Source organism: Phyllobates terribilis, unplaced genomic scaffold (assembly GCF_046119375.1).
Source record: "Phyllobates terribilis strain yellow unplaced genomic scaffold, ASM4611937v1 Scaffold_19__1_contigs__length_20705806, whole genome shotgun sequence".
NCBI classification, from domain to species: Eukaryota; Metazoa; Chordata; class Amphibia; order Anura; family Dendrobatidae; genus Phyllobates; species Phyllobates terribilis.
Genome location: NW_027362779.1, coordinates 9124346 through 9196434, shown reverse-complemented (window position 1 = coordinate 9196434; position 72089 = coordinate 9124346).

Below are 72089 nucleotides of genomic sequence, written 5' to 3'. Positions count from 1 at the left end.
ATGTGGCCCTTACACCTGATATAAAAGGGCTGAGCACAGGCGGCTGCTGGGGGCCCTGATACCAGTACTATGTGGCCCTTACACCTGATATATAAGGGCTGAGTACAGGCGGCTGCTGGGGCACCTGATACCATTGCTATGTGGCCCTTACACCTGATATATAAGGGCTGAGTACAGGCGGCTGCTGGGGCCCCTGATACCATTGCTATGTGGCCCTTACACCTGATATATAAGGGCTGAGTACAGGCGGCTGCTGGGGCCCCTGATACCATTGCTATGTGGCCCTTACACCTGATATATAAGGGCTGAGTACAGGCGGCTGCTGGGGCCCCTGATACCATTACTGTGTGGCCCTTACACCTGATATATAAGGGCTGAGTACAGGCGGCTGCTGGGGCCCCTGATACCATTACTATGTGGCCCTTACACCTGATATATAGGAGCTGAGTACAGGCGGCTGCTGGGGCCCCTGATACCATTACTATGTGGCCCTTACACCTGATATATAGGAGCTGAGTACAGGCGGCTGCCGGGGCCCCTGATACCATTACACTGGTGCCTTGTTATTAGGTCAATTCCATTATAAAACATTGTATCCGTCATTGTTGAGCTCTGCTGGGACTCTGTATCCCGCCTGCATTGCATAATGGGGCCCCTGAATACTCTGCACATAAGGGCCCATAGCTCTAATTATGTTGTTTGCAATAGTCGCCCTCCTGCCACCCTGTAATATCGGGTCCCTGCCTGGTGTGGCCCCTATGACTTAATGTCCCCCTGTAAGTGCAGTACACCAGTTATCAGTCTACACGGCCAGGGTCCGGGACCCCTGTTGTTTTTGTACTGACTTTGTAATATATGCTCATTATCAGGGCGCCCTCTTCTCAGTCATCCATCTAATCATCCGTCTGTCTCATCCATATTTGCCATATGGAGGTTTCCAGAAATAGGGCAGAACCTACTGGACTTCTGTGAAAGTTGACGAATCTGTTGAGCGCGGCTGAAGCCTCCTGGGAGCCGAGGTAAAATCAGTGGCCGTGGTAAAATTGTGGAGCGGTGGGGTCTGAAAAAGGAATCATGGCTATAAGGACAACGTTTGCACAAAGTGATTTCTTTCCTGCCCAACAGCCACTGTGTAAACCTGACAAAAATGCCCCCATCTATCCATCCATTCATCACTCTCATACTCTGTCTATGCAGGTATGTATCTCATCATTCTTCCTTACGGAGTTTCACATGGACCAGTCGGGGCTTTGGTCCGAACTCCCCCACAAAACTGGATTCTGTAGTGTGTGCTGACGAGGCCATAGGCTTAGTAGACTGCGCCTCCAGTAGGCGTACACACCTGATGCACGACAGAGGGCACATTCACTCTGTCTGGACCATTATAGTCTATGGCCACGTCAGATCATATGCCCGAATCCCGTTCAGGTAAAGGCTGCAGCAGGTGGCTGCTGCCTTCTGTGCCCCTCTCCTCCGCCACTGCCGTTCCCCCCAACACCCAGAGCCACAGTGTATGTATATATATATATATATATATATATATACACTACTCAAAAAAATAAAGGGAACACTTAAACAACAGAATATAACTCCAAGTAAATCAAACTTCTGTGAAATCAAACTGTCCACTTAGGAAGCAACACTGATTGACGATCAATTTCACATGCTGCTGTGCAAATGGAATAGACAATAGATGGAAATTATTGGCAATTATCAAAACACTCTCAATAAAGGAGTGGTTCTGCAGGTTGGGACCACAGACCACATCTCAGTACCAATGCTTTCTGGCTGATGTTTTGGTCACTTTTGAATGTTGGTTGTGCTTTCACACTAGTGGTAGCTTGAGATGGACTCTACAACCCACAGAAGTTGCTCAGGTAGTGCAGCTCATCCAGGATGGCACATCAATGCGAGCTGTGGAAAGAAGGTTTGCTGTGTCTGTCAGCGTAGTGTCCAGAGGCTGGAGGCGCTACCAGGAGACAGGCCAGTACACCAGGAGACGTGGAGGGGGCCGTAGGAGGGCAACAACCCAGCAGCAGGACCGCTACCTCCGCCTTTGTGCAAGGAGGAACAGGAGGAGCACTGCCAGAGCCCTGAAAAATGACCTCCAGCTGACCACAAATGTGGATGTGTCTGCACAAACGGTTAGAAACCCACTCCATAACGGTGGTATGAGGGCCCGACGTCCACAGATGGGGGTTGTGCTCACAGCCCAACACCGTGCAGGACGCTTTGCATTTGCCACAGAACACCAGGATTGGCAAAGTCGCCACTGGCGCCCTGTGCTCTTCACAGATGAAAGCCGGTTCACACTGAGCACATGTGACAGACGTGACAGAGTCTGGAGACGCCGTGGAGAGCGATCTGCTGCCTGCAACATCCTTCAGCATGACCGGTTTGGCAGTGGGTCAGTAATGGTGTGGGGTGGCATTTCTTTGGAGGGCCGCACAGCCCTCCACGTGCTCGCCAGAGGTAGCCTGACTGCCATTAGGTACCGAGATGAGATCCTCAGACCCCTTGTGAGACCATGTGCTGGTGCGGTTGGCCCTGGGTTCCTCCTAATGCAGGACAATGCCAGACCTCATGTGGCTGGAGTGTGTCAGCAGTTCCTGCAAGATGAAGGCATTGAGGTTATGGACTGGCCCGCCCGTACCCCAGACCTGAATCCGATTGAGCACATCTGGGATATCATGTCTCGCTCCATCCACCAACGTCACGTTGCACCACAGACTGTCCAGGAGTTGGCGGATGCTTTAGTCCAGGTCTGGGAGGAGATCCCACAGGAGACCATCCGCAACCTCATCAGGAGCATGCCCAGGCATTGTAGGGAGGTCATACAGGCACGTGGAGGCCACACACAATACTGAGACTCATTTTGACTTGTTTTAAGGACATTACATCAAAGTTGAATGAGCCTGTAGTGTGTTTTTCCACTTTAATTTTGGGGGTGACTCCAAATCCAGGCCTCCATTGGTTAATAAATGTGATTTCCATTGATGATTTTTGTGTGATTTTGTTTTCAGCACATTCAGCTTTGTACAGAACACAGTATTCAATGAGAATATTTCATTCATTCAGATCTAGGATGTGTTATTTCAGTGTTCCCTTTATTTTTTTGAGCAGTGTATATATAAATATACCAGGATGGGGGATATTAACAGAATTGGGGGACATTACCCCTATAACAGTGTAAGCAGCAGACCCCCTCCCCCTTAACAGGGCATAATGACCACATTTTTTGCTTACATTTTTTTTCTATTTTCCTCCTCTAAAACCTAGGTACGTCTTATGGTCCGGTGCGTCTTATAGTCCGAAAAATACGGTATATGCATTCAGCATATATATACTACTAGCTATTGAACCCGTTCTACGCCCGGGTGGCGAGCATTTTTATTGTTATATGGTCTCCCATGCTGGTATGTGCTGCCCCCCTCCTTGTATTTGTGCTGCCCCCATCCTGTCCCCACCATCCAATCCTGGTATGCGTGGTACCCCTCACCCCCAATCCTGGTATGCGTGGCACCCCTCACCCCCAATCCTGGTATGCGTGGCACCCCTCACCCCCAATCCTGGTATACGTGGCACCCCTCATCACTATCCTGGTATGTGTGGCACCCCTCATCCCTATCCTGGTATGTATGGTACCCCTCATCCCTATCCTGGTATGTATGGTACCCCTCATCACTATCCTGGTGTGTATGGTATCCCTCATCCTGGTATGCATGGTACCCCATCCCTCATCCTGGTATGCATGGCACTCCATCCCTCATCCCCAATCCCGGTATGCGTGGCACCCCTCATCCCCAATCCCGGAATGTGTGGCACCCCTCATCCCCAATCCCGGCATGCGTGGCACCCCTCATCCCCAATCCCGGCATGCGTGGCACCCCTCATCCCCAATCCTGGCATTCGTGGCATCCCTCATCCCCAATCCCGGCATGCGTGGCACCCCTCATCCTCAATCCTTGTATGTGTGGCACCCCTCATCCCCAATCCCGGTATGCGTGGCACCCCTCATCCCCAATCCCGGTATGCATGGTCCCCTCACCCCCCAATCCTGGTATGCGTGTTACCCCTCACCACCCAATCCTGGTATGCGTGGCACCCCTCACCCCCGCAATCCTGGTATGCGTGGCACCCCTCACCCCCCAAATCCTGGTATGCGTGATACCCTTCACCGCCCAATCCTGGTATGTGTGGCACTCCTCACCCCCCAATCCTGGTATGTGTGGCACCCCTCACCGCCCAATGCTGGTATGCATGGTACCCCTCACCCCCAATCGTGGTATGTGTGTTATCCCTCACCCCCCAATCCTGGTATGCGTGGTACCCCTCACCCCACAATCCTGGTATGTGTGGTACCCCTCACCCCCAATCTTGGTATGTGTGTTACCCCTCACCCCCAATCTTGGTATGTGTGTTACCCCTCACCCCCAATCCTGGTATGTGTGGTACGCCTCACCCCCAATCCTGGTATGTGTGGTACCCCTCACCCCCCAATCCTGGTATGTGTGGTACCCCTCACCCCCCAGTCCTGATATATGCATGGTACCCCTCACCCCCCAGTCCTGATATATGCATGGTCCCCTCACCCCACAATCCTGTTATGTGTGGCCCCCTCATCCCTTTCACACTGTACACACATACACAAAAAAAAAAACAGTTATACTCACCTTTCTTCTCTGTACTCCAGCACTGCTGCGTCCTCTTCTGCCAGAGGCCGGGGGAGGAGTGCGGCGCTGGAGCACCGCACTGTCCGGCGCCATTTTGCTGAAGACACACTGTAAATGTGTCTTCAGTAAAATGACGCCGGATAGCGCAATGCGCATGCGTCGATCTGACGCCTTCACTCCGCCCCCGGTCTCCAGCGAAGAGAGGCGCCGCAGCAACGCTCCTCCCGGTCAGGTAAGTATGTAAGTATGGCGCCGGAGATCGCGGTATGCGTTCAGTGTCTACGCATCCCGCGATCTCCGGCGCCATACACCTCCTCTTACCTGTAACGGCTGGATGCCTGCTTCTCTCTGGAGCCAGGCTGCGCATCACGCATGCGCAGTTTATCGAATCTTCAGACAAAGACACGCATGCCGCCTTATATATACTATGGTAGATCGGCCGACTCAGTTGCACACAGAAGTAGCCACCGGAGCGCCGTCTCCTTAAGTCTCTCACTGGTTTATTTGTAGATGCTGCATAAGCCAGTGAGGAGTTAGCAAAAATAAATACGTGCTTTCTGACCTAAGGAAAAACAAAACATAACATACAGCCGTGTTGCTGTGGGGATCTGCCCGCTCAGGAGAACAACCATCCACTAGTTCAGCTTTTCCTTCTCAGGACACAAAGCGCTGGAGTTCCTCTCTACAGCCCTACTGAACACTCAATGCCTTAGAAGGCCGACTATATACATCCTAGTCCCCACCCTGGGGTGGAGATATGGTGAATGACCTCCCAACCCGTTCTATGGTCGTTCACAAAAACCCAGCCCTTAAAATGGCCGATTAATCCCTCTCAACACATAGTGTGCTGGTGTAAAACTTATGGGCTTCAAATCACTGAAGCTAATAGCCTCAGTGAAACATACCTCCCCTCCAGCACTTTGCCAGTGACTTTGTCACCATGTATATATAATCAGCATACTGTATATATATTATAAGCATACTCTATATATCCTTTTAAAAGCAGAAGTGTCAATAAATTATTTTTATCAGTTAACAAAATGCAGAGTAAAGTTTGATGGATGAACCAAGATCACAGTAATAATAATTGTATTTTTTTTTTATTAATATTAGGATAGAAGGGAGGGACAAAACCAGGAACAGAATCAGTAGGCAAACTCATAGTCAGGAGGACAGCCGGGGTCAGATACCAGGTGATCAGTAACCGCCACGTCTGCGAGCAGTATGAATACCGCGGAGCCTGGTGACAGAGGTGATACTGAGATTGTCCGGGCAAAGATGTAACAGTCAGAAGGCCACCGGTAGATGGTGAAGGTCCTTCTGTACAGCTCCAGCAGTGATGGTGGATCTGCTGGACTTCAGGGCGCTGGATGCGGAGGCTTACCGTCTTTTAGATGTCTCTAGGGGAACGGTGACAACACGCAAATACGCGAGCAGCCCTGGATAATCCACGCCGGCAGGATGATAAGATCCGGCGGAAGATGGAACCTATGAGAAGAGAAGGAAATATAATGTAAGTGATGGGAGTCCATATGACATGATACTACTGTGCGGTCACTGTGGCCGGACGCAGAGGAATCTCATCACACAGAGGTCAGGGATCATCGTCAGCCATCATACATGTGACAATCCCATCTCCGACAGATGACATCTGCTCCACATGAATTATTCTCACTGACGACATCACACAACATGGAGATGACTCTCACACTTACCTCGTCTCTTTTTCCCCTTTTTCCCATTTTCTGATTTTTCGTTGTCAGCTGGAAATTCTGATCAGAAAGAAGAAAAAACAACAACTCACTAAAGACATATTGTTATGGGGTCTGCATTGTATCGCTCCTGTATATAGTACATAGATTGTTCTAGTCCTGTCCCCTATAGTCCTGACAATCTGGTATTACACAATAGGGCAGAATAAGTCCTATATACCGGACATGACCTCATATGAGGGGCATTAGATGTGTCACTAATATGGAGCAGTGAACGCCCTGTGTGCCGCCATATGGTGCATCCCTAATGAGCGATATTCTACTATAGGAGACGATATCTCATTATGATGGCGGAGGTTACTGGATGCAACAATGTATCACAGAATCCATGATAATACTGTACAAAATTACAGAAATGGAGACACAGTATGGGCCATGGGCAAAGTAATTGGGTTCCTTGAAACATGGATAACATAGGAGACCCATTAAAGAAAAACCATGTGGAAATATTTCACCCTTGATGACAACATTCACATTGTTTGTGCTATAGACATGTACATACCTGACAATGGGGACGAGGACGGCAAGCTGGTTATAGCATCGTCTCTAGCAGATTCAGGAAAAGATCCTTTCTGCCTGTTAGGAAGAAGAAAAACGTGTAAATCACAAGTAAATTCAGTATAAATGGGATTGTCTCACTAGAAGAACCCCAACTATAAGGCTTAATAGGACATATGAAAGTCATAGTACGGAAGTCTCCTGCTCAAAACTACCTTCTATGGAAACAACTAGCAACAATGGCCGGCATGTAATACTACATATCTCCTGCAGTGTGGGCAAAACTAACAATGCCTGACCGGCAGCAATTATGGGTTGTTATCTCCAGCGGATTCTGAAGCCAATAGCCAATGACCGCTGATCATGGGGCGGTGGATGCTGCATTCAATATTATGGTATTTATGTCCTATATTTGGTATTGTGCACATATATTAGCTTGGAGCTCCCAATAATGACCCCATAATCTACTCACATTTCTGAGATGTTTCTGCTGGATGCCGGGGTACACTCTGGAGGAAACTTGATAGCGGTGGTACAGAGCTAAAAAAGGACAAAAATAAGATATGAAATTCAATTTTTTACTTTTAGAGGTCTTTTTATGTATTCTGGATTTATTGATCACTTACTTTAGAAAGCCTTTTAGAGGATGTTGCAAAATTTTGGAAGAAAAGGCTCTCATTATCCTCACTTGTGTCCTCCTCCTCTGAGACAATAGGCTTGTTTGTATCAGCGTGATCTACAAGACATAGGTAATGAAGTGTTATTAGCGGTTGTCAGTATAACACAGTCACCATTTATCACTACTATTAATGGGAACCGATTGTCACATATTATTGAAGACGAGACAAACAGCCGCTTAGTCTAGATGACGTCTTCTACTTACTGATAAATAAGCTGGTGTCCTCATCTGAAACAAGCCGAGGAATGTACTCCGGCTTCTGACTTAGAAGGTTTTCAAATTCTAAGTCACTCAAGAATGGATAACTCTTGATCTCAAATGCTCCTCCTGGAAAAAGAAAAACAAAAGTGATGCGGACATTGTTAGAGGCTGCTCCATATCTGAACAGTATATCTTAATCTTAAGTAATGACAAAACCGAAGGAAACAAACTGAAAGTTATATTATGGAGAACTAGAAATAGGCAAGCAGATAGAGAAGTGCTGATCCTCATGGACAGGAGCGAAGAGTCCTCGTTGTAAAAAGTGAATATTAATACTAATAAAGTATATCAGTTACCTGTCCCAAGTCTTTGTGCAGGATTTGTTCTGAGCAGGTCATTAATAAGGTCCTGAGCATCGGGGGGAGGAGCGCGATCCCAATCCCAAATTATGTCTCCTGTTATATAGAAAATTACAGAAAATAAAACCTCTGTTTTGGACTGTAAGATAAAGTAGAGGAAATAACTAAATTCATGTAGCCAGTCAAAGCAATGATCGGATTATTCTACTTACCAGTGACAATATTTTTATAGAGCTCAGATAGGGAATCCCCATGAAATGGTACATATCCCACCAGAAACTCATGCAGGATGATTCCCATTGACCACCAGTCGGCAGGTCTTCCATAGCCTTTCTTCAGAATGATTTCTGGGGCCATGTAAAGCGGGGTGCCACAGTCCTGGAAACCAACAGAAGGTAGAAATGAGAATCGATGAAATTATTATTATGACAAGTTCTCGACATAAAAACTCAATGACAGAAGATAAAATATCAGTTGAAAAGTTCTCTAGAAATGAAGAACGTAGAGAAGAGACAATAGTGTGATGAGATTTGTAAAGAACCATCTAAGTTCCTGTAAGTGATGCCAACCTCATGGTCCTGGAACTCTCTGGCGATGTCCTCCAATGATTCCTTGTGGGTGTTGGTTTCTGGTATCATGACACCAACTTTTGAAATCCCAAAATCGGCGACTTTAATGTGTCCAGCCGGTGTAATCAGGAGGCTGTGAAAGAGAAGATGGTTTTAGGCTCACGGGCTGTGTGGTAATAAATGATAACTTTCCCCCCTTTATTAAACTATAGGGGGCACTTACTTCTCTGGCTTCAGGTCTCTATGCAACACACCATAGCTGTGCAGGTATTCCACAGCAAGTATCGCTTCTGCAAAGTACAGGCGGGCCAAGGGGACAGATAAAGGACCCCTGGTGCTTAGGAGGGTCCCACAGTCTCCACCTATAGAAGAAAGGAAATATGAGCGGTGAGGGGTTTATACAGCAGATCACCACGATGGATCATGAGAAGTGAGCGGAGACATTGGGGCAGGAGAGAATATATACAGATATAATGTATAGAGCACAGAATATTAGTCTGAGGTCATGGTGAGATGTCGTCCATGTCACTAATAAAGTGATGTCTCATCTCGTCTACAGCTGGCGATACTGACGTGCTCAGTGCGGACATACAGGGAGATCACACACATCAATGACTTTCCATAATATCTATAGTAAATGCTGTGCGGGGATGTAACCGTCCACGGGGACAAGTCCTAATGATATGAGCGGTGATAAGATGTCAGCAGACATGGGCTGAATATAATACATGTACATCTCCTACCTCCTACATACTCCATGACCATACACAGGTGAGATCTAGTAGGGAAGGAGCAGAGCATGGAGGCCACAAAGGGACAGTCAGCGAATGTCAGGATGTCCCTCTCCAGATAGGCCCCTTCCACATGTTTTGGATTATCCAGGTCCCGCTTGGCAATTTTCTTCATAGCGAAGATCTTCTGTGAGTCTTTATGGTGAACTAAGTGGACGGACCTGGAGAGAAGAAGAAACCATGGTTTATAGTGAATCCTTATTAACAGTCCTTCTATAGAAGTCATTATATGATCTTCTGTACTAATGTTTAATACCAGAAGTCCGACCATTACTGGAAATCCACATCTAGAAATACATTAAATAATACTACATAGATCATCTATGGGAGGGTCTACACAATACCACGTCTGCCGGACCCTCACTCAGGTCACATTATCACCTGTGGGAAATCTGCACAATGCCACGTCTGCCGGACCCTCACTCAGGTCACATTATCACCTGTGGGAGGTCTGCACAATGCCACATCTTCTACACCCTCACCCAGGTCACATTGTCACCTATGGGTGTCTGCACAATGCTACGTCTGCCATACCCTCACCCAGGTCACATTATCACCTATGGGAAGTCTGCACAATTGCACGTCTGCCAGACCCTCACCCAGGTCACATTATTACCTGTGGGAAGTCTGCACAATGCCACGTCTGCCGGACCCTCACTCAGGTCACATTATCACCTGTGGGAGGTCTGCACAATGCCACATCTTCCACACCCTCACCCAGGTCACATTGTCACCTATGGATGTCTGCACAATGCTACGTCTGCCATACCCTCACCCAGGTCACATTATCACCTATGGGAAGTCTGCACAATGCCACGTCTGCCGAACCCTCACCCAGGTCACATTATCACCTTTCACCTCAGATCATGTTCCTATAATAACACTGAATGGCAGAGCGCAGAGGATGAAGCATTATCATAGGGAACCCTGAGAAATGTGGCTTATGCCAACTGAAATCTCACCCAAAAGATCCGCTGCTGATCAGCTTAGATGTTTCGTAGTCGCTCATACGCGGCTTTCTCGCCGGGATCAATGATTCCATCAAGTCCTAGAAAAGAAGAAGAAGAAGAAATGATATTAAGATCTAGAAGCTGCTGGAGAAAATCTCCAGATGCAGAAACGTCTCCCCCTATATTATGTCCCAGCTGATGTCACTGATCCGATAGGTGAGCAGAAACCTGCTGACGGATTCCCTATAATATAAACGCTATTATCTAATGCAATAGTGTCATCTCCTCTAATAATAGAGGCGCCCCCTGGTTATATGGGGGATAATACTGGACGGGTCATTCACACCCCGTGATCTGGTGATACACAGACATCTACCTCTATAATACTTACACCGGCAGGTTCTTGGATCTCCAGGATCTCTAAGATTACACTGTCAGGATCCAACAGCTCAGTTGTTTCTAAAATAGTGATAAAATGATGAAGAAATAAAATGTATTAGAGGATATTAATCCTACAGACATAATACAGCAATATAATGGAGAAATGACTATTCTGTATGGAGGACTATGTGGGGCCCATTATTCTGTATGTAGGACTATGTGGGGCCCATTATTCTGTATGGAGGACTATGTGGGGCCTATTATTCTCTATGGAGGACTTTGTGGGGCCCATAATACTTTATGGAGGACTATGTGGGCCCATAATACTGTATGGAAGACTATGTGGGGTCTATTATTCTCTATGAAGGACTATGTGGGGCCCTTTATACTCTACGGTGGACTATGTGGGGCCCATTATTCTCTATGGAGGACTATGTGGGGCCCATTATTCTGTATGGAGGACTATGTGGGGCCCATTATTCTGTATGGAGGATTATGTGGGGTCAATTATCCTGTATGGAGGACTATGTGGGGCCATTATACTGTGTGGAGGACTGTGTGGGGTCATTATTCTGTATGGAGCACTATATGGGGCCATTATTCCGTAAGGAGGACTATATGGGGCCATTATTCTTTATGGAGGACTATGTGGGGCCATTATATTGTATGGAGGACTATGTTGGGCCATTATTCTGTATGGAGGACTCTGTGGGGCCCATTATACTGTACGGTGGAATATGTGGGGTCCATTATTCTGTATGGAGGACTATGTGGGGCCCATTATTCCGTATGGAGGACTATGTGGGGCCCATTATACTGTAAGGAGTACTTTGTGGTGCCCATTATACTGTGTGCCGGACTATGTGGGGCCCATTATTCTGTATGAAGGGCTATCTGGGGCACATTATTCTGTATGGATGACTTTGTGGGACCCATTATTCTTTATGGAGGACTATCTGGGGCCCATTATTCTGTATGGAGGACTTTGTGGGGCCCATTATTCTGTTTGGAGGACTTTGTGGGGCCCATTATTCTGTATGGAGGACTATGTGGGGCATTATTCTGTATGGAGGACTATGTGGGGCCCATTATTCTGTATGGAGGACTATGTGGGCCCATTATTCTGTATGGAGGACTATGTGGGGCATTATTCTGTATGGAGGACTATGTGGGGCCCATTATTCTGCATGGAGCACTATGTGGGGCCCATTATTCTGCATGGAGGAATATGTGGGGCCATTATACTGTATGGAGGACTATGTGGGACCCATTATTCATTATGGAGGACTTTGTGGGACCCAGTATACTGGTTGGCTCGTGACTTTTTCCAAGTTTTTCATTTTGGCTCTCTGTATGTTTGAGTGGAAAGAGTAAATGTGAATTGATCCCCTGTTCTCTTTAATATCCGGATATTTCCTGTAGAAGGTTGTGTGATCGGCTCACCTGTAGTCAGATCGCTGCTCGGCCCCGGCTGACTCGTATTAGGGTCAGGGGTTTCTGGGGTCACATTTTGCTCGTCTTCGGTGTCGCCTTCTGGTGTCTCCTGATTGATAGAATATATAGAATTAACACGAGGAACCTTCCACTAAATCACCAAATCCACAAATCAGGAAGGACTGAACCTGCTTTTACAGATACACCAACTGTAACTATACAGATCAGACGCCATCATGAGGACTTTTCTCAGATAAAATGGATTAAGATGAGGTAACATTGCAAAAACATTAATATGGATAATAGAGGGAGACAGAGGCGGAAATACAGACTTCCCACCACTGAGCTGTGACTACATCAGCAGAATACAGACTGCCATCAGCAGAGACAGGCGGCCATATTACCTCCTGTGCTTGCCAGGGGCTGACAGGGAGGCCGATAAGATCTAACACCAGATCTTCTGATATCTGACTGGTGATCTGGAGAAGATCAGAAAACAAGGACGTGTGATATTAAAGATGATGGATCCTTACCGGGCGTTCCGATGAGCGGGCCGGACCTTCCAGTACACACAGGACTTTTTCGGCCAGTTCTTTAACAAAAGAGAAATCTCTATATTGAGATCTTTTTTCAGCCTAAAAAGAAGAAAAGGAACACAAATGAATAATCTCGAGATGAGAAAGATCACAATGAAGGCCGCCATTGTATCTGACGTCTGCTCCTCTCTGCAGATACATTGACTACATATCTGGGGTCTTGTCCTGTTTTATATTGGAAGAAAGAAGAAGCTTCTATCCCACCATTATTATCCATTATTGTGGAGAAGATTTGTGCGGAGCGTCCACCATTTACCTGCTGTGGAATGTCCTAATGTTCCATAGCGAGAAACTGCAAGTGCTCAGTCACTATGGAGCCAACAACGGCAGCCATGACCCTGTGTAGATTGTACACAGTGACTGTGAGCTCTGATGTCATAATGGCCGACCATCACTAGTGATGTCATCATGGAATCTTGTGATGGAATCTTATAGCGGCGGCTCTGCACAAATACATGCTGCCAAGCAATATTTAAAGTGTGTGGGGGCTCATGCTGTATATAGGGGGCTATGTGAGGGCTCAGCTATTTATAGCGGGCTATGTGGGGGCTCATACTGTATATAGAGGGCTATGTGAGGGCTCAGCTATTTATAGCGGGCTATGTGAGGGCTCATACTGTATATAGAGGGCTTTGTGAGGGCTCAGCTATTTATAGCGGGCTATGTGAGGGCTCATACTGCATATAGAGGGCTATGTGAGGGCTCAGCTATTTATAGCGGGCTATGTGAGGGCTCATACTGTATATAGAGGGCTATGTGAGAACTAGGCTGTATATAGTGAGCTATGTGAGGGCTCATACTCTAAATAGGATTCTGTTTGTGAGCTCATACTGTACATTGGGGCTATGTATAGGCTCTTACTGTATATAGGGGGACTGTGTGTGGGCTTTTACTGTATATAGGGGCTGTGCGTGGGCTCTAACTGTATGTAGAGGGCTATGTGCGGGCTCATACAGTATATAAAAGGCTGTGCTTGGGCTTATACAATATTTAAGGGGATGTCAATTCACTTAATTCTGCTCAATATTAAGTGAAACAGTTAATAATATAAAATATAATTCATATGTTAATATTGAGCAGAATTAATTTCAGCCTATTGATTCGGCCTACACAACAGTCACATTTCTCATGTGGCCCCTCAGTAATATTACTTTCCCACCCCTGCTCTATTATGTATAGCGCTCTGTTATGTGTAGTGCACCCGAGCACCTGCATGTTAATCGCGTGACTTATCACATGATCTATCAAAGGCAATCTTGTGACATGTCATGTGATACATCGGGTGCTGGGAGCCCACGGCTCCTAAACTGCCCAGGGCCCTGGCTACTCTTAATACGTTCCTGCTTCTATCCCACCATTATTAACCATTATTGAGAAGTTTTATGCGGAGCGTCCGCCACTTACCTGCTGTAGTAATGTCCTGATGTTCTGAGGTAAATCCGTCAGATACTCTGAGGTGAGATGACCTCGGTGGTATTTGGTCAGGCAGTCTCTTACGAGCTCCATCACCAGCCGGTGAGTGAAGCTGAGGACGCCATCGGGTGGTAGAAGCACAATCTCAGGGCGATTGGTGGTAAGAATCTCCCATAGAGCTTCTACTTGAAGATTGTCCAAAAGTAATTCAGCCATAGAAACTGCAAGTGCGATCAGTCACTATATATAATAGCGAGAAACTGCAAGTGCGCTCAGTCACTATGGGATAGCGAGAAACTGCAAGTGCGATCAGTCACTATAGAATAGCGAGAAACTGCAAGTGCTCTCAGTCACTATGAAGCCAACAAAGGCAGCCGTGACCCTGTGTACATTGTATATATAGTGACTGTGAGCCGTGATGTCATAATGGCCAACCATGACCTGTGATGTCATCATGGAATCTTGTGATGGAATCTTCAAGGGGTTGCTCTGCATAAATACATGCTGACTAACAATATGCTGTTTTGGCCGTCCTCTTTTATTTACAATTACAACACAACCAGGATAAGGGAATGTTCACACGTTTCATTTTTGCAGCATTTTTTTCTGCATCAAAAACCAGGTTGTACACAAGAAAAACACTGCTTATAATCCACACTTATTTGCTGTCTTTTTGCAGTGTTCATACTTGTGGGTTTTTGTTTATTCATTTAAATGGGTGAAAAATGCTGCAAAACCCCTGAAAGAATTAACATACTGCAAATTTTTAAGAAAACGCAAGAAAAAAATCGCAGCATGTGAATGAGACTTTAAAAATGTCATTCACCAAGCCGGTACTGTAAAAATCATGTGAAAAAACGCTACTTGTGAACAGTCCCCAAAGATATTACTCAGTGATATTATGGGAAATATTGTGTATATTTATTCCTCACGTGTCTTTTTTTTTACCATAGAACATTTAATTTACCTCATTGGTTGCAGAGATTACGACTAACAAATGTGACAAATATTGAAGAATTAATGATAAGTGACCCAAGTGATCAATCATTTACGTCATTAATGGTGATGGGCGAGCACTAAAATGCTCGGGTGCTCGATGCTCGGGTCGAGCACATTGGAATACTCGGCTGCTCGACCCGAGCAATGAGCCCAATGTAAGTCTATGGGAAACTCGAGCATTTTTCAGGCGGCTCCCCCCGGCGGTCTGCAGAGGGCCTAAAAATTGCCCAAATCGATGGGAACAGTGCTCAAATGACATGGGAACAGCATGGGGAAGACCCCTGGAAGCATTTCTGACTCCCAGGTCACTGCTGTCAACAACGTTGTCAAAAGTATTTACGCCACTTTTACGGACTCACAATAAAACATACAAAAACGAAACCAAAATGGATTTTCCTGGGAAGTATGTTAAGGAACATCCTTTCCAGGGTTATAACTTGTATATAAGGGAAAATAAATAACCAAAAACAAAAATACTCCTCCACACCTTGGGCTATGTTCACACGTAGCGTTTTTGATGCGTTTTTGCACTTTTGCATTGCTTTCAACCAACACAAATGCATTCACCAGGAAATGTCATTTTAACATTTTACAACCTTATCTGGCCATGTGTTGTGTGACACGTCATCAGACACATGCATACAGTGCTGAAAAGACATGGGAACAGCATGGAAGCATCTCTGACTCCCAGGTCACTGCCTAAAAGTGTGCCCATCATAAGAGATGCTTGGCGCATGCGAAGATGCCTCCCGCCATGGACCTGTCGTTACAGACTTGCAACAATCACCATCCACGTCCTTGTCCCTCCTCAGCGTTCAGTTCCTTGAAATGCAAGTGCAAGTATGCAGGCAGCCACCAACCTACCCACCGGCTGCAATACTATACTGACAAATTTTTGACAGCTACTTGCACTTGAAATGTAGCCTTTTAGGCTCGTGGAGGCAGAAGCTTTTCATAACCTCATGTCGGCGGCGGCCGGGTGTCCATACTCTTTCCCCAGCCACCACTATATTTCCCGGTATCGCCTCTGCCTTCCACAAGCACGGGTCCCACAACATTACCCGTGCCCTCCCCAGTGCACTTACTGAGAAGGACCGCCTAACCACAAACACGTGGACAGGTGAACGTGGCCAGGGACGGTACATAGCCAGTCCACAACTTTTTTTTGCTGACAGTTGTATTTAGCTCGGTGAAAGGACTGGCATAGAGGGAAACCGTATCTACCCTGGGTGTCATTTCTCCCAGGAAGTCCTGTAATTCAGCTTGTTGCAGAAGCAATGGCAGTCCGTCCAACATCAACTCGCACTTGTCGGTGGTGCTTTGACACACACACATCTTTCTTTTCGCATTTTATTTCTTGAATACAGAGTTGGACAATGGCCTGATCTGTAATGCTTTTTGAGAAATAACATGCATAAGCATGGCCGATCCACATTAAAAAAGCAGTCACAGAATGTCCGGAAACCTTCCCCCACAATTTTATTAGCCAGGGCAGCTTGTCGGCAGGGTTGGACGGGCCCACCAGAGAACCGGAGACTACTCCGGCGGGCCCTGGCTTCTCCTTCTGGAGAGTTCATATTGCCGAGGTGAGGCCATGATGATGATAGAGGCCACCATCTGCTTAGTTTTCTGTTACTTGAAATGCAAGTGCAAGTATGCAGCCATCCACCCACCCACAGGCCGCAACACTAAACTGCCAGATTTCTGGGCAGCTGCTTGCACTTGAAATATGGCTTTTTAAGCTCGTGGAGTCGGAAGCTGTCCACAATCTTATGGCGGCGGCGACTGGGTATCTATACTCGGTCCCCAGCCGCCATTATTTTTTCCGGTATTGTCGCCGCCTTCCACAAGCATGGGTCCCACAACATTACCCGTGCCCTCCCCAGTGGAAGGACTGCCTAACCACAAACACGTGGACAGGTGAATGTGGCCAGAGACGGTACGGAGCCAGTACACAACTTTTTTTGCTGAGAGTTGTATTTAGCTCGGTGAAAAGACTGGCATAGAGGGGAACATCATACTGTGTGTGGGGGAATGTACTGTGGTGGCATCATACTGTGTGGGGGGAATGTACTGTGGGGACATCATACTGTGTGTGTGGAGGAATGTACTGTGGGGACACCATACTGTGTGTGGGGGGGAAATGTACTGTGGGGACATCATACTGTGTGGGGGGAATGTACTGTGGGGGCATCATACTGTGTGTGAAGGAATGTACTGTGGGGGCATCATACTGTGTGTGGGGGAATTATACAGTGTGTTGGGGGAATGTACTGTGGGGGCATCATACTGTGTATGTGTGGGAATGTACTGTGGGGGCATCATACTGTGTGTGGGGAGGAATGTACTGTGGGGAATCATACTGTCTGTGGGGGGAATGTACTGTGGGGACATCATACTGTGTGTGGGGGAATGTACTGTGGGGACATCATATTGTGTGTGGGGGGAATGTACTGTGGGGGTATCATACTGTGTGTGGGGGAATGTACTGTGGGGACATCATACTGTGTGTGGGGGAAATGTACTGTGGGAGCATCATACTGTGTGTGGGGGGGAATGTACTGTGGGGACATCATACTGTGTGTGGAGAATGTCCTGTGGGGACATCATACTTTGTGTGGGGGGATGTACTGTTTGGACATCATACTGAGTGTGGGGGAATTTACTGTGGGTTCATCATACTGTGTGTGAGAATTTACTGTGGGGACATCATGCTGTGTAGGGGCATTATAATGTGTGTGAGGGGGAATATACTGTGGGGGCATCATACTGAGTGTGTGGGGGGAATGTACTGTGGGGACATCATACTGTGTGTGGAGGAATCTATTGTGGGGACATCATACTTTATGGGGAGGAATGTACTGTGGGGGCATCATACTGTGTGTGTGAGGGAATGTACTGTGGGGGCATCATACTGTGTGTGGGGAGGAATGTACTGTGGGGCCATCATACTGTGTGTGGGGGGATGTACTGTGGGGGCATCATACTGTGTGTGTGAGGGAATGTACTGTGGGGGCATCATACTGTGTGTGTGAGGGAATGTACTGTGGGGGCATCATACTGTGTGTGGGGAGGAATGTACTGTGGGGCCATCATACTGTGTGTGGGGGGGGGGATGTACTGTGAGGACATCATACTGTGTGTGGGGGGGAATGTACTGTGGGGACATCATACTGTGTGTGGTGGAATGTACTGTGGAGACATCATACTTTGTCGGGGGAATGTACTGTGGGGGCATCATAATGTGTGTGTGAAGAGCTGTTTATCATCGTACAATGATTGAATAACGGGAGCAGATGATTTATAAAAAGCACTGAATTATATGGTGTGGATTTGCTGCTACTGTGTCACCCCAGGCCTGGATGCCACAAACTTGTAAGGCTGTGTCTGAGAGCAGGAGGGAGGTACTCTGGTCATGGACCATTAGCATGCAGCACCTCCTGTCCCAGGCCAGTAGGGGGAGCAGGCTGCCCCTATAAAAGCTGGTACTGAGGGCAGGGTTAGGGAGACCAGGACCCACTTCTGAAGCATCCAGAAGGGTTCCCAGAAGAGAGGGACAGGTCAGCGGCAGCTGAGGAGTCCAGGAGGCTAAGGAGGAACAGCAAGCCAGGGACAGAGGCGACGAGAGCTGGTCCTGGCTGAGAGAGAACAACATACCGGACACTGGGATCCGAGGCTGTCAGAATTGCAAGTCCTGCAGCAGATCATCTACTTGCGAGGGATTTTAGGTCCCTTGGCCTAAGAAGCCTGGAAGCTCCGCCACACAGAGGGACCGGTACAGCACAGACAAGCTATAGGTACCTAGGGCCCGAGTCGCAAGCCATACAGGCGTAGTACACGGCCAGCTCAGGGACGTGGGCTATCATACCACTAAAGGGGGAGATAGTCAGCAAGGGCAGAGAGAGAACGGTAGGCCTACCCACTCACCCTGACCAGTGGAGCTCGCCCGAATGCCCTCAGACACCCAGGTCCATTCCTCCCTGTACTCCTGGTGGGTCTGTGATAAGATCTGCAGTAAAAGACCCTGGACTGCATTATTGGACTCTGTGTGATTACTGCTGCGCCTGCACCATCACCCCCAGCATCCTATTACACTGCCCTGAGGCTACACTCCTCCCATGGGGAGTTGTACTATTCCCTGCTGCACCCCCAACACCAGCCTCAGCGGTCTGCCCCGCAGCGGCGGTCCTCCCTGACCGCAATCCACAGGTGGCGTAGTCGGACTTTCAAAACCTACAAATACACTGCCACAGCATTTGGTCTGACCACCCTGAGCCACGGGACCGGGTCGCCACTACTACTCCCAGCATTGCCCTGTTGTCCGGTTCCGAGAGCCCCACGGCCCAGGGGGCGAGTCACTACAAGTATGGATAGACGATACAATAAGCTCTATCGTAATATGTAGCAGCGAGTCAGCGGAATGTATCAATTCTAATATTGAGCAGAATTGATTTCAGCCTGTTGATTTTTCCCTCCAGAACAGTGGAGGGCTCCTCGGGAAAATAAATTGGCCATCCCTGGTATAACGTAATACTAAAATCTCACAATTTATGAGAGAAAACTGTATTTTATAACGATGCTTCCGTGCATCAATCGAGAGAACTTCTTTTCATCAGACGACCCCTTTATCACCTATCCAAGGTGATCGGTGGTGTCCAACAGCTTAGAGCGGCACTGATGGGCAGAATGCGGCACTTTTATCACTTTTGGAATTGGGCAGCGGTGCACATGCTCAGTCTGACCTCCATTCTTGCCCTTTGGGGCTGCAGAGCGCTCTGCTTTTTCCAACAGCTCCATTGAGAATGAATGGATCAGTGGTCGGGCATCCAACCAGACGCTCCATTTTGTAACAGGGATAGAAATAGATGAGAAGATGCACTTAACTGTTTGGCCGCAGCAAGAGTGCATCGAGTGCCTGTGCTTGGTTTGAACAGTCATTCTGTGCTGACAGAGTCCCTTTAAGGCCTCAAACCTATTAGATAATTGTCAGCCCTACATTGTTTCTGGGCAGACAGTTACACAAGATTATGTCCCATTTCATGAAGATTGGCCTTTTACACGCCTGTTTTAGTGAAGGATTAGCTGGAAAAACCTGCGGCGCTGTTAAGCTTCTCCCCAAGAAGCTCCGCAAGGCTTCAAAATTTTGCCGGTGCTGGTCAAGACTGGTGGACACATGGGAAAAGTCAAATTTTGGCAAAGTTGAACAATCTGCATTGTGTGTAATATTTTATGATACAATAAATGATTAGAAAAATGCAAGTTTTATTAATGAGAAAAAAACTGAACTTTGCAGAATTTGTTGGCGACATAGAAATATGTAAAAAATATAAAAGTGTAAAAATTTTTTTACAATTTTTGATGCTTACATTAAAAACTTGAGCAATTCCCCCAAAAATCATTAGAGCCATGAAATCAATACATATACAGATGAAACCAGAAGTTTCCATCCACTATATAAAGAGACACATCTGCATGTTTTTATCAATATCTGACATGAAATCAGAATAAATCTTTCCCGTTTTAGGATAATTAGGATTACCATCATTTTTGATATTTTCCAAATGCCAGAATAATGAGAGAGAGAGAATGTTTTAAGGCATTTTTATTACTTACTGCAAAGTCTTAACATTATTCTAATCACTAATCAGTGTGTATATTTGTTCACTACACAATAGAATCCCATAATTTCTGCCTATTCACATCTTAGTATTATGTATGATCAGGTTAGAGTGTATGGCTGCTGAGCGCTAGCATTTATGGGTGCCTCCCCCTGACCTTGGCTGTTTCTGGCTCTTAGACCCTGCTGGCACGCACTGCCGTCATGTCCGTGACTGCACTGCCGGCTTGCGGGTCAAATGCCAGAAGCCGCAGAGTCACATGTATTGGGGCGGGCACAGAATGTCTCACGCCGTATACCAGCCAGAACACATACCGGAAAGTCAGGTGACACACTTTTTCTCTCCGGCTCGGTTCATGATTGGATTAGGCTCCCTATATAACATCTGGCGTTCCCCTCCCTGGCACGACCCCTGAGGAAGTGTTGATGAAACGCGCGTCGGGGTGGAGGGACGCGTGCTTACCCTGCCTAGAAGCTGCCATTCTAACCAGGTATTTCTTTCTCATGATGTGTTGAGCTGTTTTGTCTATTTGTGGACAGTGCCACTATTACACTATAGTTATTCTATGGGACCGTACCCAGCCTCTTTTATGTACCCAGTCTCCCCTGATAGATATACTAACATTATTAACTGCTATATGCATTAGTTTCTTTGAGGCTGGAAACAATACGTTATATTTATCTAAGCACTTTGCACTTTTTTTCTGGACAGTCGACTCTATATCATCATATGCACTGCCGCTTTACATTTTATAGGCGTATCTCAAACTCATCAGTGATAGTCTAGTGACCGTTATAATAGCATATGCATTTCTTTCTTTCTATTTTTGCCACATGAGCGGTTATTCAGGTTGAAATGTTTTGCAATGCATTTGTATAGTCACATTATTTCAGTAATGGGGTAATATATGGTTATTACTCTTGCTGCGCAGATATAGAATCATAGAATCATAGAATGGTAGAGTTGGAAGGGACCTCCTGGGTCATCTGGTTCAACCCCCTGCTCAAAGCAGGATTCACTAGATCATCTCAGACAGATGTCTGTCCAGCCTCTGTTTGAAGACGTCCATTGAAGGGGAACTCACCACCTCTCGTGGCAGCCTGTTCCACTCATTAATCACCCTAACTGTCAAAAAGGTTTTTCTAATATCTAATCTGTGTCTCCTCCCATTTAGTTTCATCCCATTGCTTCTAGTCTTTCCTTGTGCAAATGAGAATAAAGATGATCCTTCTACAATGTGACAGCCCTTGACATATTTGTAGACAGCTATTAAGTCTCCTCTCAGTCTTCTTTTTTGCAAGCTAAACATTCCCAAATCCTGCAACCGTTCCTCATAGGACATGGTTTGCAGACCAGTCACCATTCTGGTCGCTCTTCTCTGAACTTGCTCCAGTTTGTCTATGTCTTTTTTAAAATGTGGTGCCCAAAACTGTACACAGTATTCCAGATGAGGTCTGACCAAAGAGGAGTAAAGACCGATAATGACTTCACGTGATCTAGACTGTATGCTTCTGTTAATACATCCCAGAATTGTATTTGCCTTTTTTGCTGCTGCATCACACTGTTGACTCATGTTCAGTCTATGATCTATTAGTATACCTAAGTCTTTTTCACATGTACTGTTGCTTAGCTCTATTCCTCCCATTCTGTATATGCTTTTTTCATTTTTATTGCCCAGATGTAGTACTTTGCATTTTTCCCTGTTAAAAACCATTCTGTTGGTTGCTGCCCACTGCTCCAGTTTATTTAAGTCTTTTTGAATCCTCTCTCTCTCTTCTCTAGTATTAGCTATCCCTCCTAGCTTTGTGTCATCAGCAAATTTAATCAGTTTACCCTCAATTCCTTCAGGAATAGGGTACAGCATTTGTTTGTCCCTCACATTTGAGGCTCCTGGTATTTTAATTATTGTTATTTTATGTTCTAATAAAATTATATTGTTAATATTATTTGAAGTGTTCATGTTTTTGTTTATCCTACCAGGGTTCTGGTTATAGCAGAATAAATTTTTGATATATATAAAGTCAAAAGTTTACATACATTTCATTAGTATTTGGTACCATCACCCTTAAACTGAATGACTTGGGTCAAACTTTTGGAATATCCTTCCACAAGCTTCTCACAATAGTTGGTCGGAATTTGGACCCATTCTTCCTGGCAAAACTGGTGTAACAGATCCAGGTTTGTAGGTCGCCTTGCTCGCAGCAAGAGTGCCCATAAATTTTCAATAGGATTGCAATCAGAGCTTTGTGATGGCCACGCCAAAACATTGACTTTGTTATTCTTAAGCCACTTTGTTCCCATTTTGTCAATATGTGACACCCCAGGGGTCTGGTTGCCACAGTGATAGAGATATTACGTCTGAGAGCAGGTGGGAGGTCTCTTGGTCAGGAATCCTATGCATGCCACACCTCCTGCCCAGTCCTGGGAGGGGAAGGACTTCCCCTATATAAACCTGGGGCTGAGGCAGGGTTGGGGAGTTCAGAGGGAGAGTTCAGCCAGGAGGGCTGACAGGGAGCTGTGGCTCCGGCTGGGCCCAGCTCCTGGGCCATGCCAGAAGTAGAGACAGAGAAGAGAAGCAGCTATGGGAAGAAACAACAGGAGCTCTGTGGGAGCAGTGTTACAAGGAGTCAGGGGCTGGCAGCTGCAGAGCTCGCCCTGACTGAGAAGATTTCTTACCGGACCCGGAGTCCGAGGCTGTGGGGACTAACTCCTACCCAGCAGCAGAATCCGTCAGGCAGGGGATTTCAGGTCCTCTGGCCAAGAAACCCGAAGGCACGGTCACACGCATGGGACCAGCACCGCCGTCGTGGAGCGGAAGCTACTAGAAGGCCCCGAGTCACCGGCCATACGGGTGAGCACCACACGGTACACTCAGGGACGTGGGCTACTTATACCCGCCTCTAGCAAGGTAGCCAGAAGAGTACAGTTAGTTTGGGAGGCCTACAACTCCGCCTGGTCAGGGGAGATCCCATCTGCTCAAGGACTGACCAGGCCCCAATCGCTAGCCAGTACTCCGGGAGGGTCTATCTTTGTCTCCAGTAAAGACCCTGAACTACACCGTACCGTCTCCGAGTGGTTCCTGCTACCCCCATCATCCACGTCGGCTGCCCTGAGGCCATACCCCTCCCGTTGGGGGTTATACTATCACGCTGCACAATCCTACCACCGGCCTCAGCGGTCTGCCCTGCAGCAGCAGCTCCTTAGCTGTACTCAACGGGTGGCGTAGTCGTCCAACATCTACCGCTGATACAGCGCCACTTAGTCTGACTCCCTGGGCACGGACCGGGTCACCGCCACGAGACTACAACCCTCAACAGATCCGGCTCCGGGTAAGCTCCCGCGTGCGCAACGCTGCGCGACACCGGCCCAGGGGTGCGTCAACTTTTGGCGTAGTCGGCAGGATCTCGTGCCCGCAACCACCGGGTACTGCGTGCCTGAAAAAGACTGTTCAAACTTACCAGTGGTGAAGATTCCCGCCATCCGGCGCCATCTTCTGTCTTCTTCCCGCCATCCGCGAAGTTTTCCCGCCATCCGGCGCCATCTTCTGCCTTCTTCCCGCCATCCGTGGAGTTTTCCCGCCGTTGGATGCCATCTTGAAGACGCCGCGCGGGAAGAAGAGGGGCGTGGACTCCGAAAGCGCGCGAGAACTGAAGCCCCGCCTCACGTCCGGACGTTGCGTAAGGTCCTGGAAGGAGCCCAGCAGACGCCGACGTCACAGGAGCGCGACGGAAGGTCCTCAACCCTGACGATCCACTGCGGAGCCGCGGCCTACGGAAGAGGATCATCGCAAGGTAGGCCACGGTCCACTAGGGGGGAGAAGGATGTCGGATACGGAGGAGAGCTTCACCGCTTCAACCCCCGCCAGCGCCACCGCTGTTGCGGTCATGCCTTTCACCATGCCCTATATCCCGGGGGCAGCCTGGCTACCCCAGTACTCAGGGGAGTCACATACCCTGCATGACTTTAGAGAAAAGCTGGATAGCCTCTTCCAGGTGTATCCCCTCACAGAGGAGCAAAACGTGAGCATCCTGGTGGCCCAATTAACCGGGGCAGCCCAAAGGGAGGTAAAGTCCTGGCCACCTGGGAGGAGGACTGTCGCAGAGATACTAACCCAGCTAACCGAGGAGGAGCTGCAGTACTACCAATACGAGGAAAGCCAAGAGGACCCGGACGGGTCTGAGGACTACCCTCAGGAGGGAGCACAAAGAGGACATAGCTACTGAAGGGAAGTAGCGTGAATAAAGAGCTGTAAATAGTTACCCGTAAGGGTACAAGGACTGCTGCTAATTAAAATATGGTCCCCGTTGGGATTAGTGAATTGTTCCCCATGTGCCCCTATCTTAAACCAGGCTGAGGACTGTGAGCAGCCATTCCTTATCCCCACTGGCCGAGGACTGAGAGCGGCCATATCCTGTAAATAATTATGTGTTTCTAGTAATTTATGGGAGTCTTTGGTGGATTTACCGGGAATCCTTTGTACATGGTTGGAGCGTAACCCAGGAATGGACTAAAGACTGTTAAGGACTCGGGGCAGGACAGACCCCTACCTGGTTACGTCTCCCTGTTTTGGTGAAATGGACACCTTGCTTTTCTTCAAAAACTGCACCCGGTTGCGAACACGCCGTGACCATCTTTATGTGTTTTTCTTATTGTATTATTATTGTTTATACCTTGTTATGTTTTTCTAAAAATATGTTTAGTCCCGGAGTACTAAATTTCACTAGGGGGGAATGTGACACCCCAGGGGTCTGGTTGCCACAGTGATAGAGATATTACGTCTGAGAGCAGGTGGGAGGTCTCTTGGTCAGGAATCCTATGCATGCCACACCTCCTGCCCAGTCCTGGGAGGGGAAGGACTTCCCCTATATAAACCTGGGGCTGAGGCAGGGTTGGGGAGTTCACAGGGAGAGTTCAGCCAGGAGGGCTGACAGGGAGCTGTGGCTCCGGCTGGGCCCAGCTCCTGGGCCATGCCAGAAGAAGAGACAGAGAAGAGAAGCAGCTATGGGAAGAAACAACAGGAGCTCTGTGGGAGCAGTGTTACAAGGAGTCAGGGGCTGGCAGCTGCAGAGCTCGCCCTGACTGAGAAGATTTCTTACCGGACCCGGAGTCCGAGGCTGTGGGGACTAACTCCTACCCAGCAGCAGAATCCGTCAGGCAGGGGATTTCAGGTCCTCTGGCCAAGAAACCCGAAGGCACGGTCACACGCATGGGACCAGCACCGCCGTCGTGGAGCGGAAGCTACTAGAAGGCCCCGAGTCACCGGCCATACGGGTGAGCACCACACGGTACACTCAGGGACGTGGGCTACTTATACCCGCCTCTAGCAAGGTAGCCAGAAGAGTACAGTTAGTTTGGGAGGCCTACAACTCCGCCTGGTCAGGGGAGATCCCATCTGCTCAAGGACTGACCAGGCCCCAATCGCTAGCCAGTACTCCGGGAGGGTCTATCTTTGTCTCCAGTAAAGACCCTGAACTACACCGTACCGTCTCCGAGTGGTTCCTGCTACCCCCATCATCCACGTCGGCTGCCCTGAGGCCATACCCCTCCCGTTGGGGGTTATACTATCACGCTGCACAATCCTACCACCGGCCTCAGCGGTCTGCCCTGCAGCAGCAGCTCCTTAGCTGTACTCAACGGGTGGCATAGTCGTCCAACATCTACCGCTGATACAGCGCCACTTAGTCTGACTCCCTGGGCACGGACCGGGTCACCGCCACGAGACTACAACCCTCAACAGATCCGGCTCCGGGTAAGCTCCCGCGTGCGCAACGCTGCGCGACACCGGCCCAGGGGTGCGTCAAATATGCTTCGGGTCATTGTCCATTTGGGATACCCATTTCCGCCCAAGCTTTAACTTCCTGGCTGATGTCTTGAGATGTTGCTTCAGTATTGCCACATAATCTTCTTTTCTCATGGTGTCATCTATTTAGTGAAGTGAACCAGTCCCTCCTGCAGCAAATCAACCCCAGATCATGATGCTGCCACCCCCATGTTTCACAGTTGGGATGGTGTTCTTTGGCTTCCAAGCTTCTCCCTTTTTCCTCCAAACGTAGCGATGGTCATTATGCCAAAAAAGTTCAATTTTAGTTTCATCAGACCACAGACATGTCTCCAAAAATTAAGGTCTTTGTTCCTGTGTGCATTTGCAAACATTAATTTGGCTTTTTTATGTTTCTTTTGGAGTAATGGCTTCTTCCTGGCAGAGTGGCCTTTCAGCCCATGTTAATACAGTACTCGTTTCACTGTGGTTATTGACACAATCTTACCAGCTTCCGCCATCATCTTCACAAGGTCTCTTGCTTTTGTCCTTGGGTTGATATGCACATGTCGGACCAAAGCACGTTCATCTCTGGGACACAGAACCCGTCTCCTTCCTGAGCGATAAGATGGCAGTACATTCCCATCTTGTTTGTACTTGCGTATAATTGTTTGTACAGATGAACGAGGCACCGTCAGGTATCTTGAAATTGTATCTAAGGATGAGTCAGACTTGTGCAAGTCCACAATTCTCTTCCTGATATCTTCGCTGATTTCTTTAGACTTTCCCATGATACTACAGAAATAAGCAGTGTGTTTCAGGTGTGCATTAAAATACATCTACACGTGTGTCTCTAATTAACTCAGATGTTGCCAAAAAAACTATTAGAAGCTTCCAAACACATTACATCATCATATGGGCAGTCCAGAATTGTTTAAAGGCATAGTAATCTTAGTGTGTGTAAACTTTTGACTTTGCAGTAAGTAATAAAAATGACTTAAACATTCTCTCTCTCTCTCATTATTCTGGCATTTGGCAAATTTTAAAAATTATGGTAATCCTAATTGACCTAAAACGGGAAAGGTTTATTCTGATTTCATGTCAGATATTGAGAAAAACATGCAGATGTGTCTTTTTATATAGTGTATGTAAACTTCTGGTTTCAACTGTGTGTGTGTGTGTATGTATATATGTATATATTACACATACAGTTATGGCCGAAAGTGTTCACTCCCTTGAAATTGTTTCAGAAAATGAAGTATTTCTCCCAATTATTGCAGTTACATCTGTTTTGCTATACACACTTTATTTTCTTTGTGTGTATTGCAACAACACAAAAAAAGCAGAAAAAAAGGCAAATTGGACATAATTTCACACACAGCCCCAAAAATGGTCTGAAGAAAATTGTTGGCACCCTCAACTTTAATATTTGGTTGCTCACCCTTTGGAATAAAATAACTGCAATCAATCGCTTCCTATAACCATCAACAAGCTTCTTACACCTCTCAGCTGGAATTTTGACCACTCTTCTTTTGTAAACTGCTCCATGTCTCTCATAGTTGCTGCTACTTCATACCTCTCCAGCGCTATGTTTCCATCCATTTCTGCGGGCTTCTTGAAGTATGTTTTGGGTCATTCTCCTGGAAGAACCATGACCTAGGACGCAAACCCAGCTTTCTGACACTGGGCACTACATTGCGACCCAAAATCCGTTGGTAATCTTCAGATTTCATGATGCCTTGCACACAGTCAAGGCACCCAGTGCATGAGGCAGCAAAACAACCACAAAACGTCTTTGAACTTACACCATATTTGACTGTAGGTAGTGTGTTCTTTTCTTTGTAGGCATTATTCCATTTTCCGTAAACAGTAGAATGATGTGCTTTACCAAAAAGCTCTGTCTTGGTCTCATCTGTCGAAAAGATGCGTTCCCAGAAGGATTTTGGCTTGCATACATTTTGGCACACTTCAGTGTAGCTTTTCATGTCTCTGTGTCAGCAGTGGGGTTCTCTTGGGTCTCCTGCCTTAGCGCTTATTTGCGCTAACACTGATGCACCCTGAGCTTGCAGGACAACTTTGAATTTCTTTGGAACTTGATTGGCACTGCTTATCCATCATCCGGACTATCCTGCGTTGCAACCTTTCATCAATTTTTCTCTTCCATCCACGTCCAGGGAGATTAGCTACAGTGCCATGACTTGTAAGCTTCTTAATTATGTTTCGCACCGTGGACAAAGGGACATCAAGATCTCTGGAGATGGAATTGTAACTTTGAGATTGTTGATATTTTTCAACAATTTTGGTTCTCAAGTACTCAGACAGTTCTCTTCTCTTTCTGTTCTCCATACTTAGTGTGGCACACACAGACACAATGCAAAGATTGAGTCAACTTCTCCACTTTTTATCTGGTTTCAGGTGTGATTTTCATATTGCTCACACCTGTTACTTGCCACAGGTTAGTTTGAATGAGCATCACATGCTTGAAACAAAGTTGTTCACCCACAATTTTGGAAAGGTGCTATCAATTTTGTCCTGCCCATTTTTGGGGTTTTGTATGAAATGATGTCCAATTTGCCTTTTTTCCTTTTGTTTGTTTTTTTCTTTTGTTCCAATACACACAAAGAATATTAAACATGTGTATAACAAAACATGTGTAATTGCAATAATTTTCTGGGAGAAATACTTCACTTTCTGGAACAATTTCAAGATTGCCAACACTTTCGGCCGTGGCCATATATAGTAGCTGAGTACAGGCGGCTGCTGGGGCCCCTGATACCATTACTATGTGGCCCTTACACCTGATATACAGTGGTGGCCAAAAGTATTGGCACCCCTGCAATTCTGTCAGATAATACTCAGTTTCTTCCTGAAAATGATTGCAATCACAAATTCTTTGGTATTATTATCTTCATTTTATTTTCTTGCAAAGAAAATACACAAAAGAGAATGAAACAAAAATCAAATCAATGATCATTTCACACAAAACTCCAAAAATGGGCCAGACAAAAGTATTGGCACCCTCAGTCTAATGCTTGGTTGCACAACCTTTAGCCAAAATAACTGCGAACAACCGCTTCCGGTAACCATCAATGAGTTTCTTACAATGCTCTGCTGGAATTGTAGACCATTCTTCTTTGGCAAACTGCTCCAGGTCCCTGATATTTGAAGGGTGCCTTCTCCAAACTGCCATTTTGAGATCTCTCCACAGGTGTTCTATGGGATTCAGGTCTGGACTCATTGCTGGCCACCTTAGAAGTCTCCAGTGCTTTCTCTAAAACCATTTTATAGTGCTTTTGGAAGTGTGTTTTGGGTCATTGTCCTGCTGGAAGACCCATGACCTCTGAGGGAGACCCAGGTTTCTCACACTGGGCCCTACATTATGCTGCAAACTTTGTTGGTAGTCTTCAGACTTCATAATGCCATGCACACGGTCAATCAGTCCAGTGCCAGAGGCAGCAAAGCAACCCCAAAACATCAGGGAACCTCCGCCATGTTTGACTGTAGGGACCGTGTTCTTTTCTTTGAATGCCTCTTTTTTTTCCCTGTACACTCTATGTTGATGCTTTTTCCCAAAAAGCTCTACTTTTGTCTCATCTGACCAAAGAACATTCTTCCAAAACGTTTTAGGCTTTCTCAGGTAAGTTTTGGCAAACTCCAGCCTGGCTTTTTTATGTCTCGGGGTAAGAAGTGGGGTCTTCCTGGGTATCCTACCATACAGTCCCTTTTCATTCAGACGCCGACGGATAGTACGGGTTGACACTGTTGTACCCTCGGACTGCAGGGCAGCTTGAACTTGTTTGGATGTTAGTCGAGGTTCTTTATCCACCATCCGCACAATCTTGCGTTGAAATCTCTTGTCAATTTTTCTTTTCCGTCCACATCTAGATAGGTTAGCCACAGTGCCATGGGCTTTACACTTCTTGATGACACTGCGCACGGAAGACACAGGAACATTCAGGTCTTTGGAGATGGACTTGTAGCCTTGAGATTGCTCATGCTTCCTCACAATTTGGTTTCTCAAGTCCTCAGACAGTTCTTTTGTCTTCTTTCTTTTCTCCATGCTCAATGTGGTACACACAAGGACACAGGACAGAGGCTGAGGCAACTTTAATCTGTTAGAACCCTCCTGTTAGTTTTTGCTATCTTGTGTTTTGCGGTCACGTGACTAGCTGCCTATATATTCCAGCTCCGCCCTTCTGGCTTTGCTGGACTTCAGTGTTTTTTGCCTGTCTCTCTAGCCAGGTGCTTCGGTGCCTATCTCTGTCTAGTTTGCTTGGTCCTCTGGACCTCTAGTACTTTTTGTTCAGTTTGTATTTTTGCTCTGCAACAACTTCTGTTAGGAGGATTCCATTTTTTGTCCCAGTCCTTAGCTCTTTTAGGGACCCCTCCCTTTATTCTATAGGTCTCTGTTCAGACTAGCCGAGGACGAAGGCGGGTCTGTTCACAAGGAACAGGCTGCCCGCTACATCGTAGGGATTCAGCTTAGTCTTACTGTAGGGACAGCTTTTCCCTTTCTTTCCTTAGTTTATGTTGCAGATCATAACATAATCCATGTTAACTGGCTGCAAGTGTGATTTAGTTATTGCCAATTGTATCCAATTTGGCTTTAGGACAATTCTTTTTGTGTTTTTTCATTGAAGACAAATTAAATGAAGATAATAAGACCAAAGAATTTGTGATTGCAATCATTTTCAGGAAGAAACTGAGTATTATCTGACAGAATTGCAGGGGTGCCAATACTTTTGGCCACCACTGTATAGGAGCTGAGTACAGGCGGCTGCTGGGGCCCCTGATACCATTACTATGTGGCCCTTACACCTGATATATAGGAGCTGAGTACAGGCGGCTGCCGGGGCCCCTGATACCATTACTATGTGGCCATTACACCTGATATATAGGAGCTGAGTACAGGCGGCTGCTGGGGCCCCTGATACCATTACTATGTGGCCCTTACACCTGATATATAAGGGCTGAGTACAGGCGGCTGCTGGGGCCCCTGATACCATTACTATGTGGCCCTTACACCTGATATATAGGAGCTGAGTACAGGCGGCTGCCGGGGCCCCTGATACCATTACTATGTGGCCCTTACACCTGATATATAGGAGCTGAGTACAGGCGGCTGCTGGGGCCCCTGATACCATTACTATGTGGCCCTTACACCTGATATATAAGGGCTGAGTACAGGCGGCTGCTGGGGCCCCTTATACCATTACTATGTGGCCCTTACACCTGATATATAGGAGCTGAGTACAGGCGGCTGCTGGGGCCCCTGATACCATTACTATGTGGCCCTTACACCTGATATATAGGAGCTGAGTACAGGCGGCTGCTGGGGCCCCTGATACCATTACTATGTGGCCCTTACACCTGATATATAGGAGCTGAGTACAGGCGGCTGCCGGGGCCCCTGATACCATTACTATGTGGCCCTTACACCTGATATATAGGAGCTGAGTACAGGCGGCTGCTGGGGCCCCTGATACCATTACTATGTGGCCCTTACACCTGATATATAGGAGCTGAGTACAGGCGGCTGCCGGGGCCCCTGATACCATTACACTGGTGCCTTGTTATTAGGTCAATTCCATTATAAAACATTGTATCCGTCATTGTTGAGCTCTGCTGGGACTCTGTATCCCGCCTGCATTGCATAATGGGGCCCCTGAATACTCTGCACATAAGGGCCCATAGCTCTAATTATGTTGTTTGCAATAGTCGCCCTCCTGCCACCCTGTAATATCGGGTCCCTGCCTGGTGTGCCCCCTATGACTTAATGTCCCCCTGTACGACAGAGGGCACATTCACTCTGTCTGGACCATTATAGTCTATGGCCACGTCAGATCATATGCCCGAATCCCGTTCAGGTAAAGGCTGCAGCCACCGCAGCCATGCTGCCTTCAGTGCCCCGCTCCTCCGCCACTGCCATTCCCCCCACCACCCAGAGCCACAGTACATATATATATATATATATATATATATATATATATATACACTACTCAAAAAATAAAGGGAACCCTTAAACAACAGAATATAACTCCAAGTAAATCAAACTTCTGTGAAATCAAACTGTCCACTTAGGAAGCAACACTGATTGACGATCAATTTCACATGCTGTTGTGCAAATGGAATAGACAATAGATGGAAATTATTGGCAATTATCAAAACACTCTCAATAAAGGAGTGGTTCTGCAGGTGGGGACCACAGACAACATCTCAGTACCAATGCTTTCTGGCTGATGTTTTGGTCACTTTTGAATGTTGGTTGTGCTTTCACACTCGTGGTAGCTTGAGATGGACTCTACAACCCACAGAAGTTGCTCAGGTAGTGCAGCTCTTCCAGGATGGCACATCAATGCGAGCTGTGGAAAGAAGGTTTGCTGTGTCTGTCAGCGTAGTGTCCAGAGGCTGGAGGCACTACCAGGAGACAGGCCAGTACACCAGGAGACGTGGAGGGAGCCGTAGGAGGGCAACAACCCAGCAGCAGGACCGCTACCTCCGCCTTTGTGCAAGGAGGAACAGGAGGATCACTGCCAAAGCCCTGCAAAATGACCTCCAGCTGACCACAAATGTGGATGTGTCTGCAAAAACGGTTAGAAACCAACTCCATAAGGGTGGTATGAGGGCCCGACGTCCACAGATGGGGGTTGTACTCACAGCCCAACACCGTGCAGGACGCTTGGCATTTGCCACAGAACACCAGGATTGGCAAAGTGGCAACTGGCGCCCTGTGCTCTTCACAGATGAAAGCAGGTTCACACTGAGCACATGTGACAGACGTGACAGAGTCTGGAGACACCGTGGAGAACGATCTGCTGCCTGCAACATCCTTCAGCATGACCGGTTTGGCAGTAGGTGAGTAATGGTGTGGGGTGGCATTTCTTTGGAGGGCCGCACAGCCCTCCATGTGCTCGCCAGAGGTAGCCTGACTGCCACTAAGTACTGAGAGGAGATCCTCAGACCCCTTGTGAGACCATATGCTGGTGCGGTTGGCCCTGGGTTCCTCCTAATGCAGGACAATGCCAGACCTCATGTGGCTGGAGTGTGTCAGCAGTTCCTGCAAGATGAAGGCATTGAAGTTATGGACTGGCCCGCCCGTTCCCCAGACCTGAATCCGATTGAGCACATCTGGGACATCATGTCTTGCTCCCTGGGACCCGTTCAAGATCCGGAAGGGAGCGAAACGGCCATCGTCCTCTCTCTCACTCCCCCGCACACCCTTAGGGGTCTCCATCCTATGCCGCCAGACAACATGTACTGTTAGTACTAATAAAGGACATCTTCGGAACTTTTGTTGAGTGCTACCTTTATTTTTGCTTCTGCATTACTAGACTGTTTACTTGGACATGCACCACCATGTATCCGGGAGTTTCATTTCATTGAATGAGAGGTGTATTTAAAGCAGAGGTGGTGCCGGATTTCTTCTCTTTTATTGCTCATTTGACATGTCTTGCTCCATGCACCAATGTCACGTTGCACCACAGACTGTCCAGGAGTTGGCAGATGCTTTAGTCCAGGTCTGGCAGGAGATCCCACAGGAGACCATCTGCAACCTCATCAGGAGCATGCCCAGGCGTTGTAGGGAGGTCATACAGGCACGTGGAGGCCACACACAATACTGAGCCTCATCAGGAGCATGCCCAGGCGTTGTAGGGAGGTCATACAAGCACGTGGAGGCCACACACAATACTCAGCCTCATCAGGAGCATGCCCAGGCGTTGTAGGGAGGTCATACAGGCACGTGGAGGCCACACACAATACTCAGCCTCATCAGGAGCAGGCCCAGGCATTGTAGGGAGGTCATACAGGCACGTGGAGGCCACACACAATACTCAGCCTCATCAGGAGCATGCCCAGGCGTTGTAGGGTTGTCATACAGGCACGTGGAGGCCACACACAATACTCAGCATCATCAGGAGCATGCCCAGGCGTTGTAGGGAGGTCATACAGGCACGTGGAGGCCACACACAATACTCAGCCTCATCAGGAGCATGCCCAGGCGTTGTAGGGAGGTCATACAGGCACGTGGAGGCCACACACAATACTGAGACTCATTTTGACTTTTTTTAAGGATATTACATCAAAGTTGGATCAGCCTGTAGTGTGTTTTTCCACTTTAATTTTGGGGGTGACTCCAAATCCAGGCCTCCATTGGTTAATAAATGTGATTTCCATTGATGATTTTTGTGTGATTTTGTTGTCAGAACAAAGTATTCAATGAGAATATTTCATTCATTCAGATCTAGGATGTGTTATTTGATTGTTCCCTTTATTTTTTTGAGCAGTGTGTATATAAATATACCAGGATGGGGGATATTAACAGAATTGGGGGACATTACCCCTATAACAGTGTAAGCAGCAGACCCCCTCCCCCTTAACAGGGCATAATGACCACATTTTTTGCTTACATTTTTTTTCTATTTACCTACTCTAAAACCTAGGTACGTCTTATGGTCCGGTGCGTCTTATAGTCCGAAAAATTCGGTATATGCATTCAGTATATATATACTACTAGCTATTGAACCCGTTCTACGCCCGGGTGGACAGCATTTTTATTGGTATATGGTCTCCCATGCTGGTATGTGCTGCCCCCCTCCTTGTATTTGTGCTGTCCCCATCCTGTCCCCACCATCCAATCCTGGTATGCGTGGTACACCTCACCCCCAATCCTGGTATGCTTGACACCCCTCACCCCCAATCCTGGTATGCGTGGCACCCCTCACCCCCAATCCTGGTATGCGTGGCACCCCTCACGCCCTATCCTGGTATGCGTGGCACCCCTCATCCCCAATCCTGGTATACGTGGCACCCCTCATCCCTATCCTGGTATGCGTGGCACCCCTCATCCCTATCCTGGTATGTATGGTACCCCTCATCACTATCCTGGTGTGTATGGTATCCCTCATCCTGGTATGCATGGTACGCCATCCCTCATCCCGGTATGCATGGCACTCCATCCCTCATCCCCAATCCCGGTATGCGTGGCACCCCTCATCCTCAATCCCGGCATGCGTGGCACCCCTCATCCCCAATCCCGGCATGCGTGGCACCCCTCATCCCCAATCCCGGCATGCGTGGCACCCCTCATCCCCAATCCCGGCATGAGTGGCACCCCTCATCCCAATCCTTGTATGTGTGGCACCCCTCATCCCCAATCCCGGTATGCGTGGCACCCCTCATCCCCAATCCCGGTATACATGGCACCCCTCATCCCCAATCCCGGTATGTGTGGCACCCCTCATCCCCAATCCCGGTATGCGTGGCACCCCTCATCCCTAATCCCGGTATGCGTGGCACCCCTCACCCCCAATCCCGGTATGCATGGCACCCCTCACCCCCCAATCCCGGTATGCGTGGCACCCCTCATCCCCAATCCCGGTATGCGTGGCACCCCTCATCCCCCAATACCAATATGCGTGGCAACCCTCATCCCCAATCCCAGTATGCGTGGCACCCCTCATCCCCAATCCCGGTATGCATGGCACCCCTCATCCCCAATCCCGGTATGCGTGGCACCCCTCACCCTCAATCCTGGTATGCATGGTCCCCTCACCCCCCAATCCTGGTATGCGTGTTACCCCTCACCCCCCAATCCTGTTATGCGTGTTACCCCTCACCCCCCAATCCTGGTATGCGTGGCACCCCTCACTCCCCAATCCTGGTATGCGTGGCACCCCTTACCCCCCAAATCCTGGTATGCGTGGTACCCCTCACCGCCCAATCCTGGTATGTGTGGCACTCCTCACCCCCCAATCCTGGTATGTGTGGCACCCCTCACCGCCCAATGTTGGTATGCGTGGTACCCCTCACCCCCAATCGTGGTATGTGTGTTACCCCTCACCCCCCAAATCCTAGTATGCGTGGTACACCTCACCCCACAATCCTGGTATGTGTGGTACCCCTCACCCCCAATCTTGGTATGCGTGGTACCCCTCACCCCCAATCCTGGTATGTGTGGTACCCCTCACCTCCCAATCCTGGTATATGTGGTACCCCTCACCCCCCAATCCTGATATATGCATGGTCCCCTCACCCCACAATCCTGTTATGTGTGGCCCCCTCATCCCTTTCACACTGTACACACATACACAAAAAAAAACAGTTATACTCACCTTTCTTCTCTGTACTCCAGCACTGCTGCGTCCTCTTCTGCCGGAGGCCAAGGGAGAAGTGCGGCGCTGGAGCACCGCGCTGTCCGGCGCCATTTTTCTGAAGACACACTGTAAATGTGTCTTCAGTAAAATGGCGCCGGATAGCGCAATGCGCATGCGTCGATCTGACGCCTTCACTCCGCCCCCGGTCTCCAGCGAAGAGAGGCGCCGCGACAACGCTCCTCCCGGTCAGGTAAGTATGTAAGTATGGCGCCGGAGATCGCGGTATGCGTTCAGTGTCTACGCATCCCGCGATCTCCGGCGCCATACACCTCCTCTTACCTGTAACGGCTGGATGCCTGCTTCTCTCTGGAGCCAGGCTGCGCATCACACATGCGCAGTCTATCGAAGCTTCAGACAGAGACACGCATGCCGCCTTATATATACTATGGTAGATCGGCCCACTCAGTTGCACACAGAAGTAGCCACCGGAGCACTGTCTCCTTAAGTCTCTCACTGGTTTATTTGAAGATGCTGCATAAGCCAGTGAAGAGTTAGCAAAAATAAATACGTGCTTTCTGACCTAAGGAAAAACAAAACATAACATACAGCCGTGTTGCTGTGGGGATCTGCCCGCTCAGGAGAACAACCATCCACTAGTTCAGCTTTTCCTTCTCAGGACACAAAGCGCTGGAGTTCCTCTCTACAGCCCTACTGAACACTGAATGCCTTAGAAGGCCGTCTATATATATCCTAGTCCTCACCCAGGGGTGGAGATATGATGAATGACCTCCCAACCCGTTCTATGGTCGTTCACAAAAACCCAGCCCTTAAAATGGCCGATTAATCCCTCTCAACACATAGTGTGCTGGTGTAAAACTTATGGGTTTCAAATCACTGAAGCTAATAGCCTCAGTGAAACATACCTCCCCTCCAGCACTTTGCCAGTGACTTTGTCACCATGTATATATAATCAGCATACTGTATATATATTATAAGCATACTGTATATATCCTTTTAAAAGCAGAAGTGTTAATAAATTATTTTTATCAGTTAACAAAATGCAGAGTAAAGTTTGATGGATGAACCAAGATCTCAGTAATAATAATTGTATTTTTTTTTTATTAATAATAGGATAGAAGGGAGGGACAAAACCAGGAACAGAATCAGTAGGCAAACTTATAATCAGGAAAACAGCCGGGGTCAGATACCAGGTGATCAGTAACCGCCACGTCTGCGAGCAGTATGAATACCGCGGAGCCTGGTGACAGAGGTGATACTGAGATTGTCCCGGCAGAGATGTAACAGTCAGAAGGCCACCGGTAGATGGTGAAGGTCCTTCTGTACAGCTCCAGCAGTGATGGTGGATCTGCTGGACTTCAGGGAGCTGGATGCGGAGGTTTACCGTCTTTTAGATGTCTCTAGGGGAACGGTGACAACACGCAAATACGCGAGCAGCCCTGGATAATCCACGCCGGCAGGATGATAGGATCCGGCGGAAGATGGAACCTATGAGAAGAGAAGGAAATATAATGTAAGTGATGGGACTCCATATGACATGATACTACTGTGCGGTCACTGTGGCCGGACGGCAGAGGAATCTCATCACACAGAGGTCAGGGATCATCGTCAGCCATCATACATGTGACAATCCCATCTCCGACAGATGACATCTGCTCCACATGAATTATTCTCACTGACGACATCACACAACATGGAGATGACTCTCACACTTACCTCGTCTCTTTTTCCCCTTTTTCCCATTTTCTGATTTTTCGTCATCAGCTTGAAATTCTGATCAGAAAAAAAAAAAACAACAACTCACTAAAGACATATTGTTATGGGGTCTGCATTGTATCGCTCCTGTATATAGTATATAGATTGTTCTAGTCCTTTCCCCTATAGTCCTGATAATCTGGTATTACACAATAGGGCAGAATAAGTCCTATATACCGGACATGACCTAATATGAGGGGCATTAGATGTGTCACTAATATGGAGCAGTGAGCGCCCTGTGTGCCGCCATGTGGTGCATACCTAATGAGCGATATTCTACTATAGGAGACGATGTCTCATTATGATGACAGAGGTTACTAGATGCAACAATGTATCACAGAATCCATGATAATACTGTACAAAGTTACAGAAATGGAGACACAGTATGGGCCCATGGGCAAAGTAATTGGGATCCATGGAACATAGATAACATAGGAGACCTATTACAGAAAAACCATGTGGAAATATTTCACCGTTGATGATAACATTCACATTGTTTGTGCTATAGACATGTACATACCTGACAATGGGGACGAGGACGGCAAGCTGGTTATAGCATCGTCTCTAGCAGATTCAGGAGAAGATCCTTTCTGCCTGTTAGGAAGAAGAAAAACGTGTCAATCACAAGTAAATTCAGTATAAAAGGGATTGTCTCACTAGAAGAACCCCAACTATAAGGCCTAATAGGACATATGAAAGTCATAGTGGGGAAGTCTCCTGCTCAAAACTACCTTCTATGGAGCAGAGCGGAAAACAACTACCAATAATGGCCGGCATGTAATACTACATCTGTCCCACAATGTGGGCAATACTAACAATGCCTGACCGGCAGCAATTATGGGCTGTTATCTCCAGCGGATTCTGAAGCCAAAAGCGCAATGACCGCTGATCATGTGGCGGTGGATGCTGCATTCGATATGATGGTATTTATGTCCTATATTTGGTGTTGTGCACATATATTAGTCTGGAGATCCCAGTAATGACTCCACAATCTACTTACATTTCTGAGATGTTTCTGCTGGATGCTGGGGTACACTCTGGAGGGGACTTGATAACGGTGGTACAGAGCTAAATAAGGACAAAAATAAGATATGAAATTCTATTTTTTGCTTTTAGAGGTCTTTTTATGTATTCTGGATTTATTGATCACTTACTTTAGAAAGCCTTTTAGAGGATGTTGTAAAATTTTGGAAGAAAAGGCTCTCATTATCCTCACTTGTGTCCTCCTCCTCTGAGACAATAGGCTTGTCTGAATCAGCGTGATCTACAATACATAGGTAATGAAGTGTTATTAGTGGTTGTCAGTATAACACAGTCACCATTTATCACTACTATTAATGGGAACCGATTGTCACATATTATGGAAGATGAGACAAACAGCCGCTTAGTCTAGATGACGTCTTCTACTTACTGATAAATAAGCTGGTGTCCATATCTGACACCAGCTGAGGAATGTACTCTGGCTTCTGACTTAGAAGGTTTTCAAATTCTAAGTCACTCAGGAATGGATAACTCTTGATCTCAAATGCTCCTCCTGGAAAAAGAAAAACAAAAGTGATGCGGACATTGCTAGAGGCTGCTCCATATCTGAACAGTATATCTTAAGTAATGACAAAACCGAAGGAAACAAACTAAAAGTTATATTATGGAGAACTAGAAATAGGCAAGCAGATAGAGGAGTGCTGATCCTCATGGACAGGAGCGATGAGTCCTCGTTGTAAAAAGTGAATATTAATACTAATACAGTATATCAGTTACCTGTCCCAAGTCTTTGTACAGGATTTGTTCTGAGCAGGTCATTAATGAGGTCCTGAGCATCGGGGGGAGGAGAGCGATCCCAATCCCAAATTATGTCTCCTGTTATATAGAAAATTACAGAAAATAAAACCTCTGTTTTGGACTGTAAGATAAAGTAGAGGAAATAAGTAAATTCATGTAACCAGTCAAAGCAATGATCGGATTATTCTACTTACCAGTGACAATATTTTTATAGAGCTCAGATAGGGAATCCCCATGAAATGGTACATATCCCACCAGAAACTCATGCAGGATGATCCCCATTGACCACCAGTCCGCAGGTCTTCCATAGCCTTTCTTCAGGATGATTTCTGGGGCCATGTAGAGCGGGGTGCCACAGTCCTGGAAACCAACAGAAGATAAAGATAAGAATCGATGAAATGATTATTATGACAAGTTCTCTACATAAAAAGCCAATGACAGAAGATAAAATATCAGTGGAAAAGTTCTCTAGAAATGAAGAACGTAGAGAAGAGACAATAGTGTGATGAGATTTGTAAAGAACCATCTAAGTTCCTGTAAGTGATGCCAACCTCATGGTCCTGGAACTCTCTGGCGATGTCCTCCAATGATTCCCTGTGGGTGTTGGTTTCTGGTATCATGACACCAACTTTTGAAATCCCAAAATCGGCGACTTTAATGTGTCCAGCCGGTGTAATCAGGAGGCTGTGAAAGAGAAGATGGTTTTAGTCTCATAGGCTGTGTGGTAATAAATAACTTCCCCCCTTTATTATACTACAGGGGGCACTTACTTCTCTGGTTTCAGGTCTCTATGCAACACACCATAGCTGTGCAGGTATTCCACAGCAAGTATCGCTTCTGCAAAATACAGACGGGCCAAGGGGACAGATAAAGGACCCCTGGTGCTTAGGAGGGTCCCACAGTCTCCACCTATAGAAGAAAGGAAATATGAGCGGTGAGGGGTTTATACAGCAGATCACCACGATGGATCATGAGAAGTGAGCGGAGACATTGGGGCAGGAGAGAATATATACAGATATAATGTATAGAGCACAGAATATTAGTCTGAGGTCATGGTGAGATGTCGTCCATGTCACTAATAGAGTGATGTCTCATCTCGTCTACAGCTGGCGATACTGACGTGCTCAGTGCGGACATACAGGGAGATCACACACATCAATGACTTTCCATAATATCTATAGTAAATGCTCTGCGGGGATGTAACCGTCCACGGGGACAAGTCCTAATGATATGAGCGGTGATAAGATGTCAGCAGACATGGGCTGAATATAATACATGTACATGTCCTACCTCCTACATACTCCATGACCATACACAGGTGAGATCTAGTAGGGAAGGAGCAGAGCATGGAGGCCACAAAGGGACAGTCAGCGAATGTCAGGATGTCCCTCTCCAGATAGGCCCCTTCCACATGTTTTGGAGTATCCAGGTCCCGCTTGGAAATTTTCTTCATAGCGAAGATCTTCTGTGAGTCTTTATGGTGAACTAAGTGGACGGACCTGGAGAGAAGAAGAAACCATGGTTTATAGTGAATCCTTATTAACAGTCCGTCTATAGAAGTCATTATATGATCTTCTGTTCTAATGTTTAATACCAGAAGTCCGACCATTACTGGAAATCCACATCTAGAAATACATGAAATAATACTACATAGACCATCTATGGGAGGGTCTGCACAATGCCACGTCTGCCAGACCCTCACCCAGGTCACATTATCATCTATGGGAAGTCTGCACAATGCCACGTCTGCCAGACCCTCACCCAGGTCACATTATTACCTGTGGGAAGTCTGCACAATGCCACGTCTGCCGGACACTCACTCAGGTCACATTATCACCTGTGGGAGGTCTGCACAATGCCAAGTCTGCCAGACCCTCACCCAGGTCACATTATCACCTGTGGGAGGTCTGCAAAATGCCACATCTTCCACACCCTCACCCAGGTCACATTGTCACCTATGGATGTCTGCACAATGCTACGCCTGCCATACCCTCACCTAGGTCACATTATCACCTATGGGAAGTCTGCACAATGCCACGTCTGCCGGACCCTCACCCAGGTCACATTATCACCTTTCACCTCAGATCATATCCCTATGATAACACTGAATGGCAGAGCACAGAGGCTGAAGCATTGTCATAGGGAACCCTGAGAAATGTGGCTTATGCCAACTGAAATCTCACCCAAAAGATCCGCTGCTGATCAGCTTAGATGTTTCGTAGTCGCTCATACGCGGCTTTCTCGCCGGGATCAATGATTCCATCAAGTCCTAGAAAAGAAGAAGAAGAAGAAATGATATTAAGATCTAGAAGCTGCTGGAGAAAATCTCCAGATGCAGAAACGTCTCCTCCTATATTATGTCCCAGCTGATGTCACTGATCCGATAGGTGAGCAGAAACCTGCTGACGGATTCCCTATAATATAAACGCTATTATCTAATGCAATAGTGTCATCTCCTCTAATAATAGAGGCGCCCCCTGGTTATATGGGGGATAATACTGGACGGGTCATTTACACCCCGTGATCTGGTGATACACAGACATCTACCTCTATCATACTTACACCGGCAGGTTCTTGGATCTCCGGGATCTCTAAGATTACACTGTCAGGATCCAACAGCTCAGTTGTTTCTAAAATAGTGATAAAATGATGAAGAAATAAAATGTATTAGAGGATATTAATCCTACAGACATAATACAGCAATATAATGGAGAAATGACTATTCTGTATGGAGGACTATGTGGGGCCATTCTACTGTATGGAGGACTATGTGGTGCCCATTATTCTGTATGGAGGGCTATGTGGGGCCATTATACTGTATGGAGGACTATGTGGTGCCCATTATTCTGTATGGAGGGCTATGTGGGGCCCCTTATTCTGTATGGAGGACTATGTGGGGCCCATTATTCTGTATGGAGGACTATGTGGGGCCATTATTCTGTATGGAGGACTATGTGGGGCCCATTATACTGTATGGAGGACTATGTGGGGCCCATTATTCTGTATGGAGGGCTATGTGGTGCCCATTATTCTGTATGGAGGGCTATGTGGGGCCCATTATACTGTATGGAGGACTATGTGGGGCCAATTATACTGTATAGAGGACTATGTGGGGCCCATTATTCTGAATGGAGGGCTATGTGGTGCCCATTATACTGTATGGAGGGCTATGTGGGGCCCATTATTCTGTATGGAGGACTATGTGGGGCCCATTATACTGTATGGAGGACTATGTGGGGCCCATTATTCTGTATGGAGGACTATGTGGGGCCATTATTCTGTATGGAGGACTATGTGGGGCCCATTATACTGTATGGAGGACTATGTGGGGCCCATTATTCTGTATGGAGGGCTATGTGGTGCCCATTATTCTGTATGGAGGGCTATGTGGGGCCCATTATACTGTATGGAGGACTATGTGGGGCCAATTATACTGTATAGAGGACTATGTGGGGCCCATTATTCTGAATGGAGGGCTATGTGGTGTTCATTATACTGTATGGAGGGCTATGTGGGGCCCATTATTCTGTATGGAGGACTATGTGGGGCCCATTATACTGTATGGAGGACTATGTGGGGCCCGTTATACTGTATAGAGGACTATGTGGGGCCCATTATTCTGAATGGAGGGCTATGTGGTGCCCATTATACTGTATGGAGGGCTATGTGGGGCCCATTATTCTGTATGGAGCACTATGTTGAGCCCATTATTCTGTATGGAGGGCTATGTGGTGCCCATAGTACTGTATGGAGGGCTATGTGGGGCCCATTATTCTGTATGAAGGACTATGTGGGGCCCATTATACTGTATTGAGGACTATGTGGGACCCATTATAATGCAAGGAGGACGGACTATGTGGTCCCATTATACTGTATGGAGGACTATGTGGGGCCCATTATACTGTATGGAAGACTATGTGGGGCCATTATACTGTATAGAAGACTATGTGGTCCCATTATACTGTATGGAGGACTATGTGGGGCCATTATACTGTATGGAGCACTATGTGGAGCCCATTATTCTGTATGGAGGACTATGTGGTGCCCATTATACTGTATAGAGGACTATGTGGGGCCCATTATTCTGTATGGAGGACTATGTGGGGCCCATTATTCCGTATGGAGGACTATGTGGGCCCATTATTCTTTGTGGAGGACTATGTGGGGCCATTATTCTGCATGGAGGACTATGTGTTACCCATTATACTGTATGGAGGACTATGTGGGGCCTATTATTCTCTATGGAGGACTATGTGGGGCCCATAATACTTTATGGAGGACTATGTCGGCCCATAATATTGTATGGAGGACTATGTGGGGCCTATTATTCTCTATGAAGGACTATGTGGGGCCCTTTATACTGTATGGTGGACTATGTGGGGCCCATAATACTGTATAGAGGACTATGTGGAGCCCATTATTCTCTATGGAGGACTATGTGGGGCCCATTATTCTGTATGGAGCACTATGTGGGGCCCATTATACTGTATGGAGGACTATCTGGGGCCTATTATTCTCTATGGAGGACTATGTGGGGCCCTTTATACTCTACGGTGGACGATGTGGGGCCCATAATACTGTATGGAGGACTATGTGGGGCCCATTATTCTCTATGGAGGACTATGTGGGGCTCATTATTCTGTATGGAGGACTATGTGGGGCCCATTATTCTGTATGGAGGATTATGTGGGGTCAATTATCCTGTATGGAAGACTATGTGGGGCCATTATATTGTGTGGAGGACTGTGTGGGGCCATTATTCTGTATGCAGCACTATGTGGGGCCATTATTCCGTAAGGAGGACTGTGTGGGGCCATTATTCTTTATGGAGTACTATGTGGGGCCATTATTCTTTATGGAGTACTATGTGGGGCCATTATATTGTATGGAGGACTATGTGGGGCCATCATTCTGTATGGAGGACTATGTGAGGCCTATTATTCTGTACGGTGGAATATGTGGGGTCCATTATTCTGTATGGAGGACTATGTGGGGCCCATTATTCCGTATGGAGGACTATGTGGTGCCCATTATACTGTATGGAGTACTATGTGGTGCCCATTATACTGTGTGCCGGACTATGTGGGGCCCATTATTCTGCATGGAGGGCTATCTGGGGCACATTATTCTGTATGGATGACTTTGTGGGACCCATTATTCTGTATGGAGGACTATCTGGGGCCCATTATTCTGCATGGAGGACTTTGTGGGGCCGATTATTCTGTTTGGAGGACTTTGTGGGGCCCATTATTCTGTATGGAGGACTATGTGGGGCATTATTCTGCATGGAGTACTATGTGGGGCCCATTATTCTGTATGGAGGACTATGTGGGGCCCATTATTCTGCATGGAGCACTATGTGGGGCCAATTATTCTGCATGGAGCACTATGTGGGGCCCATTATTCTGCATGGAGGGCTATCTGGGGCACATTATTCTGTATGGATGACTTTGTGGGACCCATTATTCTGTATGGAGGACTATCTGGGGCCCATTATTCTGTATGGAGGACTTTGTGGGGCCGATTATTCTGTTTGGAGGACTTTGTGGGGCCCATTATTCTGTATGGAGGACTATGTGGGGCATTATTCTGTATGGAGGACTATGTGGGGCCCATTATTCTGTATGGAGGACTATGTGGGGCCCATTATTCTGCATGGAGCACTATGTGGGGCCCATTATTCTGCATGGAGGACTATGTGGGACCCATTATTCATTATGGAGGACTTTGTGGTACCCAGTATACTGATTGGCTCGTGACTTTTTCCAAGTTTTTCATTTTGGCTCTCTGTATGTTTGATTAGAGAGTGGAAAGAGTAAATGTGAAATGATCCCCTGTTCTCTATAATATCCGGATTTTTCCTGTAGAAGGTTGTGTGATCGGCTCACCTGTAGTCAGATCGCTGCTCGGTCCCGGCTGACTCGTATTAGGGTCAGGGGTTTCTGGGGTCACATTTTGCTCATCTTCGGTGTCGCCTTCTGGTGTCTCCTGATTGATAGAATATATAGAATTAACACGATGAACCTTCCATTAAATCACCAAATCCACAAATCAGGAAGGACTGAACCTGCATTTACAGACACACCAACTGTAACTATACAGATCAGCCGCCATCATGAGGACTTTTCTCAGATAAAATGGATTAAGATGAGGTAACATTGCAAAAACATTAATATGGATAATAGAGGGAGACAGAGGCGGAAATACAGACTTCCCACCACTGAGCTGTGACTACATCAGCAGAATACAGACTACCATCAGCAGAGACAGGCGGCCATATTACCTCCTGTGCTTGCCAGGGGCTGACAGGGAGGCCGATAAGATCTAACACCAGATCTTCTGATATCTGGCTGGTGATCTGGAGAAGATCAGAAAACAAGGACGTGTGATAGAGAAGATGATGGATCCTTACCGGGCGTTCCGATGAGCGGGCCGGACCTTCCAGTACACACAGGACTTTTTCGGTCAGTTCTTTAACAAAAGACAAATCTCCATATTGAGATCTTTTTTCAGCCTAAAAAGAAGAAAAGAAACACAAATGAAAAATCTCGAGATGAGAAAGATCACAATGAAGGCGGCCATTGTATCTGACATCTGCTCCTCTCTGCAGATACATTGACTACATATCTGGGGTCTTGTCCTGTCTTATATTGGAAGAAAGAAGAAGCTTCTATCCCACCATTATTATCCATTATTGTGGAGAAGATTTGTGCGGAGCGTCCACCATTTACCTGCTGTAGTAATGTCCTGATGTTCCATAGCGAGAAACTGCAAGTGCTCAGTCACTATGGAGCCAACAACGGCAGCCATGACCCTGTGTAGATTGTACACAGTGACTGTGAGCTCTGATGTCATAATGGCCGACCATCACTAGTGATGTCATCATGGAATCTTGTGATGGAATCTTATAGCGGCTGCTCTGCACAAATACATGCTGCCAAGCAATATTTAAAGTGTGTGGGGGCTCATGCTGTATATAGGGGGCTATGTGAGGGCTCAGCTATTTATAGCGGGCTATGTGAGGGCTCATACTGTATATAGAGGGCTATGTGAGAGCTAGGCTGTATATAGTGAGCTATGTGAGGGCTCATACTGTATATAGAGGGCTATGTGAGGGCTCATACTCTAAATAGGATTCTGTGTGTGAGCTCATACTGTACATTGGTGCTATGTATGGGCTCTTACTGTATAAAGGGTGCTGTGTGTGGGCTCTTACTGTATATAGGGTATGTGTGTGGGCTCTTACTGTATGTAGGGGGATGCCAGCACACTTAATTCTGCTCAAAAATAAGTGATACAGTTAATAATATAAAATATAATTAATATGTTAATATTGAGCAGAATTAATTTCAGCCTATTGATTCGGCCTACACAACAGTCACATTTCTCATGTGGCCCCTCAGTAATATTACTTTCCCACCCCTGCTCTATTATGTATAGCGCTCTGTTATGTGTAGTGCACTTGAGCACCTGCATGTTAATCGAATGACTTATCACATGATCTATCAAAGGGAATTATGTGCCATGTCATGTGATACATCGGGTGCTGGGGGCCCACGGCTCCTAAACTGCCCAGGGCCCTGGCTACTCTTATTCAGCCCCTGCTTCTATCCCACCATTATTATCCATTATTGAGAAGTTTTATGCGGAGCGTCCACCACTTACCTGCTGTAGTAATGTCCTGATGTTCTGAGGTAAATCCGTCAGATACTCTGAGGTGAGATGACCTCGGTGGTATTTGGTCAGGCAGTCCCTTACAAGCTCCACCACCAGCCGGTGAGTGAAGCTGAGGACGCCATCGGGTGGTTGAAGCACAATCTCAGGGCGATTGGTGGTAAGAATCTCCCATAGAGCTTCTACTTGAAGATTGTCCAAAAGTAATTCAGCCATAGAAGCTGCAAGTGCGATCAGTCACTATATATAATAGCGAGAAACTGCAAGTGCGCTCAGTCACTATGGAATAGCGAGAAACTGCAAGTGCGATCAGTCACTATAGAATAGCGAGAAACTGCAAGTGCGCTCAGTCACTATGAAGCCAACAAAGGCAGCCGCGACCCTGTGTACATTGTATATATAGTGACTGTGAGCTGTGATGTCATAATGCCCGACCATGACCTGTGATGTCATCATGGAATCTTGTGATGGAATCTTCAAGGAGTGGCTCTACAAACATACTTGCTGCCTAGCAATATGCTTTTTTGGCCGTACTGTTTTATTTCCAAATACAACACAACCAGGATAAGGGAATGTTCACACGTTGCGTTTTTGCAGCATTTTCTTCCACACCAAAAACCAGGTTGTACTCAGGAAAAACACTGCATACAATCCACACTTATTTGCTGTGTTTTTGCAGTGTTTATACTTGTGTTGTTTTTTTTTCATTCATTTGAATGGGTGAAAAATGCTGCAAAACCCCTGAAAGAATTAACATCCTGCAAATTTAAAATAAAAAAAGGAAAAAAACGCAGCATGTGAATGAGACTTTAGAAATCTCATTCACTAAGCTGGTACTGTAAAACGCAATGTTTTAGCAGCAGAAAAATAACCCTGAAAAAAATGCCACTTGTGAACATTCCCCAAAGATATAATAGTCATATTATGGGAAATATTGTGTATATTTATTCCTCGCGTGTCTTTTTTTTACCAAATAACATTTACCTCATTGGTTGGAGAGTTTACTATTAACAACTGTGACAAATATTGAAGAATTAATGATAAGTGACCCAAGTGATCAATCATTTACGTCATTAATGGTGATGAGCGAGCACTAAAATGCTCGGGTGCTCGTTGCTCGGGTCGAGCACATTGGAATACTCGGGTGCTCGACCCGAGTAACGAGCCCATTGTAAGTCTATGGGAAACTCGAGCATTTTTCAGGCGACTCTCCCCGGCGGTCTACAGAGGGCCTAAAAATTGCCCAAATCGATGGGAATAATGCTCAAACGACATGGTAACAGCATGGGGAAGACCCCTGGAAGCATCTATGACTCCCAGATCACTGCTGTCAACAACGTGGTCAGAGGTATTACGCCACTTTTACAGACTCACAATAAAACTTACAAAAACGAAACCAAAATGGATTTTCCTGGGAAATATGTTAAGGAACATCCTTTCCAGGGTAATGACTTGTATATAAGGCAAAATAAATAACCAAAAACAAAAATTCTCCTCCACACCTTGGGCTATGTTCACTCGTAGCGTTTTTGATGCGTTTTTACACTTTTGCATTGCTTTTAACCAACACAAATGCATTCACCTGGGAATGTCATTTTAACATTTTACAACATTATCTGGCCATGTGGTGTGTGACACATCATCAGACACATGCATACAGTGCTGAAAAGACGTGGGAACAGCATGGGGAAGACCTCTGGAAGCATCTCTGACTCCCAGGTCACTGCCTAAAAGTGTGCCCATCATAAGAGATGCTTGGCACATGCGAAGATGCCTCCCGCCATGCACCTGTCATTGCAGACTTGCAACAATCACCGTCCACGTCCTTGTCCCACTGCAGCGTTCACTTGTCCCTTCTCCATTCCTTGGAATGCAAGCGCAAGTATGCAGGTAGCCACCCATCTACCCACCCACAGGCTGCAATACTATACTGCCAAATTTTTGACAGCTGTTTGCACTTGAAATGTAGCCTTTTAGGCTCGTGGAGGCGGAAGTTTTTCATAACCTCATGCCGGCGGCGGCTGGGTGTCCATACTCGGTCCCCAGCCGCCAATATATTTCCCAGTATCGCCTCTGCCTTCCACAAGCACGGGTCCCACAACATTACCCGTGCCCCCCCAGTGCACTTACTGGGAACGACCGCCTAACCAAACACATGTGGACAGGTGAATGTGGCCAGGGACGGTACGGAGCCAGTCCGCAACTTTTTTTTGCTGACAGTTGTATTTAGCTCGGTGAAAGGACTGGCATAGAGGGAAACCGTATCTACCCTGGGTGTCATTTCTCCCAGGAAGTCCTGTAATTGAGCTTGTTACAGAAGCAATGGCAGCCCGTCCAACATCAACTCGCACTTGTCGGTGGTGCTTTGACACACACACATCTTTCTTTGCGCATTTAATTTCTTGAATACAGAGTTGGACAATGGCCTGATCTGTAATGCATTTTGAGAAATAACATGCATAAGCATGGCCGATCAACATTAAAAAAGCAGCCACAGAGTGTCCGGAAACCTTCCCCCACACTTTTATTAGCCAGGGCTGCTTTTCGGCAGGGTTGGACGGGCCCACCAGAGAGGGAAACCGTATCTACCCCGGCTGTCAGTTCTCCGTCACCAGGTTCCGCCCATTGTCACACACGACCATGCCTGGCTGTATGTTCAGCGGTGAGAGCCACAGATCAGGCTGCTGTGTTACAGCTTTCAACAACTCTGCAGCGCTGGGCGGTTTGTCACCTAAGCATTAAGCATGTTATCTTCAGCACAGCCTGTTGCCGCTTGGCCAAGGCAGTGCTGCAGTTCTGTCAGCTTGTGACTGATGTGGTCATTTCGGAGATGGAGGAGGAGGTGCATGAGCTGAACAATGTGATTACATTGAGGTTAAATTGCTTTTTATACTAAAGAAATATCCTATTGTTTTGTTTACGTTATTTTTTAAGACAAATGCGTTCACCGGGAAATGTCATTTTAACATTTTACAACCTTATCTGGCAATGTGGTGTGTGACACATCATCAGACACATCCTGTTTTATTTATGATGGAGGGACTCTGAAAGTCATAAAGCCTATTTTTATAGGGACATCAGATGGCCCTTACTATTCTTAAAAGGCCAGCAGTCTGCCCTAGCTATTGTTAGAGAGCCATCAGCCGGCTATGCTTTGTTGTTCCCATTATTAACAAGTGGGTCTCCTATACTGTTATTGCGTATCCAGGGCTGCTTTTCGGCAGGGTTGGACGGGCCCACCAGAGAACCGGAGACTCCTCCGGCGGGCCCTGGCTTCTCCTTCAGGAGAGTTCATAGTGCCGAGGTGAGGCCATGATGATGATAGAGGCCACCATCTTCTTAGTTTTCTGTTACTTGGAATGTAAGTGCAAGTATGCAGCCAGCCACCCACCCACCCACAGGTCGCAACACTAAACTGCCAGATTTGTGGGCAGCTGCTTGCACTTGAAATATGGGTTTTTAAGCTCATGGAGGCGGAAGCTGTCCACAATCTTATGGCGGTGGCGACTGGGTATCCATACTCGGTCCCCAGCCGCCATTATTTTTCCCGGTATCGTCTCCGCCTTCCACAAGCATGGGTCCCACAACATTACCCATGCCCTCCCCAGTGGAAGGACCGCCTAACCACAAACACGTGGACAGGTGAATGTGGCCAGGGACGGTATGGAGCCAGTCCACAACTTTTTTTGCTGAGAGTTGTATTTAGCTCAGTGAAAAGACTGGCATAGAGGGAAACCGTATCTACCCTGCATGTCATTTCTCCCAGGAAGTCCTCTAAAGCTGCTTGCACTTGAAATGTGGCCTGAATATTACTGCTGGTACTTTTCTGTGGGAATTTGCTTGCCTCCTACCAGCCTGGAATATTTCCAGTAAACTATGGTACGACGCCATGGTATTAGCACTGCCCCAGTACCAGTAGCGAAGCCTTCCCCAATTTCCTTCTCAGGAATTTTATTTGGTAGACTGAGTGGCTGCCCAAATACATTTTCTCACAAAGGAGCTGAAGATAGCGTGGCAGTAGGTGCAAGTTTCTCCAGCCTGTTAGATATTAGAGGGTGAATGGCAGCATTGGATCAGTGGTTAGCACTGAAGACTTGTAGCGCTGGGATCCTGGGTTTAAATCCCAGCAAGGTCAACATCTGCAAGGACTTTGTATGTTCTCCCCGTGTTTGCGTGTGTTTCCTCCTCAGTAAAAAAGCAGCCATAGAGTGTCCGGGAACCTTCCCACACACTTTTCTTAGGACTGCTTTTCGGCAGGGTTGGACGGTCCCAGCAGAGAATCCTCTGGTGTGCCTTGGCTTCTACCTCAGGAGAGTTCATGATAGCGCTAACTTTGCAGCTGCTATGGGGCTCTTGAGCAGGTGAGAAAGGTCAGAATCAAATCCTCTGGTTGGCGCAATGTTTTTCAATCTGAAACAGCTTATCAGTGGGAGTTGTATTTCACCACAGCCATATTCTTTAGCTCGGTGAAAGGACTGGCATAGAGGGAAACCGTATCTACCCCGGCTGTCAGTTCTCCGTCACCAGATTCCACCCATTGTCACACACGACCATGCCTGGCTGTATGTTCAGCGGTGAGAGCCACAGATCAGGCTGCTGTGTTACAGCTTTCAACAACTCTGCAGAGCTGGGCGGTTTATCACCTAAGCATTAAGCATGTTATCTTCAGCACAGCCTGTTGCCGTTTGGCCAAGGCAGTGCTGCAGTGCTGTCAGCTTGTGACTGATGTGGTCATTTCGGAGATGGAGGAGGAGGTGCAGGAGCTGAACAATGTGATTACATTGAGGTTAAATTGGTGACGCTGCTTTTTATACTAAAGAAATATCCTATTGTTTTGTTTACGTTATTTTTTAAGACAAATGCATTCACTGGGAAATGTCATTTTAACATTTTACAACCTTATCTGGCAATGTGGTGTGTGACACATCATCAGACACATCCTGTTTTATTTATGATGGAGGGACTCTGAAAGTCATAAAGCCTATTTTTATAGGGACATCAGATGGCCCTCACTATTCTTAAAAGGTCAGCAGTCTGCCCTAGCTATTGTTAGACAGCCATCAGCCGGTTATGCTTTGTTGTTCCCATTATTAACAAGTGGGTCTCCTATACTGTTTTTGCGTATCCAGTGACTGCAAGGGCTGCCAAAAATTTGGACACAACCCAATACCCCTTTGAAGAGACATAGAGGAGGGTCTCAGTAAAAAAAATGTTCCCATTATAAAGGTGCAGGTCTCCTATAGTGGTAATGCCCATGCTGTGACTGCAAGGGCTGACCAATTTTAGGAAAAAGCCCACTAAGAATTTAAAGACACACAGAGCAGGGCCACAGTAACAAGGTACGACATGTTCCCATTAGAAAGGAGAGGGTCTGCTATACAGTTATAGGGTATGCAGTGAGTCCAACGGCTGAAAAATTTTAAGAAATACCCTACAAAGAATTTAAAGACACACAGAGCAGGGCCACAGTAACAAGGTACGAAATGTTCCCATTAGAAAGGAGAGGGTCTGCTATAAAGTTGTAGGGTATGCAGTGAGTCCAACGGCTGACCAATTTTAGGAAAAACCCCACTAAGAATTTAAAGACACACAGAGCAGGGCCACAGTAACAAGGTACGACATGATCCCATTAGAAAGGAGAGGGTTTGCTATACCGTTATAGGGTATGCAGTGAGTCCAACGGCTGACCAGTTTTAGGAAAAACCCCACTAAAAATTTAAAGACACACGGAGCAGGGCCACAGTAACAAGGTACGACATGTTCCCATTAGAAAGGAGAGGGTCTGCTATACAGTTATAAGGTATGCAGTGAGTCCAACGGCTGACCAATTTTAGGAAAAACCCCACTAAGAATTTAAAGACACACAGAGCAGGGCCACAGTAATGACAATTTCCCATTAGAAAGGAGAGAGTCTCCCATAGTGTTGGCCTATGCAGTGAATGCAAGAGCTGCCAAAAATTTGGAGGCACTTCAATGCCCCTTGGAAGAGACGTGGAGGAGGGCCTCATAAAAAATGTTCCCATTAGAAAGCAGCGGGCCTCCTATACTTGTAATGCCCATGCACTAAGTGTATGGGCTGACAAACATTTACCCCTGGGGGGTATACATGAACATACTGTATAAAAAAAAATTTTTACGGGCATCATAAACACCCTTTAAAAAAATTATGTGGGTGTTGCATCACGGACCACGTTCACCCTGGTGATATGGTGGTGGAGGATGAAGAGAAGGAGGAGGACAAGAGCAAATAGCCAAAATCAGTAAGTGTATACCCATGTGTGGGTGTAAAAAGGTGCATGGCAATACATCTCCCAAGAAAAGACACTGGATTGGAGTTTATGTTACGCTGCTATCATTTGGTAGTGATGAGAAGTCTGGCCCAATCCACCCCTTGTTCATTTTTATAAGAGTCAGCCTGTCAGCATTTTCAGTTGACAGGCAGATGCACTTATCAGTTATAATTCCACCAGCGGCACTAAAAACCCGCTCTGATAAAACGCTGGCGACAGGGCAGGCCAGGCCAGGACCTCCAAGTCATAGAGAGCCAGTTCATTCCACGTATCCAGCTTGGATACCCAATAATTATAAGGCACAGAGGAATCACGGAGGACGTTGGTACGGTCGGCAAGGTACTCCCTCAGCATCTTCCCAAACTTTGCACTCCTTGTGATAGTACCCCGCGCTTCAGGGCCTGTGCGATGGGAGGGTCTGAGAAAACTCTCCCAGAACTTTGACAGTGTTCCGCTGCCTCTGCTGGATTGAAGTTGTGTCTCTCTCGCCTGTGCTCCTTGGTTGTCCAACAAAGTGTGCCCTCTGCCCCCAGCGTTTTCAGATGGGAATTTTCTTAATAGTTCCGCAACAAGGGCCTTCTGGTACTGCCCCATTTTTGTACACCTGTCTGCCTCAGGAATAACAGATATAAAGTTCTCCTTGTAGCGTGGGTCTAGAAGTGTCACCAACCAGTAATGACTGTCACCCAAAATTTTGAGAACGCGAGGGTCATGGGAAAGGCAGCGTAACATAAACTCAGCCATGCGTGCCAGACTACTAACAGGCAAGACTTCAGTGTCCTCACCAAGAGGATGACTGACCATGCTCTCCTCCTCCTCCTCTCTGTCCTCTGGCCATCCACGCTGAACAGACGGTATGACAGCTGTGCAGGTAGTACCATCTATAGTGCATGAAACTAGCTCCTGTCCTTCCTACTCCTCTTCCTCATTGTCACCCAATCTACGTTGGGATGAGATGAGGCTGGGCAGTGTGTAATCACCCTGTATGGTTTCTTGCTCCATCTCATCATGCTCTGCCTGCAATGCATCCTCTTTGATTGTGAGCAGAGAGCGTTTCAGAAGACAGAGAAGTGGGATGGTGACGCTAATTGTGATGTCATCGCCGCTCACCATCTTGGTGGAGTCCTCAAAGTTTTGGAGGATGGTACATATGTCTGACATCCATGTCCACTCCTGAGGTCTTATGTGTGGAGTCTGAACTGAATACCGACGGCCTTGTTGATGCTGGTAGTCAACAACTGCCCTCTTCTGCTCACAATTCCTTCCCAACATCTGCAGTGTAGAGTTCCAACGCGTGGGGACATCACACAGCAGTCTGTGAGCCGGTAGCTGCAAACGCTGCTGAAGCACTGCAAGGGCGGCGGAAGCTGTAGCTGACTTTCTAAAATGGGCACACTGGTGGCGTACTTTAACAAGCAGATCTGGCAGCTCCGGGTAGGATTTGAGAAACCGCTGAACCACGAGGTTAAGCACATGGGCCAGGCATGGTACGTGTGTGAGCTCGCCTCGCCTCAGAGCCGCCACCAGGTTCCGGCCATTGTCACACATGACCATGCCTGGCTGAAGATTCAGCGGTGTGAGCCACAGATCTGCCTGCTCTTTCAGAGCTGTCCACAACTCTTCAGCATTGTGGGTCTTTTCACCCAAGCATATTAGCTTCAGCACAGCCTGTTGCAGCTTGGCCGAGGCAGTGCTGCAGTGCTTCCAGCTTGTGACTGATGTGGTCATTTCGGAGATGGAGGCTGAAGAGGAGGAGGAGGCTAAGGAGGATGAGGTGCAGAAGCTGTAGACCGTGGGGGCAACGCTGATTGACCTAGGGCCCGCAATCCTTGGCGTCGGTAGGACGTGTTCCGTCCCAAGGTCCGACTGGGTCCTGGCTTCCACTATGTTAACCCAGTGTGCCACCAGCGAGATGTACCGTCCCTGCCCACAAGCACTTGTGGATGATATGCATCTCCTGCTTTAACAGACACAAGAGAGGACAAATCTTGCCAAGTAGCTGAGTATGTCTTCTGAATAGCCAAAACTGCATGGTAGAAAGGCATGGGTTGTTTCTCTGGGTCTGGCAATTGGTTGCAGAGTGTCATGGCTTGAGTCGGTGTGAATTTTACATACATGATAGGTTCTGGTTTGCCAAGAGCAGGTGGTGGTATGATAGGCTTAAGGGTTAAATTAGATGGTGGTCTAGGTAGGCTTGGCAGCAACTTTTCTTCATCCACATCATTTTTAATTGGTACTGGTGTGATGGGAGTCACATGTGTTTGACAAGCATCTTTCATTGCCCTTGCAGTGTCAGTTTGTTTACTGACTAGACATATCTCGGTTAGATGGCAAGAAGGCTTAGAGGCCTCTTCTATCACTGTCTGTACTAGCTCCCTTGCACATGCTCTGACTGGGTATCCAAAGATACCGGAGCTAATTAAAGGAAGTGCTATAGTCTTAATGCCAGCAGTCTTGTTTGCAATGTCTAATGCTGCGTGTACAGTCTGGCACATGAGCCGTGCACTATTATCTGGATAGGAAGGGTCATAGATGGGCCCCACTGCATGAATAATAGTGTTACAGGGTAAATCGCCTGATTCGGTAACTGTGACCATTGCTGGCTGGAAAGGACCATGTCGTCATACAATATTATCACTTTCCCTTTGAATACTGTCTCCCCCTGCCATGACAATATCTCTAGCCAGGCCACCCCTGTGCTGCAGGTGGCTATTGGTAGCATTCACTATAGCATCCACCCGCTGAGTGACCATGTTCCCTACACCCACAGAGATTAGTACCCCAGCCCCTGTCTGACACTGGGCAATCATTTTCTCAAAAATAGGATCCCAGTCCTCTGGGGGGCCCGACACAAAGCTGCCATTATCCACATGTTGATATGATGGGGCAACAGATGGAGCCCCTTCACCTGAATGAGAGACAGGTGATGTAAGAGCTGGGAACATTGGTGTCGGAGGTGGGGAAGATGCTGAGGTAGATTGCTGAGGTGGGGTGTAATATTGTCCTTGCATAGTCACAACCGGATATATAGAAACTGGTGGAGAAACTAATTGGGCATTAGGCTTTGGAATATCTGTCGTCTCATTGTTATCAGGCCTTCCGGGTGGAGTAAGATGGCCGCCACAGAAAGTACCTGTGGGTGGGACTTCCTTTGAGTCATGCATTCCAAAGGTGGGAGGGCACCTGGGTGGTGTGTCTGTCCAAGAGCAGTCAAGAGAAGGCGCTGTGGCTACAAAGTCAGTGGGGAGGGGGGATGGTCTATGAACTCCACAATGTAAACCATTGTCCCCAGAGTCTAAAGTTTGCACATCACTCCTAGAACATGTCCACCCCCTGAGGCCATTATAAGGTGGTGGCTCAACAGTTTTCAAAGCAACATTAAAAACATGGTTCTTAACATACATGTAATATACATCATCATTATCATCTGTTCTCTCTTCCTCTTCCCATCCCTCTTTTGCTATGTCATTTGCCATAGCCACAGATAATAAACCTGTTTCCTCTAGTTTACCCTTTTTTTTTTTTTTTTCTTTAAAGCTATTTTCCACAGCCCCCGCTGAAGTCTTCCCCTCCTATTCATTCCTACAATGTCCATTAACTGTTTAACCCTAGCAACATACTTAAACCCCTTCCCTGTCAGCTACCAGTGTTTGAGCCGTATAGCTGTTATTCGACACCAACTTTCTTTGTGAACAGTCTCAAGAATTTATGCATGGCTGACGAACGTTGACACAATACAAACAGAAAGACAGACCAGACAAAGTGAATTCTTGTGTCAGTATGACTCAATGAAACAGAATAATCTCCTTATTAATAACCGCAGATACTAGCTGGCCAGCCTAGCTTCTGTTTCCTACCCTCGTGCGTTCTATCTTCCAAGAACAGGATGTTTTTTTAGGGAGCGATACAGAACTGCAAAACTTTCTTTTTTTTTTTTAAACCTTCCTCACATCATCCCCCCTACGTTCTCTCAAGAACAGGAGGTATATGGAAATGCAATGTGGGATTCCATCCAGGAGAATACTCCGTTCACAAGTCACACACGACAGCTCATCCACTAAGTCAGTCTCAAACACAAACAAATTAGAATAAGCAAAGGTTACAGTGGATTGGAATGTGAGTGGGTTTCGATAACACCAGCAGGGTCACCCCTATCCCCACTTAAGGATTACCACAACAGACCGACTCGTGCCCTCTGCTAATCTATGAACGACTGGAAACACAAGCAAGTCTGTAATTACAGTGTAATTAACTATAGTTACCGTGTAAGGGGGGTGATCAGGCCCATCCAGTCATCCACGATCCACAGCTGGACACCTTCATTCGGTCTGCCCTGGTGTGGTGCCCGTGTGGTGCCCCATGTTGGGCGCCAATTGTGGAAGTGAGGTTCAAAGGACCCCAACCCTTTGCTTATCCCTTGCCAAATTAAATTATTCAAGTGTATACGTGAAGCTTTGATATCGGACAGACAGAGTCAGATACTGAACTTCTCTTGAAGAGAAATGGCGCAGGAAAGATGTGTTTATTATTCCAGCATAACATATATATGTTCAGTATGGAGGAAAGTCCCAATAGGGTGTTGCCCTGAGGCAATTGAGCAATCACAGTGGTCTCTGGCCCATGGTATAGATAAGTCTCATTATCTTGTCCTATGGGGTTAAATGTTTCCTCCCCAGATATTCTCCTCATTCCTCAGGATATTCTCTTGGGAGGTGTCATGTTGAATCCTTTGTCTCGTCTCCTTCTTGTAAACAATTTGAAAGTCCACCTCTATAACCAGCTCCAACTAATCCTTTCAGGATATTTATATAGTGACACACGAGTACAGATATCTGATATATATATATATCAAGGTTTTCATAATATATATTAAAGTGAGGGTATATATGACTAAATGATATCCAATATAACAGATATATGCAAAACAAGATTCATAACATATAACAGAATATAAGTATAGATATTTAGTATACATCAGAGTTTCATATAATGTTTTTTAGTAGATTTTAGAATCTTATCTTTAACACACTTATCCACGTCTCCGTGGTTAGGTGGACTTTACCGGTAACTGCATTGTTGAGAGCACGGCTAATGTTTTGGGACACGTGCTTGTGTAATGCGGGGACGGCACACCGGGAGAAATAGTGGTGGCTGGGGACCGAGTACCGAGGGTCGGCCGCCGCCATCAGGATGCGGAATGCTTCCGCCTCCACGAGCCTAAAAGGCAACATTTCGAGCACAAGCAGTCGTGAAATGTGAGAATTTAGCAGTGTGGCCTGTGGGGCGTTGGCTGCATTTTCGCGCTTGCATTCCAAGGACTGGGGTATGGACAACTGAACGCTGCGCTGGGACAAGGACATGGACTTGCTTCCTGATGCTGCTACTTGAGAGTGTGCAACGACAGGTGCAGGGCAGGAGGCATCTTCACATGCACTATGGACAGGGGATTGGCTTGCATGCACAACAGCGGAAGAAGCAATGGTGCCACCCGCAGACACTGTTCCTGGACCCTGGGGTTCGGCCCACAAAGTCAGGTGCTTTGCTGCCATGTGCCTGATCATGCTGGTGGCGGTCAGGCTGGTCGTTTTGCCACAACTGCTGATGCTGGCCTGGCAGGTGGTGCAAATGGCCTTTTTGGGGTTATCGGCAGAGTCTTTAAAAAACAACCAGACTCGGGAAGACCTAACAGTTGTACTGGCAACGGTGTTACGGGGAACGGTTGCCTGCCTTCTGTCTGCGGCCACCACACTGCTTCTTCCTGCCTGTTGGGGTGCTCTGCCTCCCTCCCCCTGTGTGCTGCTGTGCTCTCTCTGAATGTCCTCCTGCCAGGTTGGGTCAGTTACTATATCATCCACCACCTCGTCTTCCACTTCCGCACCCTGGTCCTCCTCCTGACTTTCTGGCAATTGTGTCTCATCATCGTCCATCTCTTGTGACACTTTCCCACCGTCACCTTGGTGTGACCGTGGCTGCTCAAATACTGTATTTGGGCATCGCTACACGCGATCTCCTCTTGCCCCGCTTCAAATGAACAGGGCGAGAGGCCCGAATCTATAAATGGAAAAGTGAACAGCTCTTCAGAGTGTCCAAGTGTGGGATCAGTTGTCTCTGGGTACTCAGCATGGTGGGAGGAAGGAGGATCAGGGTGAGGAATATGCTGTCCAGACTCACGGCTACTGAGACTTGACCGTGTGGAAGACAGGGTGGTGGTGGTGGTGGCTAAGTGACTGGAAGCATTATCCGCTATCCAACCAACAACCTTTTGACACTGCTCTGGGTTCAATAGTGGTGTGCTGCGGTCCCCTAGTAATTGGGACAGGAAGGTCAGGCGAGAAGATGTGGGTGTTTGTTGTGGCACAATTTTGGCTTGCCCACGGCCTTGTCCTCGGCCTCTGCATGCACCATTACCATCACGTCCAGTTCCCCGTCCCTTGCCACGTGCCTTGCCCATTTTAAATGGAGGACAGTATCTTCCATGCTCACTACAAATGACTGAGTTTGGACTGAACTTATATGTGATCCGTGTGATGGAGAAAACAAAGTTTTAAATACCTGGCCTGTAGGTAAGTAGTTTGAACAGCAAACTGCTGTGAATTGCTTCACTGACACACTAAAGGAAATTTTTAATGGAGGCCAGAAATGGCAGTATTTTCTGACAACGTATATGTGATCCGTTTGACGGAGAAAACACAGTTTTTAATAGCCGAATTTCTAGAGCTCTAATATGGAAAGGACCTGGCTGTATTCTGCCGTGCCAACAAGCAAAAAAAAACCTGTGTTCTCTGGATTGCTTTTTAAGCAAATAATGAGGATTAAGATCCAAAGAAAAGTATTCCTGGCCCCTGAGACCTGGGCCTTTGTATAGAAATATCTAACAGCATCAGAAGGCAGAAATGGAATGGAGACTCTTGTGCTATATGTACTGCAGTCTGCTATATACACCGTCTGCCTATACACCCTGCCTGCCTGATATCTCTGCAGATGAATTAGTCCTCAGAAGGACTGTTTGTTAAGATGGATATGTGTAATGTACGGTTTTTCTCCCTACACTACCTAATACACAATCAAATCTCTCCCTATCGTAGCAGCAGCTCTCCCTACACTGCCTGATTCCGAAGGGACTGTGACGAACATGGCGGCGCCAGGTCTGATATAGACCTGATGACACTGTGCGACCAGCCAATCACTGTAATGCCCACAACCAACATGGCTACTGCATTACAGTGCATGGCAGGCAATCCCTGCATGTTCATTGGCTCTCTAAAGAGCGCCAAACATGCAGGGAGGGGACCCGAGTTCCCCCCCGAGCAACCCGAAAATACTCGGCGAGCACTGAGCATCTCGAGCAGTGAGATGCTCGGGCGAGCACCGAGCAGTAGCGAGCATGCTCGCTCATCACTATTTACTACCTTATTTGGCCATGTGGTGTGTGACACATCATCAGACACATGCATACATTGCTGAAAAGACATGGGAACAGCATGGGGAAGACCCCTGGAAGCATCTCTGACTTCCAGGTCACTGCCTAACACTGTGGTCATCAGACTTGATCCTATATTACTGCGGTAATAATACAGACATTTTTGTCAACGTGACAAATATTAAACTCAATTTAAAATGGGCAAGATGTGTGGCAAGGGACGGGGAAGTGGATGTTATGGTGATTGTGCACGCAGAGGCCGAGGCCGTGGGCAAGATGAAACTGTGCCTGCTGAGGGAGCACAACAAACACCCTCATCATGTCGAACTACCTTCCTGTCCCAATTTCTAGGGGGCCGCGGAACACCACTATTGAAGCCAGAGCTGTGAGAAAAGGTTTTTGGTTGGATAGCAGATAATGCTTCCAGTCACTTTGCCACCACCACCCTGTCTTCCACATTTTTGTTCAAGATTATTGTAATTGTTTTTGCAATGTATACCCCTTTTTCACATCTAAAGCGCCATGGAATAAATGGCGAAAAAGTAACAATAATAATGTGGTCCAGTCTCATTAGCCGTGAGTCTGGACCACATTATTATTGTTACTTTTTCGCCATTTATTCCATGGCGCTTTAGATGTGAAAAAGGGGTATACATTGCAAAAACAATTACAATAATCTTGAACAAAAATGTGACAGTGACTGGTACAGGAGAGGAGAGGACCCTGCCAGCGAGGGCTCATAGTTTACAAGGGATGGATGAGGATACAGTAGGTGAGGACAAAGCTGATCGTGCAACGGTGTGGTGGAGCGAGGGTTCCTGCAGGTTGTACGCTTGTCGGAAGAGGTGGGTGTTCAGCTTCCTTTTAAAAGTTTCAACAGTAGGTGAGAGTCAGAAATGGTGGGGTAGAGAGTTCCAGAGTTGGGGGGATGCACGGGAGAAATCTTGTATGCTATTGTGGGAAGAGGAGATAAGAGGGTAGAGAAGGTGATCTTGTGAGGATCGGAGGTTGCGTGCAGGTAAGTACTGGGAGACTAGGTCACAGATGTATGGAGGAGACAGGTTGTGAATGGCTTTGCATGCCAAGGTTAGGGTTTTGAACTGGAGACAGTGAAGGGATTGACAGAGAGGAGAGGCCAGGGAATAGCGGGGGGATAGGTGGATTAGTCTGGCAACAGAGTTTAGGATATATTGGAGAAATGCGAGAGTGTTAGAAGGGAGGCCACAGAGCAGGAGGTTGCAGTCATCGAGACGGGAGATGATGAGGGCGTGCACTAGTGTTTTTGTAGATTCGTGGTTGAGGAATGTGCGGATCCAGGAGATTTTTTTACTTAAGTCGGCATCTTCCTCACCCTCTTTCCTCCCACCATTCCGAGTGCCCTGAGACAACTGATCCCATACTTGGACTCTCCGAAGAGCTGTTTTGTTCATATTTCCATTTATAGATTCTGGCCTCTCGCTCGGTCCGCACGGAAGTGGAAAGAGCTTGGATATGTGGTTTGAAGGAGAGATTAGAGTCCAGGGTTACCCCAAGAGCTGTTCACTTTTCCATTGATAGATTCGGGCCCCTCGGACGGCCAGTTTCAAGCAGGGCAACAGAAGATCGCATGTAGCGATTTGAGCAGCATTGGTCACCCGAAGGTGACTGTGGGAAACTGCAATTACTGTTGAAAAGATGGTTGATGATTAGTGTTGAGCATTCCGATACTGAAATATCGGGTATCGGCCGATATTCACTGTATCGGAATTCCGATACTTAATTCCGATACTTTTATAATATCGAATACCGGAATCGGAAGTTCCCATAATGCCTGCGCTCTGCAGTGTCTGTGAAGGATGACAAGCTGGATGGCAGCGCTCAGCTGCGATCCAGCTTGTCATCAGAATGCCATCCCAGCGTGGGAGAATTCTCCTGATTGTTTAAAAGCCGGCGGGCGGTAAAAAGCCGCCGGCTTTTAAACAATCACACAGCCCCATACTGCTTCCCCGCAGCCTCCCACCCCGATCCTCCGCTCCCCTCGCCACCTCCAATCCCAATCGTAAATTAGGACCGGGCGGGGAGCGCAGCACCAAGGAGCGAAGGACCCGGGCGGGGAAGCCGGCAGTGAAAAGACTTCACCGCCGGCTTTCCCGTTCTGTGCTGCGCTTTCCCGCCGGTTATTTCAAATGAACAGCTGAGGTATCAGGTGATGCCGATCAGCTGTTCATTTGAAGTAGCCGCAGTGCCCTCAGAGGGTTCATGTGAGTTCATGCTTGACTGCATGAACTCACATGAACTTTCCCACGGCCGCACAGGTCAGCCTCATCTCCCAGACCCGTCATGATTAGTGTGTGCGGGGTGTGTGTGTGCGGGGTGTGTGTGTGTGCGGGGTGTGTGTGCGGGGTGTGTGTGTGCGGGGTGTGTGTGTGTGCGGGGTGTGTGTGCGGGGTGTCTGTGCATGCAGGCAGACATAGGCCGATGTGACACTACTACTCCCATCGGCCTATGTCTGTCCCCCGTCCACTCGTGCCAGCAGGATCAGCTCGATGGGAGCAGTAGTTCCCATCAGCCTGATCCTGCTATATAAATTGCCCTACTGTGTCCCCAATAAATGTTAGATACATGTCATTGGTGGCCAGTGGTTACCTAAAAGAAATTAGTTTATACATTACCTGTCCCCGCCGATCGCCACCTAAAATAAAGTAAAAAATAAAAAACTACACCTATACTCACCTAGACACCTAATTCCCCGAAGCCATCGATCTCCTGTAATAAAATATAAAATAATAAACCACAACCTTATCCTTACCCCTCCGTAGCAGTCCACGAGTGTCCCACGAAGATCTCCAGTTCAGAGCAGCCACATAGAATGTGACCGCTCTGAACCGCTGCCGCCGCTAGAATGATGGGGCCGTAAGGGTTCACCAGAGTTAAGGCAGCGCTGCTCCGGTTAGCTGCTTTACGGCACTGCTGTATCGTGAGAAATTCCCACGGTACAGCACTGCCGTAAAGGAGGTCTCCGGAGCTGCGCTGCCTGAATGCACTCCGGTAACCTCAGTCAGTGGCTCCCGCTGCCGGGAGTGGACGTGTTCCCGGCAGCGTGAGCTTACAGCAGCCATGCACAGCTGTCACCATCTCCAGATGTGACAGCTGTGCATGGGAGATCAGCGCAGGAACGTGGACAGGTAACTATTTTTTTTTAGTAAACTAAGAATTAAATAAAATGGTGTTTTATTTCAAATAAATTATTTTTTTCTGGGTGTAGTGTGTTTTTTCTTTTTAACACTTTGTAGGTTAGTAATGGGGGTGTCTTATAGACACCCATCATTACTAACCTGGGCTTCATGGCAGCTGGCGCTGACATGAACCCCACCACTATTACCCCCTGCCACCGCACCAGGGCAGCGTGGAAGAGCGAGGCTAAGTGCCAGAATTGGCGCATCCTATGGATGCGCCATTTCTGGGGCGGCTGACGGCTGGTGTTTCTAGCCTGGGAGGGGGCCAATATTCATGGCACCCTTCCTGAGCTATTAATATCAGCCCCCAGCTGTCTGCCTAGCCTTTGCTAGCTATTAAAATAGGGGGGACCCCACGTCATTTTTTTGGGGGGGGTCCCCCATTTTAATAGCTAGTAAAGGCTAGGTATTCAGCTGGGGGCTGATATTAGTAGCCTGGGAAGCTCCGTGGGTTTTACCCCCTTCCCAGGCTTCAAACATCTGCCCCAGCCATCTGCTTAACCTCCGCTAGAGACTAAAATTATGGGGGATCCCACGCCATTTTTTTTTAAAATAAATCCTTTATTTTAACACTAAATGACATTTGAGGACTTAATAAAGATGCAGTCCCTAAATTATTATTTATTTTTTAATAAATTTTTCCCAAAACTTTTGACGTGGGCTTCGCCATATTTTTGTATGCCAGCCAGGTACAGCATCCAGCTTCTATGAACGCGCCATTTTCCGGGGCGGCCGCGGACTGCAATTTTCAGCGGGGGGGGGGGGGGCAGAAAGCTTGGGCCTCCCTGCGCTGCAGATTCCATCCCCCAGCTGCCTAGTTGTACCTGGCTGGACACAAAAATAGGGAGAAGCCCCACGTTTTTTTTTTTTTAATTATTTCATGAAATTCATGGAATAATTAAGAAAAAAAGGGCTTCCCTATATTGTTGTGTCTGGCCAGGTACAAATAGGCAGCTGGTGGTTGGGGGCAGCCCGTTCCTGCCTGCTGTACCTGGCTGGACACAAATATAGTGTGAAGCCCCACGTCAATTTTTTTTAAATTATTTCAGGAAATTCATGAAATAATTTAAAAAAAATTATGTGGGGCTTCGCCCTATATTTGTGTCCAGTCAGGTACAGCAGGCAGGAACGGGCTGCCCCCAACCACCAGCTGCCTATTTGTACCTAGCCGGACACAACAATATAGGGAAGCCCTTTTTTTCTTAATTATTCCATGAATTTCATGAAATAATTAAAAAAAAAAATGTGTGGCGCTTCGCCCTATTTTTGTGTCCAGCCAGGTACAACTAGGCAGCTGGGGGCTGGAATCTGCAGCGCAGGGAGACCCAAGCTTTCTGGGCCCCACCCGCTGCAAATTGCAGTCCGCAGCCGCCCCGGAAAATGGCGCGTTCATAGAAGCGCCATCTTCTGGCGCTGTACCCAACTCATCCAGGGCCCTGGTGCGGTGGCTCATTGGGTAATAAAGGGGTTAAGGCCAGCTTGGCATTATCAGCTGGCCCTAAGCCCGAAATTCATGGGGTCACGCCAATATTAGACATGACCGCCATGAATTTCTAGTAAAGTATTTAAAAAAAACACAAACACCCAGAAAAAAGTCCTTTAATTGAAATAAAGACACAATTCTTTATTGTTCTAAATTAAACCATACTTACAGTCACGCCCATTCCAGCTGAAGCCAACGATCTCCTGCAATAAAAGTAAAATAATAAAGCAACCTCATCCTTACCTTTCCATGGTTCCCAGGACAGCTTCAGCTCTGCTACATCGAGATGACAGGCTGGACCGCAGCAGAACGCTGCCATCCAGCCTGTCATCCCGCAGACACTGAGAAGCGCAGGCATGCTTGCGCTCCTCAGTGTCTCGCTGTGACGGCATCCAGATGAGCCGAGGTCATGTCCAATGAACTCAGCTCACCTCATGCACGTCACTGACAGCGTGGGAAAATTCTCCTGCACTCAGCGCTTCAGCGTGAGAATTCTCCCACGCTGTCAGTGACGTGCATGAGGTGCGCCGAGTTCATTGGACATGACCTCACCTCATGCACGTCACTGACAGCGTGGGAAAATTCTCACGCTGAAGCGCTGAGTGCAGGAGAATTCTCCCACGCTGTCAGTGACGTACATGAGGTGAGCCGAGTTCATTGTCGGCTCATCTGGATGCCGTCACAGCCAGACACTGAGGAGTGGAAGTATGCCTGCGCTTCTCAGTGTCTGCGGGATGACAGGCTGGATGGCAGCGTTCTGCTGCGGTCCAGCCTGTCATCTCGATGTAGCAGAGCTGGAGCCGTCGTGGGAGCCATGGAAAGGTAAGGATGAGGTTGCTTTATTATTTTTCTTTTATTGCAGGAGATCGTTGGCTTCAGCTGGAATGGGCGTGATGGTAAGTATGGTTTAATTTAGAACAATAAAGAATTGTGTGTTTATTTCAATTAAAGGACTTTTTTCTGGGTGTTTGTGTTTTTTTTAAATACTTTACTAGAAATTCATGGTGGTCATGTCTAATATTGGCGTGACCCCATGAATTTCGGGCTTAGGGCCAGCTGATAATGCCAAGCTGGCCTTAACCCCTTTATTACCCAGTGAGCCACCGCACCAGGGCCCTGGATGAGTTGGGTACAGCGCCAGAAGATGGCGCTTCTATGAACGCGCCATTTTCCGGGGCGGCTGCGGACTGCAATTTGCAGCGGGTGGGACCCAGAAAGCTTGGGCCTCCCTGCGCTGCAGATTCCAGCCCCCAGCTGCCTAGTTGTACCTGGCTGGACACAAAAATAGGGCGAAGCTCCACGTTTTTTTTTTTTTAATTCATGACATTCATGGAATAATTAAGAAAAAAAGGGCTTCCCTATATTGTTGTGTCCGGCCAGGTACAAATAGGCAGCTGGTGGTTGGGGGCAGCCCGTTCCTGCCTGCTGTACCTGACTGGACACAAATATAGGGCGAAGCCCCACATCAATTTTTTTTAATTATTTCATGAATTTCCTGAAATGATTAAAAAAAAAAAATACGTGAAGCTTCTCCCTATTTTTGTGTCCAGCCAGGTACAACTAGGCAGCTGGGGGATGGAATCTGCAGCGCAGGGAGGCCCAAGCTTTCTGCCCCCCCCCCCCCCCGCTGAAAATTGCAGTCCGCAGCCACCCCGGAAAATGGCGCGTTCATAGAAGCTGGATGCTGTACCTGGCTGGCATACAAAAATATGGCGAAGCCCACGTCAAAAGTTTTGGGAAAAATTAATTAAAAAATAAATAATAATTTAGGGACTGCATCTTTATTAACTCCTCAAATGTCATTTAGTGTTAAAATAAAGGATTTATTTTAAAAAAAATTGACGTGGGGCTTCGCCCTATATTTGTGTCCAGCCAGGTACAGCAGGCAGGAACAGGCTGCCCCCAACCACCAGCTGCCTATTTGTACCTGGCCGGACACAACAATATAGGGAAGCCCTTTTTTTCTTAATTATTCCATGAATTTCATGAAATAATTAAAAAAAAAAATGCTTGGGGCTTCGCCCTATTTTTGTGCCCAGCCAGATACAACTATGCAGCTGGGGGCTGGAATCCGCAGCGCAGGGAGACCCAAGCTTTCTGGACCACCCCCGCTGCAAATTGCAGTCCGCAGCCGCCCCAGAAAATGGCGCGTTCATTGAAGCGCCATCTTCTGGCGCTGTACCCAACTCATCCAGGGCCCTGGTGCGGTGGCTCACTGGGTAATAAAGGGGTTAAGGCCAGCTTGGTATTATCAGCTGGCCCTAAGCCCAAAATTCATGGGGAACTCGGCTCATCTGGATGACGTCACAGAGAGACACTGAGGAGCGCAAGCATGCCTGCGCTTCTCAGTGTCTGCGGGATGACAGGCTGGATGGCAGCTTTCTGCTGCGGTCCAGCCTGTCATCTCGATGTAGCAGAGCTGGAGCTGTCCTGGGAACCATCGAAAGGTAAGGATGAGGTTGCTTTATTATTTTTCTTTTATTGCAGGAGATCGTTGGCTTCAGCTGGAATGAGCGTGATGGTAAGTATGGTTTAATTTAGAACAATAAAGAATTGTGTCTTTATTTCAATTAAAGGACTTTACTCTGGGTGTTTGTGTTTTCTTTTAACTTTGACTATGGGGTTAGTAATGGGGGTGTCTTATAGACGCCTCTCCATTACTAACCTGGGCTTGATGTCAGCTGACATTATAAGCTGACATCAACCCCAACCCTATTACCCCCTGCCACCGCACCAGGGCAGCGTGGAAGAGCGAGGCTAAGTGCCAGAATTGGCGCATCCTATGGATGCGCCATTTCTGGGGCGGCTGACGGCTGGTGTTTCTAGCCTGGGAGGGGGCCAATATTCATGGCACCCTTCCTGGGCTATTAATATCAGCCCCCAGCTGTCTGCCTAGCCTGTGCTAGCTATTAAATTAGGGGGGACCCCACGTTATTTTTTGGGGGGGGTTCCCCCATTTTAATAGCTAGTAAAGGCTAGGTATTCAGCTGGGGGCTGATATTAGTAGCCTGGGAAGCTCCGTGGGTATTACCCCCTTCCCAGGCTTCAAACATTTGCCCCAGCTGTCTGCTTAACCTCCGCTAGAGCCTAAAATTAAGGGGAACCCCACGCCAATTTTTTTTTAAATAAATCCTTTATTTTAACACTAAATGACAAGTACAGTAATCAACACTGTCACTGTACTTCATATATATGTGACTGACATGTTTCTATCTATCTAATCTATGTGTGATTCTCTATTCTTTCTGTTCTAAATTGTCGGGTACAGATGCTGAATTGCCGGCCGGCTTTCTTAAAGAGACGGTGCATGAAAACACTATTATTTTTTTAAATAAATCCTTTACACTAAATGACAAGTACAGTAAGCAACACTGTCACTGTACTTCATATATATGTGACTGACATGTTTCTATCTATCTAATCTATGTGTGATGCTCTATTCTTTCTGTTATAAATTGTCGGGTACAGATGCTGAATTGCCGGCCGGCTTTCTTAAAGAGACGGTGCATGAAAACACTATTATTTTTTTAAATAAATCCTTTACACTAAATGACAAGTACAGTAAGCAACACTGTCACTGTACTTCATATATATGTGACTGACATGTTTCTATCTATCTAATCTATGTGTGATTCTCTATTCTGTCTGTTATAAATTGTCGGGTACCGCTGCTGAATTGCCGGCCGGCTTTTTTAAAGAGACGGTGCACGAAAACACTAATATTTTTTTTAATAAATCCTTTACACTAAATGACAAGTACAGTAAGCAAAACTGTCACTGTACTTCATATATATGTGACTGACATGTTTCTATCTATCTAATCTATGTGTGATGCTCTATTCTTTCTGTTGTAAATTGTCGGGTACCGGTGTATGCCGCTGATGAATTGCCGGCTTTTCATGTCATTCTACATTATTCTTAGTTGTTTTACTTCATGTAGAATTAACCTACAAGGAAAGAAAGGGTTTATTTTCATTCCGATATTTGTGTCCCATTGACTTGCATTGGTTTCCGGTATCGGAATCGGCGATATCCGATACTTTTTGGGTATCGGCCCGATCCAATCCGATACGATATTTCCTGATATCGGAAGGTATCGCTCAACACTATTGATGATAAGACACAATGGACAGAAAGTCAGGAGGAGGACCAGGGTGCGGAAGTGGAAGACGAAGCGGTGGACAATGAAGTCACTGATCCGACCTGGCAAGGGGACATGCAGAGCGAGGACAGCAGCATACAGGGGGAGGGAGGCGTAGCACCACAATAGGCAGGAACAAGCAGTGTGGTGGCCACAGACACAAGGCGGGCAACTGCTCCGCGGAACACCAACATGACGGAAGTTGCCAGTTCAACTGTTAGGTCTTTCCAAGTCTGGTTCTTTTTTAAAGACTGTTTAGATAACCCCAAAAAGGCCATTTGCAACATCTGCCAGGCCACCATCAGCAAGAGCACCAAAACTACCAGCCTGACCACCACCAGCATGCTCAGGCGCATGACAGCAAAGAACCTGACTAGCTGGGCCGAATGCCAAGGTCCAGAAACAGTGTCTGTGGGTGACACCACTGCCTCTTCCGCTGTTGTGCGTGCACTCCAATCCTTTTCCATGGTGCATGTGAAGATGCCTCCCACCCTGTACCTGTCATTGCAGACTTGCAACCATCACCGTCCACGTCTTGTCCCTTTGCAGCGTTCAGTTGTCCCTACCCCAGTCCCTGGAATGCAAGCGCAAGTATATAGCCAGTCGCTCACCCACCCACCCACAGGCTGCAATACTATACTGCCAAATTTTTGACAGCTGCTTGTGACTCGCCCCCTGAGCCGTGGGGCACTCGGATCTGGGCAATTAGGGAAACGGTGGGAGTAGTAGTGGCAACCCGGTTCCGTGGCTCAGGGTGGTCAGGCCAGTGGTAGTCCGTTATGTGCTGATGTTTATGTCCGACTACGCCACCCGTGGATTGCGGTTATTAGGAACCGCCGCTGCATGCAGACCGCTGGGGCTGATGAGGTGTGCAGCTAGGGTAGTGTGACTCCCCACGGGAAGAGTGCGGCCCCAGGGCAGTATAGTGGATGGTGGGAGTGATGGTAGTGAGAGTCCCAGTGCTGATAGTGCTGGAGGAGCAAGGAGCACACAGACAACAGGTTGCAGTCCAGGGTCTTTACTAAAACAGGTAAACTGACCCACAAACAGTCCCAGCTAGGAGGGGACCTGGATGTCTGAGAGCAACGGGGAAATTGGCCCTGGTCAGGGTGAGGGTGTAGGCCTACCGTGCTTTCTGCGCTCCTTCTGGCTATCTCCTCGTTATAGGGTAACTGCCCACGTTTCCGAGCTTTCGGTGTATTCTCGCCTGTATGGCCTGCGACGTGGGTTCCTTTCTGCTCCCAGCCTTGTACGGCTTTACTGGTCCCTTCGGTTGTGGCAGGGCCTCCAGGCTTCTTAGGCCAAGGAATATACAGTCCCCTGCGGACTGGTTATCTGCTGGAGGATGTAGAATCCTCCCAGCCTCAGACACCAAAGTCTGGTAAATTAAGTCCTTTATCTGCCAAGACAGGCTCTCTTCGCCTCTTGTCTCTGGCTTGTGGCTCTCGTCCTGCCACACTTCCTCTTAGGTGCAATACAACTGTCTGTCCCTGCTCTGCTCTGGGACACGTCTCATTGCTGAGACAGGC